The sequence below is a fragment of the Perca flavescens genome, chromosome 12 (assembly GCF_004354835.1).
Source record: "Perca flavescens isolate YP-PL-M2 chromosome 12, PFLA_1.0, whole genome shotgun sequence".
NCBI lineage: Eukaryota > Metazoa > Chordata > Actinopteri > Perciformes > Percidae > Perca > Perca flavescens.
In genome coordinates, this window is record NC_041342.1 from 1,405,585 (window position 1) to 1,477,673 (window position 72,089).

Consider the following 72,089-nt stretch of genomic DNA (forward strand, 5'->3'; position numbering starts at 1 on the left):
CAAGCTAAATGTTCCATATGATCCCACTATACATCTCACAACAAAGCGGGGGCCTGGCTTAAACATGGCTGATATCATGACTACATCATGTGTTGAGATAGACACAGTGGCTGGGATTTTGCCAGGGGGGCACATAACTAACAATTCTTTAGTGTGTGTGTCTGATCTATGGAGAAAAGCTGAAGGCAGACATTTACCTCACTGGATGGCTGTCAACGTTTTTTTTCCTAACAGGATGTTAGTGTTAGTTCTGGGGCATCTTCAGAACACAGAACTTAATATTTCAGACCTCTTAACTTTTATCTAGCAGCTTTGTGTGTGTGTGTGTGTGTGTGTGTGTGTGTGTGTGTGTGTGTGTGTGTGTGTGTGTGTGTGTGTGTGTGTTAGAAACACTGTTCTGTGTGACTATGGGTTGACGCATGTGTAGGGTCACCAAGTTTGCTAGTCCGACCTCTTGACCTCCCCCTAGTGACAGTAGAGTCCTTAGTTGACCCAAATACCACAGCAGAAGAAGAATGAGAAGGGGTATGTGGCATGTGTTAGGGTCATAGCTACACTGGGGGTAAAGTGTGTCAGTGGTTGTGTTGTTGCATTCAGTCAGTGCCTTTACGTGCACAGCAGTAGCCGGGTTCTGCCAGTTCTCCCCGTATACATGAGTGGGGAGGGGAGAATGACGGGAGGAGCTCTACCTCCGGTACAGTAGGTGGCGCTGTGCCAACGCACAACTGGCTTTTTCTTCCTGTTGACCTATGTCAACATTACACCGATCGGCTTTTCAATGAGTAAAATTTAACAACTTAATGTTTCATTTACACACTCTTGTCACAGCGCAGAAACGCACAGAGTTCACACCCGACAACAACTTCGGCTGATTATAACGTTATCTGTAACCAGTGTCGGGTGGAATTATCAAGCTAGCTTCACTAGCTAGCTAGCTAACTAACATTAAAGGTCCAGTGTGTAACATGTTTAGTTGTTCATTATTTAAATCTGTGTTGCCCGTTCACCAACTTGTCCTTTTTCATGAATATTTACCTCCACCATCAATTCCAAGTATTCCTTTTGGCTTGAAATTTTACATTTGCGTTTGCATGAACTGGGGTAGACGCTCCATAGTCATGCTCCATCTTCAAATACGTTAGCCGGTAAGGGACATACAGGACATACTGCTCCGCCTGTGTGTGTGTGTGTGTGTGTGTGTGTGTGTGTGTGTGTGTGTAAGGGACATACAGGACATACTGCTCCACTTTTCACGTTTTCTCTGTCACATGATAAACTCACAGCTGCTGCTAATGCTGCTAATGGGTATTGTAGCTTCCCGGCCCCGGCAAGTTTGAAGAAGGAAACATGGAGGACCACACATATTCAAAATCCAAATTTCAGGAACAGGAGTCTTCTTCTTCTTCGCCCCAAAAAAAGAAAAAGGAAATTGCAAAGAGCAAGAGATCGGCTTTTTGGAGCGTTAAGGCTACCGTAGCTGTAATACCTACTTTGAACTGTGTGGTGCGAGAGACTGGATTGGGATATATGATCTCAACACTAGATGGGAGAAGTTCCTACACACTGGACCTTTAACGTGCCAGCGGCCGCTGCTCGGGTTGCTTGGTCCCTTCACTTTTTTGCCGAGGCACAGCGTTGACAGCCCCGGAGAAGGACAACCGGTTACCGGAGTTTGCTGTTTTCTCAGCGGGGAGTAAAACAGACGGGCCGCTGGCTCTTTCTGCCGATGGCCATGCAAGCGGAGTGGGGAGGGGCAGATGAAGCATGCGCAGACGCTTAAACCGATCATAATCCGGTTAAGGTGTATACATGCTGGGATACCCCTGTTACTGAAGGAGTTCTCTACCTCTGGTAACCGTTTTTTTTAAACTTCATGTAAACGCGCTGACTGTCATCATTTTGACCTGACAGGAGTGGCAGTTCTGAACTTAGAAGTTAAAACTTGTATTCCAGTAATTACAACAGTTATTTCAGCTGAGTGTTTTTGGTCACAGGATGATATTCTGGACACTTTTGAAAACAAAGTAAACACTGAAAGCACACTTATAGTAATAGCAAAGAACTCCCCCCAAAATAATTTCCATGGGGAAAATCACACAGACAGAAACCATTTCAGCCATCATTTATTCTGTTATGTTCTCTTGACTGAAACATTTTCAGATATTACATTACATGTCATTTAGCTGATGCTTTTATCCAAAGCAACTTACAATTGCTACATATGTCAGATATCACACACCTCTGGAGCAACTAGGGGTTAAGTGTCTTGCTCAGGGACACATTGGTTGATGTATCACAGTGGGAATCAAACCCAGGTCTCCCACACTAAAGGCATGTGTCATATCCACTGCGCCATCACCACACATAATACAAATGTTAAGTTCTTTCCCTTATAGTATGGTTCCTTACCCTGTTCCTGTGTTTGTTCCCTGTTTCCTGTTATTGAACCTTTGCACCTGAGACATGTTTTGGATATAAGACTATTTCCTGAAAGCAACATTTCATCAACTGTAAAGTCAAATGTGACTATGACCATAGATCATTTTCTGTGTCTTGTAGGTCTTTGCTAGCATGCTGAGCTAATGGGGAATGATGGTGGCGAGAAGGTTGAAGGTCTTATGTCATCTGAGCAGGTTTGGCTTAAGTCAGGTCAGGGCTGGGTCATGGAGCGGTCATGTGAGAGGTCAGAGGCCAGGTTAGTGTGTATGTTGTGGCTGCCAGCACTCAGTCATCCAGACAACAGCTGAGCGCTGGAACTGCTGCTTCGTCAAGGTTAGCCTGTGTTTTTGGAAGTTACCCTTTTTCTCACGTAGAGACAGCTCCGGGTGTTCAACAAACACGGCTTGGACTGCACAAACTGTTAACAATGTGAATCAGTTTAGGGGTGTGCATCTCTCCCTTATAAGACGATTCGATACGTATCTAGATCCATGGGCTACGATGCGGTTCAGGGACGATACATTTTTATTTGGAACGATTCAGTGCGATACGATAAGGTACGATTCCATCTGATAGATACAGTTAATATTCATTTAATGTACACACATTCATTTCCCATTATAAATTAAAATAAACATATTCTATAAAAGAAGCATTGCCTACCTTCAAATAAATATATATTTTGTAAAAGGGGCCAGGAAATAGTAAAGCTAGGACATGCTAATAGTATAACTTCAAATTAATAAGCTAGCCACTTATAACTAAATAACATCCACATCTATGTTAAATGAAACTGCCTCCTTGCTGCTGTAGTCTTAGAGACAGTAACTCAAACACAGGTCCACGTTACACAGCCATTGTGAGCACACCAATAATAATCATATACAGTATTACAGTGAAATCAAAACTAGCCGGGCCCTTTATTTTATTTAATTTTATTGGTTTACACATATTCAAATACTACAGATTAATATACACATAATCAATAAAAGATGTGTTTGAGAGATGAAAAAAAACCTCAGAGGGGCTTAATCTGGGCACTCTCCCATACATAATCCAATTAAAACAGAAATAAACTAAAATACTGATAAGAAAAGAAAAGGAAGTGTTTTTTGTCCAGCCAATTACACCCATGCCCTCTTCTCTTGAGACTCACTGCTATCAGAGTGTTGGCCTGAGTTTGCCCCAACTGGAGTGTTCTGGTCCAGTTTTTTGACACCCATAGGTGTTGGCATCCTGGGGTTTGGTGGTCCTCTGTCAAGGCGAGGGGACAAGGGGGGTCTCAGGTGGCTGTGGAGGACAAAGTGAGCTGGTACTGGAGTGCTCATGGGAGTGGGTGCGCGAGACATCTCCACTTTAGCATCTTTGCTTTCTGGCCTCGTGTCATTAGTGACTTCGCCATCTTTAGTGACGGGTCCACCATTCACCTTAGCATGAAGAGGTTCACCATCTGGAACTGGAACAACAACTGGTTTTTGATCTATGAGACTGTTCTTTGAGCTTTCACTCGGGCTGATTCTTCTGGTTAAAGGCACATTGCTGTCTTCAGTCATGGTTGTTGTTGTGAACATACTGCTTTGCTCTCCTTTACTCAGCTCCTCCATCAACATCTCCCTTTGTGTCCTCCACCTCACCATCGCCTTCATGGAGCTCACCAGGTCAAGCAAACTCAGCAGAATGGACAAGGAGGCAACGGCCAGCATCAAGTTGAGCATTAAGGTCTTCTCAGTCGGTCTGGAGATGTAGCACTCCACGCCAGATGTGCAGGGCGCCTCGTAACAAAGGAAGCTCCTAGGAATGGACAAACCAAAGAGAAAAAACTGGCCTGCACCGAAAACCACTTCCACAAGGATCCGTAGAATTACAACCAGGAAGTAAGCGCAGTAGAAGCGCGGCGCTCCCCATTCTCGTTGCAGTTCGTGAAGTGGAGCTTTATGCAAAGACACTTCTCTTGAGGAGCTGGAGTTCTCACAGCTGAAAGGTGAACCTCCTCGACTCCTGTCGCAGTAGAACCCTCCAAAATAGGGATACAACAAAACTTTATGCACAACATAGGTTGCAAACAGCACATGGGGAAGACAGAGAAGAATGAGGTGGAAAAGCCAGAGATGGAAGACGGATACAGGAGCAAATACATCGAAACACACATTGGAGCAGCCTGGCTGGATGGTGTTGCAGATAAATCTGTCCTGCTCGTCACTGAACAGGGTGAAGCCGGCCAGCAGGAGGACGGGCAGACGGAGAACCAGCATCAACATCCACCACGCTTTGCCTGTGATGGAAAATAAAATGATCAAGTAATTGACTGCTAGAATAAATGAAGATAAATGATCCCAGTGGGGTAATGGTTACATCGAAGAAGTAAATAATAGGATATTTATAAAATAATCAAATGTACCAAACGGGGCCTAATGATGATTAAACAGCAGAAAAGCAAAGTAATGCTTGAAAAGGAAATCTATTACAGATATAAAACATCCAGATGATAACAAAATTACACAGAGTAAAACCCAAAGATAGACACATTTACAATTCTCCACACTTAGTTGAAGTACATTGTTGTTAATGCATTCCTTAATACCTCAACCTTGATCACCACTTGGATTAAGAAAGGCACAGTTCTTACTGCTTTTGTGATCTGTTGAAGTTTTCAGCTTTTTACAGTTACTGTTTATTTGTGTTAACAGGTGTGTAATATTCATATTTAAAAGAAACATTGCCATAGTACAAACACGGCTTAATTTCTAATATTGACTACAAAAGAAGAACGTACCCATAAAGGAGACATTGTGACTGATAGTGATGAAGAGTAGTTCGCTTGCTCCCATCGTCCTCATTGTTCGGCGCTAAGCCTGATCCCATAAGAAAACGAGCCAAGACCAAGCCAAGAAAAGCCCCTTCAAAACAAATCCAAACCAGAGACACTGTCTTAAACTGCTGTCCCCTTCAACACTGCTCCACAACTTCACTGCTGACCCTAACAGCTTGCCACTAAATACAGTCACGTCCAACGTTTTCTTACCCCTCTGCACTCTTGTCTGTGGAAGCCAGGACCTGTGGAGAGAGCTATTCTTACCAGGCTGCCATCAAAGCATTGTTGGGATATCGAGGTAATGGTCAACCTTACTGGAAGCTGACGTTCATACGTAGGCCAGCTTGTAATAGACAGTCATGAACCTACTGTATGTGGGACAGCTAAATGGCACTGAGTCAATCTCTAAGTCACATTACATAAAAAACAAATAACACAAAACAATAAGCACTTCTATCCACTTAGGCTGCAACTGCAATTTCACTTTACATAATCATGTGCAATGTGAGTACATTATTTTATTAAATTATTTCACTATTTTACTATTTACTCTAGTTTTCAACTTGTTACCATCTATAAGAAAAGAAAAAAATGCGGCAACACTGGCGTATCACACTAGTTTGACAAAAATATGCCAAGACTGTATGGCTGCAGCCTGGAGCCTCCCATCTGGTGTTTTTACTTTTCAAAATAAAAGCTTGCGTCTGGTCTACTATGTCTTCGCACTTTGGTGTTCTGGTGTTTAAGTAGCCTATGTAATAATATGTTTTAAATATGCAAGCATTTCCATTCTATTCTAAGATAGTTCATTTGAAAGTTTTATGAATAGTTCCACTTTGTGTATTATTTAATTATGAAAGCCTGTAAGTTCACCTCATGCTGCTGCTGCCATAATCTCACGTGAGACAATTTTTTGCAAATAACATCCCCATCTGAAATTGGGTCGGTAAGGGATGAAATTGCCAGAGCCAAATTTTTGTCCCAGTCCGCCCCTGAATGTGTGTGTTTTTATGTTTGCAAAAAGAACAATGTTGTGCTCATTCCATGTAGTTGCTGGTGCAGGACAAAAGAGTAAATGCTCAAGTAAGGTAAAGTCAGTTAAATGCTTATACGTTTAAACGTTTCGGGCTTCCTCACCTGAGGAAGGCCAAATTGTGGACCGAAACATTGTGGGCCTTATTTGCACTATAAAGTATTTTTTCGGAGCATTTAACTGTTGGACAGGCTTTAATTACCGGTATTTGTTTTTTTGAGTGCTTTTCATTTAGTCGTATGTACTTACAATGACAATACAGTCAATTCTGATTCTGATTCTTCTGACGTTAAGGTAATCATCACATCACAAGACCATTCATGATTATTATTTTAGTAGACACATGAAGTCAATGGCTGCTTGAGTTCAAGGCCAGTGCTGTGAAACAAAACACTTCTCTTTTCAACTGTCAAAAATGTTTTAAAAAGAAACAGAAATATTAGACAAGAGCAGTTTTCTTTTATCAAAAACACAAATCACAAAACACATCCATAAATAATTCACAATTAACATTTCTCAGGGTTTTTTTTTAACTCTTTATACAATATACAAAGTTAATTTGCAAAAAAAACTACATTTTAGTGCTTTAGTTTTTTAAACAAATGAAAAAGAAACATGCTGACCTGATCAGTTATTTGCCAGCAGCAATTAGAAATGGAAATACAAAATCATCAATGGGTCAGCAGTTTCAACACTTGGCTCAGCAGTCAGGGTTGATATGATACTCACTGTCATATTGAAAAGTCTACAAATGATTTCTAATTTTTGATTTAACCACACCATTTGTGGATTATTCATATTCTTTTAGTAATCTGGGATACTCTGAATTTCGGGGCATACATTTTGGCTGGTGCTATTTCCATGGACACTTTTTCTGAAGGACAGATCAACAGGACTCATCTGTGTCACACACTGGAGATATGAAAATCACTTTATGTGTGACGATTATTAAAAGGCTGTGTTTCCAACAATAACCCACCTGCTGGACACCAGAGGGAGGACTCTAGTAGGACTGATGGTGTTCTAAGGTATTATGTTACGATCACAGCCACATTCGTGTAGCTAACTTTGGTCCAGGCTACTGAAAAGTTAACTTTGTGTTCCCTTATCCTTAGCCTGATAGCTCCAAACTGTGTACTTCTCAGGAAATAAGGAAACAGCTCTGTTTGTTGCTTTCCCCTAGTGCATTTTTAGTCACTGGTTTTAAAAACTTGGGAACGTTGTCGAAATCTCTTAACCCTTATGTTGTCTTTGTGTCAAATTTGACCCGTTTTCTATTTTGATTACCCAAAAATGACATGGATGATTCCATGCAACGGGCACCGCAAGTACAACAAAAGATCGGATCTCTACTTTCATTTAATTTTGGGTGTTTTATTAAATTTTTGAAATAAATTTGAATATGAAAAAAAAAATTGAAATGTTTCGAAACAGTATGCCGACTGAACGTCGACATGTACAAGTCTGTGATTATCCTTCCTTCAATATAGGTCTAAATAATTCATAATTTCTGCTTTTTTAACTCAAGAATTAGGTATAAGTTCCTACAAATGAGGTTTATTGACCATGAATTCCAAAAATAAGTGTAAAACTAGTATAAGTTGGTGTTAGTGGTGTTCAGACATGTTTGTGAAAAGAAGCGTTAAACATAAAAAATAAATTTAAAAAAGCCAAAGTTGTCGAAAAAAGAGACAAAAACGTCAGAAAACGTGTTGATTTTTGAGTTTTGCCCCAGGAGGACGATGCATGGTCGAAGGGAAGACAACACAAGGGTTAACCCCGAGAGGACTGCATGCATGGGTATACTGCATTCCTTCAATCAAATTAATGATCAACATAAACCAAACTGATTGACTGACACTGGAGATGTTGTATTTCCCAAATGCACTGCAGATGTAATGTACTGTTCATTATCCAGCTCTAGAATAATGAATATATCAAACCAAAGCAGGGATACTGACTGTGTCCCCTGCTGTTGACTGTGCTTATTGTTTGAGTTTTACAGTTACAGTATATTTTGGTGCAAAATAAATTTGTAAGGTGCAAAATAACCCTGCATCATTTTGCCATCAGCAGAAATCTCAATTCCAATACAAACCACTACAAATTTGGAATTTGGGTGAACTCATCCTTTAAATCCCCACAACCTGATCAAATGCTCAAATTGGGGTGGCAGTAGCTGAGTCTGTAGGGAGCTGTGTTGGGAACCGGAGAGTTGATGGTTCAAGTCCCCATACGGACCAAAGTATGGAGGTGGACTGGTAGGTGGAGAGGTGCCAGTTCACTGCTCGGGGCACCTCAAAAATGGGCAGCTCCCCCCACTCTGACATCTCTCCATTAGTGCATGTATAGGTACTGAGCATGTGTGTGTAAGGCCTGTGTGTAATGTGTATAATAATAACAACAGAGTGAAAACATTGTAATTTCCCTTGGGGGATTAATAAATTATTATTAATATTATTATTAAATATCCACTAGACATCAGCAGAGAGGTATTCAACGCTTCTATGGGGCTTCTAGAATTGGAATTGGCCTTTGGAGGACGTAATAGACCAGTTTTTCTCTACTGATGGGTCGGGACCCAAAAGTCCTGGGTCCTGGCTGGGTCATGGACAGCTGGTCAATACATAAATAAATAATATTTAGTATGCATCTGATTTTGGACTTGTCTTTTATTTATATATAAATATATATTTTGACGGTCATGCGTCGGAGCCGTGTAGCGGTCTTGCGCCGTAGCCATGGTAACCATCATTTGATTAACGTCCACTTTAAGTTTGTGTTGATGTTCGGAAGCAATATGGCGAAGCGGAGTATTTAAAATGTGGATGTGTGGAAATGTGGATTGTACATTGAGGATACAATGAATATCTCATTTTGTGGCCTTAATGGTTTTGTACAGTTTTGATATTTCATTTATTTGAGTCCCTTTTTGTCCATGCAGATGTCATGTTCCCCCTCAGTTTCTTATTATTGTGCTCTTGAAATGCACTTTGCACATGTAAATATGTGTATTTATGCTTAATAAAAAAAGGACATTTTTTTGAGGATATTTTTGAAAAATGAATTTGCTTGGTTTGAATTCTATAAAAGTGGGTGTCGACTTAATGACCTCGGGAAAATTTGGGTCACAGGGTGCTGAAACACTTTGACGGAGTCATGTTAAGATATAACCAAAGTGATGAACACTGATTCAGATTCTCTGGAAAACATGTTCTGGTTTATATTTCATGTTATACAGTTTGAAACAATGTGGTAGTAGTTGTTTGATTATTCATGTTCCCAAAACAGGAATGTATCTGTTGTCACATTTGTATTTATTCTTCCTCCTTCCATCTGCAATTTGTTTGTCACTGGTCATATGTAGTGTTTCAATCCTTAGAGGAGCATCACAATAAATCAAAAGATTAAACAGACTACCTGAGTATCGAGAGGTATGCTAGAAATACTGTAAACCTTGAATATATGTATTTCCAAAGCTGACAACTTGCTAACACTTTTATTATTCTAAGAAAAAACTACACTACTGGAATTCTGCAGGTGCTATGGGTTCAGGCAACTGCAACCGCTCACATAAGTTCACATAATCAACGTCAAATAAATAATATGCTTCATTATGAAGTTGCAGGGCCATCTCAAAGGCAGGTCATGTCAAATGTCAGTTATGTCTTTCGAATTAGGCCAGACACAAAGAACTGAACTGCGCCGATACATGAAGACAGGTTCACTATGGAACAGATTGATCCCCACGGATGACATAACAGCCAGGAAGTCCCTTCTGTCTTTCGTGATCCGAAGAGTCGAGGCACTGTGAAGGCATCAGGTTAAGTTAGAAACCTCTTTGGCGTTCACCTCACCTCCCAAAACTACAGATGAGGTTTCACTTTCTTGCCTCCAGTTTGAAGGTGTGACGTTTTTTTTTTTTTTTTTCACTGTTCCACCAAGTTTCAATTCTTTGTTATTATGTGGCTATCCAAACTGAAGTTTGTGAACTCTGCACAGAACCATGTTGGCCTATTTCCACGAGCGTTTTCTCACCCAGCCAGTGTGTGTAGCTTGATGCCAGTCGTGAGTACATGGCAGATGAATAGTGATTAGGAGAGGATTGCAGGAACCCATCTAATCCCACATAGATTGTCCGTGCTGGCAGAGCGCTTCCTCGCAGCCCTCCGTACGTCCTTGTACCTGTCATCACACAGCCTGGAAATAGCCTGAAGAGAGAACATGGAAAGTTTTTTTTATGAAGGAACCAACATTTCAACCCTCAGTAGCCTACCCATAGTAGTTAATTTTCCGGCCGCAGCATAAACATTCAAATGAAAAATAACATTCTCAGTAGCCAAACCGTTTCACACACACAGACAGACAGACACACAAACAAACACACACAGACACACACGCAAAAACGGCTGAGCGGAGACGCGTGGAGAGTGGAGAGGATCGCACATCGAGCTTGGAGAAGATCTAAGTGGAGTAACGAAGCTGAAGAAGTGTAGCTACACTGTAGCACTTTTCCTGTCTAACAGCAGTGGTTTAGAACAAACGTGCTAGTGTGCCTGGTAAAAGTTGGAGCTCGGACTAGCTAAAGTTGGAGCCAATGGCGAGAGTTGCTGATTAGGAGAACGCTGATTTTGGACCGGAGAGGACGACAGCGTGTTTCCCTGCTGAAGAGGACTTTGCCGTAGCTGGTGACTGGTTTTCGTTCTCGTGTTTGAGCTGTGTTTCTTGGACTAACTGTAAGTTGGATTTCTGTGTGTTGGCTTCACTGAAGATAACATAACCTGTTGGACGCATCGCACACAAGTTACCATCAGGCCTACAACTTTGTTGTGTGTGTGTGTGTGTGTGTGTGTGTGTGTGTGTTTGGTAACACAGGGTTATAGGGTTTGAGTAAGTTTTACATTGAAATGCTGTAGGGGAGGAATAATTTTGTGTAGCTGGAGTGTTATAAGTGGAAACTGATAGAGAAACGGGTAAAGGGGTAGTTGTGTGTAATGTCATTTTAAGAAATATTGCAGTTAGCATATTTGAAGGGTGTGATTTATGTTATATGTTGTTGTTTTTTGTTATTCAATCTAACGGCTAAACATTATTTGTACATTTAAGTTATCGTTCAGTAAACAATACCTTTACAAGAAAAGTAGGGTGGTATATGAATAATCCAAAATAGAAAGGCCTAAACCTTCGTGGTAGCTACCTTAAAGAAACGACCCCAAACACCTCATCATTCCAGTCTGAAGTTACTTATTGTAGCTTGGGCATTGCACTTGACAATGCAAGCTTGTGAAGTCAAATATCCTATATGGCTTTAATAGAAAAAAAATTTTGACGCATCGTGATGCATCGTGAGGCATATGGACAGAAGAGACTGTGTGCATGGACAGCTGAATGGAAGTGTCTCACCTCTAGTTTTTGGGCCTTGTCTCTGCTGAGCGGCTCCAGAGGGAAGCTGAGGTTGTTGGTCTCTGAGAGCGATCGCAGGTCAAAGTAATACTTGGCGTACACACTGGACGGCACGTTGATGTTGAACTGCAGCAGCTCCAGGAACTGGCGCTCCAACTCGTTCCTGTTAGAGAGGAAGGAGCCGGAGGTTCATTCATGGAACCAATACGTCAAATATATACAGAATATCAATACATGTCCACATCTTTTATGCAGCGCTATCCCCCTGATGTGTGTCCATCAGGCCTGTAACAATTATTACATAATTGTCTAATCGCAATAGTTTGATGTAATCGCGGTTTCTTTGTTTAAAGGCAATTCATTGCTAACATTGGCTAAGGGGTATGGCTGTTGATGGTAATTATTGATTTTGTTTGGATATGCTAAATTGTAATTATATAAGTGATTATTGGTGGGACTGTTGCATTAAAGCTATGCTTTTTGTCAGTTGCTGTCAGGGGCGAATCTAGGATCAGAGCTTTACGGGTGCCTGGCACCCTTTAACGTCATTTATTAAAATATTATTCTACTGTGCTAATGTAAGGCCAAATGTACCAGAAAACAAATTTTGAGGGATTGATCTTCATCTTCCTTTTTGTTCCAGTTCTGAGCTTACCCCAAACCCAGTCTATATCCACGAGGTTCCACTTCTGGGATTGTATTTCGGCCGGATGTCCCTCACCTTCCTCTGTCTCTGTGTTGGCGTTCTAACCTCCGGTGGATTTGTGAGGACTATGGTTAACTGCTCCTCAGATCTCTGCAGGGTAAATCCAGACAGCTAGCTAGACTATCTGTCCAATCTGAGTTTTCTGTTGCACGATTAAAACTACTTTTGAACGTACACGTTCCACCAAAACAAGTTCCTTCCTGAGACTATTTAGCAGAGACACTGTGGCTCCATCCAGAGCTTAGCACCGCCCAAGATGATTGTGATTGGTTTGAAGAAATGCCAATAAACCAGAGCACGTTTTTCTCCCATCCCGGAATGCTGTGTGGACTAGCCAGACCTTCCTCTGCAGCGCTGGCTATGAGAGACTACCCCAAACCTAATCCTAATATTAATCTTAATTCTTGAACCAAAGTACAAAACATCAAACCAATCCCATTTCTTCAATCAAACTCACATGTCCTCCACGGTGATATCCTTGAGGATCTGGCAGTAGTCCACATTCCAGACGGCCTGGTCGTCCCAGACCTTGGAGGCCAGCAGGATAGCACCCAGAACAATCCTCTTCCAGTTCCCTGGACAGATGTCAATCTCTGCATAGGTCAGGAGCCTCTCCAGGTAGACCTGCACAACAGCACGGATAAAGGAGATATTACTGAAAAATGGGTAGGAAAGTAAGGCAGTAGTTTGTCTCCCATTGCCAGACCTTCCTCCACCGCGCTGCACAGGGTTTCTGCAGGTTTAACCAAGTCAAATTAGTGAATAAAGTGTATGACTCTGTTCAGTCAGACAACTCACATTTGAAATGTTTATTATAACAGCAGAACATTGTTTTTGGCGGCCAGACTCCAACCTCATCAGTCCCCACAGTATGGGTTAACATGAGATATTGGAGAGTGATGATAAAGTAGCCTCCCTCTAGCTGGAGCCTGCAGGTGGATGCTGGGGTGGTGGGGGGGTTAACAGCGGGCAGCGATACAGGTGCAGGGCAGCAGCAGCATCAACAAGGCAGACATGGGAAAATTGTGCATCTTAAAGGGAAACTTCACCGATTAGCATTAAGCTTTGTATCAGTAGAAACCAGGTAGTATTTTTGCATGACCATGCTTCCCTCCCTCATGTCCCCCTGAGAGGGGAGATCTCTGTATTGAGGGTCTGGAAAAAAACCTCAGATGACGCAAAATGACGATTTTTGCGTCATATCTGAGGTATTCATTTGCCCAGAGCCAAAAGCCTACAGGGGTTGGATTGTCGCTTTTTTGTATTAGGAGGAAAAACGATAGCCCAAAGGCCATCTTGAACTAGCTTCAGTGTCAGCCATCTTGAATCCTCGCTTAGCTTCTCAGCAGGAGCAGAAACTGTTCATCCCGACGGAAATTTTGGGACGCGAGCTTTTATTTTGAAAAGTAGAAGGTCGGGGATGGCCCCAGGCGGGACAGCATGAGACGGGACGGCATGATATGGGACGCTCCAGGCTGCAGCCATACAGTCTTGGAAATTTTAGAACAACAATTGTGTGCATTCAAACTACCACACACGTGTACCACCGGGATACATTGGAACACATCGGAGAATATGCAGGACACTTTATTACAGACGCAATACTCGACACACTACGCGAGCTTCGCCTGCACAGAGACCAGCGGTGGTGCTCTATTCCTCTGGCCGGTGAGGAGACCTCATCAGCGGGGAGCGTTGAACGAGTGTGCCGGTGGAAAGCTAACGCTAGCCAGCCACCTGTTCCACCAATCCTGCTTGCAAGTGTACGCTCATTAAACAAACTGGACTACATCCAACTTCAACCAAACTCCCAACACGAGTTCAGAGACAGCTGTGCTGTGTTTTTGTTGTTGTGGAAATATTGCTGTGGACAATCCAGCCTGCTGCTCTGTCACCGGGTAAGACTACTAGTGGAGGTGGGCTGTGTTACCCCGGACTGCCTGTTGCAGAAATGGGGTGATTTGTATCCAACTAACTGCTAACTGCTGGTGGAGTTTGTGACTGTAAAAATGCCAACAATTCTAGCTACATCCCACGCAAATTTACAGCTGTGTTTATACTCGATGTGTCTGATCAACACACTGTGGCGACGGCTACTACACCTGAACCACTTATGCTACGTTTACACGTGGCCGGCTATTTTCATAAAAGGACATTTCAACCTCTCCGTTTTCAAAAATAACATTGTGCACAGCTGTCAGTTTTCAGAAAAGTGTTCGTTTACACGTACCCGTGTATATATGCCGTCAATGCAGCCAAGAGCACGCCAAACCTGTAGGTGGTGTAAACGAGAAGCTCAAGCCCACGTTAGCCAATCAGAATCCCGAAAATAGCAACAACAGCAACAAATCACTTCCTCTTTCTCTCGGCTGCCTAAACCTCCGTTTGTCTCAGTTTACATGCAAACGTGCAAACGAAGATTTCAAAAATCTCCACTCTGGCCGGAGTTTTTAGAAAGATTCGGTTTCAGGGGCGAATTCTCCGTTTGCGTGTAAACGAAGGGTACAAACGAATCGAAATGTCTCCGTTTGTAAAAAATAACCACGTACGTGTAAACAGGGTCTTAGTCTCACCTAGCCAATTATTGGTAGCTAAAGTGCTCATATTATGCTTTGTGGCTTTTTCCCTTTCCTTTATTGTGTTATATATATCTTTTTTGTGCACGTTATAGGTTTACAAAGTGAAAAAGCTCAAAGTCTCCCCCAAAGGGACTTACCTTCTCCAACAGAAAACACTGTTCACAAACTGCTCCAAACAGCTCCATTGTAGTCCAGCCTTTACTTCAGAGACAAACATTATAATGCTCGCCTAGCTGCTAGCATGGCACGCCCTCATACTCTGCTTCTGACTGGCTAGTAGTCCTTACCTAGGTACTGTCAGGGCACGCCCTCATACTCTGCTTCTGACTGGCTAGTAGTCCTTATCTAGGTACTGTCAGGGCATGCCCTCATACTCTGCTTCTGACTGGCTAGTAGCCCTTACCTAGGTACTGTCAGGGCACGCCCTCATACTCTGCTTCTGACTGGCTAGTAGTCCTTACCTAGGTACTGAGCATGTGCGACTCCCAACAAAGATGGAACAGAAGTGAGATGTCTCACTCTGTAGCTAAAACAGAGAGCTCAACACACAAGGCAAGGCAAGGCAGCTTTATTTATATAGCACATTTCAGCAACAGGGCAATTCAAAGTGCTTTACATAAAACATTAAAGAGCAGTTAGAAGACAATTAAAAACAATTTAAAAATATTAATAAACAAATTAAAAACATTAAAAGACAAGAATAAAATTGATAGTGCAGTATAAGAATAAAAGTTACAGTGCAGTATAAGAAATTAAAGTTAATAAAATAGATTATTTAAAGAAAAGCAACATCAAAAAGATAGGTCTTTAGCTTAGATTTAAAAGAACTGAGAGTTGCAGCGGACCTACAGGTTTCTGGGAGTTTGTTCCAGATATGTGGAGCATAAAAACTGAACGCTGCTTCCCCCTGTTTAGTTCTGACTCTGGGGACAACAAGTAGACCTGTCCCAGACCACCTGAGAGGTCTGGGTGGGTCATAATGTAGTAACAGATCAGAAATGTATTTTGGCCCTAAACCGTTTAGTGATTTATAAACCAGTAAAAGTATTTTGAAATCAATTCTTTGAGGCACTGGAAGCCAGTGTAGAGACTTCAGAACTGGAGTGATGTGATCCACTCTCTTGGTCTTAGTGAGGACTCGAGCAGCAGCATCTGAATCAGCTGCAGCTGTCTGATTGATTTTTTAGGGAGACCTGTAAAGACACCGTTACAGTAGTCAAGTCTACTGAAGATAAAAGCATGGACAAGTTTTTCCAGATCCTGCTGAGACATAAGTCCTTTAACCCTTGATATATTTTTAAGGTGATAATAGGCTGATTTTTTAATTATGTTAATGTGGCTTTTAAAATTTAGGTCTGAGTCCACGACTACACCAAGATTTCTGGCTTTGTCTGTTGTTTTTAACATTGTCGTTTGAAGTTGAGCGCTGACTTAAAAATCGTTCCTCTTTTGCTCCAAAAACGACCACCTCCGTTTTTTCTTCATTTAATTTAAGGTTGATCGTATGAAATTGTGTCATGTTGGAATTTGTTTTGCGTGCACACTGTGACAACACATATCCTGTACTTGATATGGAAGCACTGACTGTTAATTTTCTGAATTTTGTCTGTGAAGAAGGAGGCAAAGTCATTGCAAGCCTTGGTAGACAACAGTTCAGATGCTACTGGTACTTTTTGAAAGGGTTTGTTAATCTATCAACAGTAGCAAACAAAGCACGTGAATTATTATTGTTTCTGGCGATAATGTCAGAGAAAAAGGACCGCCTTGCATTCCTTAGTTCCAGATTATAAATGCATCAGTCACCACAAGAAATGTCTCTCTTTATAAGTGTTATAATGGATCTGGAGATTAGATTTTCGCCAACTGCGTTCAGCTTTTCAACACTCTCTTATTTCCTGAACACTTATCAGTTATCAGGCAAATAAAACGCTGATACAGATCATCTGCAAACTGCCAAAAAACAGCCCGATAATCGGTCTTTTCCTATTTGCCAGGCATTTTCTTGTTTGTTTTTTCCCTGAAACAAGCCACCCAGGATGAACATTTGGGTATATGAATGTGTTATGTTATGTTTCACAAAATGAATGGGAGGATGGAGGATGTAAAAGAATCTTACCAGTGTGACGATGGCACACTCAGCAGTGAGCTGAGCGGCACTGAACAACGTCCGGACAAACCGGTAGATCTGCTTCTGCTCCGGGTCATGGTGGTCATAGTCCGGCGGCACCTCGGATTTCTGGGAAGAAAAGAGGTGGAGAAAGGGGGGCAAGATATGGGTTTAAAGGTAGAAGGAAGGGTTAAGGAAAGGACATAAATAGGGAGATTTAAAAGCACAATGACCACACAGACACATTACAAAAAAACACAACATTCTGACCCAACACCAACAAGTTAAAAGGAGGAAGATTGAACAGATATTTGTGCTAAATGTGTTATATGATAACTGATGATGTCTTACTGAAAGAGGGTGAAGCTTCTCATCAAATATATCTAGCAGCATCCCTCCTTCTGTGTCCCTGCATGAGAAGAAGGTGGATTTCATTTATAAGATTCGTGTCACTGTCGTAGCAATAAGATACGAATAGATAGGAAGTGAAAATGTGTTTATAGGCTCAACTACAGATGGTTTTTATGGAAGAGGATGAGGGCCACGTGTGACAAAATACATTTGAGTTCCAAGTTTAAAATCAGAAATCTGAGAATAATCTCAGAATTCTCATTATTAAACTCAGATCTCAATACATTTTTTCATGTGGCCTTAATCCTCTTCTGTAGATTATAGCTTATGTTTTTTGTATTTTTTTATTGACAGCATTAATTCATGTTTATTTAATAGTAAGCCCATTTTATAGATACTTATAAAAATCAAATGTTTCAACATTTATTTAATTTGGAAGTGATAAAATGTTCAATCTAGTTTTTGGTAGTGCAACCAAGTCTACATATTGCATGCCCACGCCATAATGACCTGATTTCTCTTTTTCATAACGTGTACTGCTCCTTTACCCTTTAGTCCAGATCTATCATTTGTTCAAACAATCAAAATATCAGATTGCAGCAGTAAAGTTTACAAAAAACAGAAAAAGGAAAACAATCTATACAGAATATGATTTTGTATATCAATTCAAGTTTTATATATTGATATTATAGTGTCAAATCCTAACAGAAGTTATCTCAAGACACTTTACAGATAGAGTAGGTCTAGACCACACTCTATAATTTACAGAGACCCAACAATTCCTACAACACCAATTACATATCAGTGTCTGCATTCATGTTTTGGAGTTAAAACTGACTGAAAATCCCCACCTGTTTTTTATGTGGTAGTAAATGGCCAGTGCTACACTGTAAAGAGAAAAAAGAATACAGGTGTTAATATGTTTTTAATATGACAGATCTGTAGATGATAAATCATATATCTTCCTATGTGATAGACAGTTTATACCATGCTTTTACCATTTGATGGTGTATTTGAGGTTGGGCTGGCTGACGGTGTTGTCGTCGAGGAAGATGGTGGAGCAGGAGCTGAATTTACGCTTCAAAGTTCCATGCTGCACACACAAACATACACAGGCACACACACACACACACGCACAGACACACACATCCACAGGCACACACACACACACACACACACACACACACACACAAACACACACACAAAGGCACGCACATCCACAGGCACACACACACACACACACACACACACACAGACATACAAACAGCCAAACACACACACAAACACCCAGACACACACACACACACACACACACACAAACACCCAGACACACACACACACACACACACACACACACACACACACACACAGAAAGACAGACAGACACACACACACACACACAGTGACTGTTATTAGAGTGTACATGTTTTTCTCTGACCCACATAAAGCATGCCAGGGTGCCGTCACAGGGGGAATGAGAATCAGCAACATGCGACCTCAGAATGTGACGGTTTACATTTTCAGCTTCCTTTGAACACAACATTCAGTCCTTTCCATATGACACAAAGGCCAGCTGATTTAGACTGAAAGCACTGAATCACTGGGAAATGGGAGCTTTAACATAACATGGTTTAGATTTGTCGAGAGAGAAATGGAGACAATTGTACACTTACATTATTGATGAAGAGGCTTTTTCGTTTGTCTCGCACTAAAGACAGAAAGCAAGGTTTATCATTACATTTCTTTTCATCACCAACAGCAGCAAAAAGACAACAAAATATCCCAGCAGTTATCAGCCAGAAACACACGCTGTTTGCACAAGAAGCCAAACACAGCTAGGAGTTAACACACTTTACTAGGCTAATTGTACCACAGAGCCAAAGCTGTAAGTGTTGAGAGGTCACAGTTACACTCTAAATAATGAGTTAGAAAGCCGAAAGATTAGAGCTTCAACAGACAGAAGAAAAGGTGGAGTTACGCCAGCAGAGGGAGACAGAGTCACGTCACTCAGGACCACTCACCATTCCTGCAGGGCGCCTCTGAAACAAAGGGGAGCCAGACAGCAGGATACTTTTAAAATAAGCTGTACATCAGTCGTAGTTATCAATTATATCTGATAATATCTCTGACAATGTCATACACCAACATTTTAGGGTGAGGTACAACATTCAGTAAGCATTAGCAATGTCACCACCATTTGAACAACGTGCAAAGAAAATAAGCAAAAAACTTAAAGTACAAGACATAAAGTATTTCACTTAAAAAAAAAAACAAGAATAAGCTAAATAAATGATCACTCTTGTCTGAAAGGGAGTAGGAAGAAGCAAAATGCTTTTCGGGTCCTACCCTTTTTTTTTTTATTTCCATACCCTTATCAAAGTGTTTTCAATCTATTGTTTTTCTATAAACAACCATACAACCCTTTAACCGAAAAGCTGTTCAAAATTCAAAAAACATTTGTTGATCAATTCATTGATCAAGTTACTATTCCATCATTTTCTTAATTAGATCATTTGTTCATGTCCCATCCTTGAGCTACTGCCCATGCAGCATATTTATCAAGCATCATAAACTTCTAAATAGATCAGAACAAAAGTGAAACAAGTTAACACCATTTTATTCTCTGCTCTGCTTTGTTTTGTTGGTATTTTTGTGGGTCTGTGCTGTGTCATGTTTTGTGCTACGTTCTGCTCTGCTTGGGTTGTCTTTCTTTCAAAATACTTTTTTAACATTGAGGGCCAAGGGTACTACAGATGAAAAACTGCCTTTTGGCTAGTTCTGGTATTTTTAACCCATGTATAATGATACGTTTTATTAATTTAATTTCCCCTTCTTAAATAAACTGAATTGAATTGATCATTCACGTATTCAAATGTGGTTGTATTTCTGTCTGCCATCTTGTTTGTGAAATGAATTGAAGCGATCAGGGCCCCTCAAGGGGTCACAACATACCCAAGATCCTCTTTACTAAAGATAGAGCATTTCAAGCAGCGCCAATGGTATGAAACAGTCCACACTTCCTGTCTCCTAAATGGGCGTGGCCTCGTTTGAACATGTAGTGAACGTTGTGTGGATGTATGAAAAGTTATATTTGAATAATTTATTAATATGTTCTTTTGCTAACGTTAGAAATGTACACAGCTAAAAGCCATATTCAGCATCACGGAGATTAGCTTTGTTAGGGCGTTCACCAACGTTAGCTGACGTTAGCTTCTCTGTGTTACCAGATCTTGTGAGAGTTCTGTCCTGAGACAGAAACAGGTCTCAAACAAAGTTAATTTTCTCCTGATGTGTCCGTCTGAAAAATGCCATTTTAGTGTCAGAATGTTCTGGAGATATGTGGCTTGTGAGAAATGGGTCCAATATATACTTTGGTGACTACAGGCTGAAATAATCGCTCATAATCTGTGTTCACATTCACTTCTCCCGTTGGAATCAAAACACTCAGGATCTGCTGCTAGTCTCCTAAAGAGGCGTGGACGTGGCGGAGCCCACGTGACACAGGGCCCTATCTTGGACCCGGTGCAGCGCAAAGCCTGTCACTATGGTACTATTCTCAATAGTATGGTGCAGTGTGTCAAAACTCTAAGTACAAGATTCCCAACTGATCATACATGTAAATCATTAAATGTTAAATTCAAAGCAACTGTTCTACTTTTATTTGGCTAGTAAACATCTTTCACTACAATACCAATGTTTCAACAACTAAGTTGAAATACAACGAGTACATTTGTTACAGTAAGCACCCAAGTATTTTTTAACCCAACCCATTCTCACTCCAAATCCATAAAATACTGACGCTTGGTCAGTGGCACACGTTTCCTAAACCCAACTGTCCGTTCTTCTTTACCTAAACCCAACTGTCCGTTCTTCTTTACCTAAACCCAACTGTCCGTTCTTCTTTACCTAAACCCAACTGTCCGTTCTTCTTTACCTAAACCCAACTGTCCCGTTCTTCTTTACCTAAACCCAACTGTCCCGTTCTTCTTTACCTAAACCCAACTGTCCCGTTCTTCTTTACCTAAACCCAACTGTCCCGTTCTTCTTTACCTAAACCCAACTGTCCCGTTCTAGATACATTAGATACAAAAAAGGTATGTGGTTTTGTTGTACAAGATTTCAGATGAATAGACTTAAGCTATATGAGGAACAATTCAACTTCCTCACAATTTCGAGCAACCAAACGCAAACAGGTGACAGGTGAGGATATCACAGCATATTGTTGTAGGGGGGGGGGGGGAGACTGCGTCATAAGAACAGCACTGAAATAATTCTAAAAAAGGAAGATGTGTTCAGAGTTTGGCCAACTGGATACGGCAAAACTTTAATCTATCAACTAGCGTTGGCTATGAGTGCAGAGGGAATTTGAAAGACAACCGTTTATCCCGCCCCTTGGAATGAGCCCTGCCAATGGTAAGTTCCCAAACCCAACATCTGGATGTGGGTCTGGCTTGTCAGGCCATTGTAAGAGAGGATTTGGTCTAAGCAATGATAAAGGAACCTTTTGTTTTGATGCCAATGATTTATTCATTGATGGATTTATTTACATTTGAAACAGGAGTTCATTCTTTTGATTGAGTAATCACCTTTTGCAGGTCACACAGAGTGGTGTGCTGAATGTACCACGTGGTGTGAGGATTGTAGGCTACTTAGAGTTTTGACAAAAGATTGTTTCAGTAAATGTGCCAAAGCGTTTGAGAAAAACTGTAATAAATGTTGCTAATGACAAGCTATACTAATCATTACTTTTCTATATCTGATAGAAAATGTGATGTTTATTCATTTGAAATGCTTATTTATCCCTCACATAGCATTCATTCTTTGTTTGTTTGCAGCTGGCCAAATGTTTATCACAAATTCTCTGAATGAAGAAGTCCACAACCCCTTGCAGAAAAAGATTTAATACCAGATATGGTGCGATATAGCACCTAATATCTGTATGATAATATTCAATTTAAAAGGAAAAATAAATTTTTCAGATGCAGTCTTTATACTTCCACATCACAAATATTGTTGTGCTGTTTGTCCCCAGGCCTCTGAGAGAAACGATAATCCCATGCTCATTTTGCCTCTAAAAAAAAAAGATGTTAATATTTCCTCTGCCCCCCCCCATATGCTCTCAGTCAGATGCCTCTGGGCAACGGAATAAATTAGCAGACATCAACCATCCACAAAGAAACTGCTCTGGGATCACAGCTCCTACGTACCGTATGTCTTCATGGAAACTCTTTCTTTCTCTCTCTCCTTTCATGATTGAGTGTTTTCTATGCATACATGCATGTCAAACGAAGGCAAATGTGTCTTACTCTGATAGACTAACTTGGTGACACTGATTGCAAATCTAGTTGGTATTAGAAAGACAATTTTAAAACTGATAAATGGGTTAATTCCTATAAAAGTGATACTCACCATCGTTCTGGGATTTGCTGAGGAATATGGTGCTGGCCCGCGGATGGTCCGACGGATTGTACTCCATATTCAACTCTGTCCAAACACAAAGCATATAGTGTTACTTTGTGAAATAGCAACAATGATCAGAAGCACACTACTACAGTCATCTTTAATGCAAGTAACTAAAACATAAATGGTTTTCTGTATGAATTAATGAATGAAGTTTGTTAGAGTTTATTTCCGTGTCTGGCCGCTTATACACAGCCCATCCATTATAGGATTCCTAGTTCTGACACAAAACAAAATATGTACATGAACGGGTACAAATATACAATGTACAATTCAACACAAAAAAGATAGATAACTACAAGGTAAATACAAGAAGGCTACTAACATAAAGTAAACATTTCAACATGAAACCCTTTCAGACCAGAATAAATGATGGTACAAGTAGAAAATAAACAGATTAGGCAGATACTGTAGGTATTCCAAATAATTAGAAAGTATTATGTAGCCTATATATGTATAGAGGGCAGTAATACACTTTTTTGACTGCCTTTTTATCATAACAAATGACCATGTTAAGTCAAGAGAGGGTTGATGGGATTGTCGATCAATATCAATGACTCCCTAATTTCGTCACCTTCAACATAACAAAATATAAACTTTCTGCCATAACATCTGGTACGTGCAGATAAGCAAGGTCCCCAGAACATGAATAACTTACTTTGATTTCAAGTTTGAGTTCTTTATTATCATGTGCACAACAGTTACAGAGGAGCTGTGATGAAATTCTTCTCAGGCTCCCTCTAACAATGCTCAAATGTATAAAATATAAGAATAAACAGTAAAAATTAGAACTCTAAGTTCAGAAGTTAAAATATAGGTATACAATATATAAAAACTATAAAATAAAATATTATATATTTGTTGCCAAATACCTGCAAAACTAGTCTCACATTACCAGACTTTCCTCCACAGAGCTGCGGAGGAAGGTCTGGCTAATCCACACAGAATTCCAGGATGGGAGAAAAACGTGCTCTGGTTTATTGGCATTTCTTTAAACTAATCACAGTCGTCTTGGACGGCGCTAAGCTCCGGACACAGTATTGTTATTTATATGCACTACTGTCTTATAAGTTGCTTTTCGTTTTGGATATTAGCTCTTATAGTGTAACAGATGTTGGGAAAGAAACTTAGTTGTGGGTTTGGTCAGGCCTGGGGACTTGTTAAACAAAGGTTGTAATGTACTACATGTGAGTTCAAAAAATCAATAAAGAAGATAACTCTGAAGCCTGTGTTAGGACTCTTTTTGTAAAATAAATAAGTACCCAAATCAGGCAGTATAAGCTAGCCTGTATGACCGTAGCAAGGTTAGGATTTTTTTTCTTTGAACTTTTTTCAACACCCGAAACCAGGGTCAGTTACTTACAACATTTTAAGCCACAACACAAAAATAACAAATGTTATAACCATTAAAAAAAAGGTACTGTGCTGAATTCTCTTGTCAATATGCAAATATAGGCCTACCTAATGGAATTCCCAGAATGCACAGCAGCTGGTGTCGAGTGTTGATAGGTGATATTCAGCACCTCAAATAAACTTTAACGAAGACTTGTGTTCCGCGGCTGCACAGTGAAACAAGAGAAGCTCGGCTAACCTATCAGCTGACCAGCCTACCTGTGTGCCTTACTGCTCTTACATAATGAATTAACAACAGACGGACCCTGCTCCTGCACCACTCTACTGTTTCTAATAACCTTTTTTTTTTTTAAATGTTTGATTGATTTGTCACAATAGTCCTTGTACATAAGGCGTATGATAATTAACCCTCTGAGGTCTAAGGGCATTTTTAGATATCTTCTTGAACTCTCCTTTTAAGGGATTTTGCATATAACCTGATCCCCGTGTATTTCATATCAAAATGTTCAGAACAAACTCAGCTTTCTGTATAGTGACGCCCAAAATTGTTCCAGAGAGATAATTTGGCCCTAAGGCAGAAATGTTTCTCAAATCTCTTGTGAAAACAAACCTAAACTCAATTGAGTTTGTGCTTGAAATTAGTTTAGAAAAGTCCTGGGTTCATGAAAGCAGTGTAATACATGAATAAAATAGTAAAGAAAATGTTGTAATATCGCTTTTTGACTAGGAGTATTGTCAAAGATCACTTGAAATCACCGGTGCGTCTTTCGTCCTCGGAGGGTTGAGCATTCCCCCTCCCCCCTGCTCAACCCTAGTCTGGCATGCAGCACACAGAGCTGCTGATGGACAAGTGTTAGATTTTGCAGTATTGTATGTGGTTTGAATTCTGTGTCTGCTTCTTTCAAGCATCTTGCTGCTTCAGCAGCTCTATCCTTAAATGTTGCAGTCTCAACAACACGGTGCTGCTATCGGTTACCACAGTTTTGTTTCGAGGAGGCATCAGTTTTATCCATTTTCCCCAATTCTTAACTTTAGGTCTGACCATCAAACCTCTGTCAGGGTTCTGTAACACTTTCTGATTATGAAGTTGAAACTGACACTGACACACGGATTGTAAATGATTAAAAAATGTCCCAGAATTGACCCTCAGGTATGTAATAAGTCTATTTTATTCATAAAATAACTTTATAGTGCGCGATGTGGTTGTACGTCAGTAGCCGACATTGCATGATGTCCCCTTCCATTTAGGAAGGTTTTTATCCCTTTTAGTCCGTGTTTGTGTTGGCCTACTATTTTCTCCTTCCTTGGCCCCCTGTACTTGTGTACAGCGTCCTTGGGTTTCGTATAATGCGCTATATGAATCTAATTTATTATTACATTAGTTGCTACAACAATCTCTTAATGCTTTGGCTCGTGACCCAGTGACAGTAATACTGTTACCTGGTTCAGCTCACGAGACATCCAAAGTAGGCTAAATTAACGTATGAACACTTGAAATGTAACGATGCGTCTGTAACTTATTCTCTTATTGTAAATGATTTTCTGTCTGAGCTAAACATTCATCGTGACTATATGACCTCCTGGTGACACTAACTCAGTAATCTCCGTTGGGAAATACAGCACCGTAAAGAAAACAGCTTTAGGACAGCAGGTGTTAAAAACACTACCGCTTTAGTCTGAAGGGGCCGCTAGAATCAACACAGACTGAAAGTTCCATAGAGACACTTTAAGTAAAAGTACTTATACCACACTGTAAGAAATACTCTGTTACAAGTAAAAGTCCTGCAATGAAAATGTTACTTAAGTAAAAGTACGTAAGTATTATCAGGATACTTAAAGTTTTAAAAATAAAGAACTCCTCCCATTGTGGAAAGAGTAAAGGATCCAACAGGCTGTGTGTTTAATGGTCTCATCATATCAGCTGGACTTGTAGCCGTTATATTGTTGGCTAGTTTACTTTAGAATCAAACATCAGATTTTATAAACTACATGTGTTTTGTGTGCAGAAATCTTAATGTGTAAAGTAACTAGTAACTAAAGCTGTAACAGATGAATGTAGTGAAGTAAAAAGTACAATATTTCTCTCTGAAATGTAGCGGAGTAGAAGTAGAAAGTGGCATGAAAAGAAAAAACTCAAGTAAAGTACAACTACTTCAACATTTGGACTTAAGTACAGTACTGGAGTAAATGTACTTGGTTTCATTCCACCACTGATCCTAGCTATACAGTCTTTAGTAGAGTGTATAACATAACTATATGTTTTAGTCTCACAGCTCTCCATTTTCTAAAAAGAAGCTCAGACAAGCCGAGGCTACAGTACCTGAGGACACCAAAATGACAGCAAGGCTGTGAAAATGGACCTTCTAGCATCATAAAGCCACATGTAACCAAGGAAACCAAAACAGAGCTAAAAGGATTATGAATTTACATTCATTAGGTGGACTGAAACACACCCCCAAAGTGCTCTTTATGCCAAATCTGTAGGTGTTAATTAGCATTTATAGTGTGAGAGGCAGGGGAGAGAAAGGGGGCAACATGCAGCGAAGGGCCCTGGGTTGGACTCAAACTCGGGCCGTCTCTGTAAGAACGTAGCCTTAATGGTACACTCTCTACCTAGAGAGCTACCAGGGCGCCCTGTAAGTAAACAACGGTTAGCTCCGGTGCCGCCAGAATTTCAGTTGGATGTCCCTCATTTCAGCCAGATGTCCCCTGTGTTACCTTCCTCTTTCTTTGTGTTGGCATTCTAGTTTTCTTGAGTTTTCTGTTGCACGACTAAAACTACTTTTGAACGTACACATGTTCCACCAAAACAAGTTCCTTCCTGAGACTATTTAGCAGAGGCACCGTGGCTCCGTCCGGGGCTTAGCACCGCCCAAGGTGATTGTGATTGGTTTAAAGAAATGCCAATAAACCAGAGCACGTTTTTCTCCAATCCCAGAATGCTATGTGGACTAGCCAGACCCTCCTCTGCGGCGCTGTGGAGGAAGGGACTGGAACCCAAACACCCATTCAACACATTCTCACTCCCATCACGTCAAAAAGCGATGCTTGGTCAGGTGCCTTTGGCATTTATTATTGAAGCAAAATGTTTCCTAAAGCGTCTAGCCCTTTGGCGGCATATTTAGACACGCTTGGTCAGGACTCTTGGCGTCACTTTTTGACGCTCTGGGTCGGGACGTTTGTTTAACTGACATTTGGATTTTCGCGGCCTTATAGAGCAGCAGTCAATGTGGGGCATACAGTAATAATAAATAAATACATAAAATACATAGGAATTACAATGCTTTACTTTAACGAAGCTATGTGTACAAATGCTTCAAAGGGGCAGCCTGGTTGAGTGGAATGTGGATAATTTCTCCTGATTAATCACATAATCATAATTCTAGAAGTCTATTTAGATGATGTTGGTTGTTAAGCAGGATTCAGACAATTTACATAATGAATATTGCAAAATAAATACATTTAGGTCAGCAAGAGATTATTAATGTCAGTTTAAAAAAAAAATCTAGTTGACTGTTCAACCCTCCTGCTAGTGTTGCACATTTGTTCCATCTACATTATCATGTCACCCCCGTCAAACAGGAGGATGTTATCCTAATCCACCTTATACTGTTTCAACACACACACACACATACAGCCACACACACTCTGATCCTGAGCGGTAACAGACCCAGCCTCAACAAACACAACTGACCTGCACACACATGCCCCATCCTGGGAGAGAGAGGGACACCTCCCTGGGAAAGTCTGCTAGTGTCACAAACACTAAGAAATATCAGTGTATTCAGTATAACAGTTGTATGTCTGTATATTTTAGCAGAAATTGTCCATAGATAAAACTAAAACCAATACAAAAACTAAAATGACAGCTTGACACAAAGACTAGACTAAAACTAAAATTAAAACAGGCCACCAAAAACAACACTTTTTTGTGTCGTGGTCGTGAAGCATCCCAGATGTTCACTGCTCTTTGATGATGTCACACTACAAGAGGTAAAAACACATCTGTCGTTCTCAGGATCGGGCACCACTTTGAACGTTTGACTGCAACGTGTCTGTCGGGTCAAAATCGGGCTGAATTTGTGTTTTCTGATCCTGGCATTAGGGGTGGGGTCCTCGGCCTAAAGAATGTTGAAGACCCCTGCTCTAAACGTGAGATTATTTATCTTTAGCACTAAAACCTTTGTTTTTTTAAGTAGGAATAGGGAAACAGTTTTATGCCAAAATGTTATGTCAAAAGGTAAGAATTTGGATTTTTGTTTAGCCACAGTTTTTTTTATTCCAACTTTGTATAATATATCATGAGATAAGGTGGGAGAATGAATGTTTAAACACCTCAAATGTTCTGTTTCTTTTGATCTTGATGGAAAGTAGTGCATGGGGAGTAAAGGTAAAGATAGGAGTATTTACATGGGTGTACTGAACTACTATAGGCGTTGACCCTGGTTGGGAGGAGGGTCATTAGGCCTGGTCAGATGACTCATATTCAGCTGTGTGATACTGAAAGTGGTTTTGGTTTGGATGGGTTTTGTAACCCAACACTCTCCCGTAAGATGTAGTCCTTATTAATGTAGATCAGCTTGTCTTTTAAGGGTTTTCTGCCTCGACAGCTCAAAGCCAACGTGCCTTTCTGAAGTAATAATTAGTGAAATGAGGTGGTCTTGGTGTGGATGGTAAATTACTCTCTCATTAATAGTCAATAAATCAAACAAGGACCCTCTCCTGCTGTGAATACCCTGACCATGTAGGGAATAATCCATCACAAACCAAGGGAGAAGAAAGAAGTCTCCATTTTCTGGTTTCAGGCCATTGTTTTAGGATGTGTGTTTTTTTCCAGCTCTAACCTTTAATAGAGCTGTTTCCTCTTCACAAAACATGGTAAGCGGGGCCCTGGTGAAACATATGGCTGCTGCTGCTGCTGTAAAAACAGTAATGGGGCTTGATGTGGCTTCTACAGTGGAACAAATTAAATGCATTGTGCTACTTCAGCTAAATGTATACTGTATTGCTTATATTGCTTTATTCCCCCTGGACCAAACTTTCAAATTGCTATCATGGCCAAGAAACCACACAGTTGGAAAAAGTAATGTGATTAATTGTTCAAATGAAGTGAATTTGAGGCCAAACATTTCAGGAAAAATAGGTTTGTTTATTGGAAGGAGAAAGTAGGAACCCAAACCGGGAGAAAACTAAATCTTTAAAGTTATACTTTTTTTTTCTTCTTTATGCACTGTGTTGCTCTGGGAACTGCTTAATGGCAAATCTGGCTTGTTAAAATACTGTACATCTCTCACTTGTTTTCACACCGCTGTCCTCTGCCATGCATGTGACTCACAGTTGTGTACTTTTGCTGTGATCTTGATGAAAAGGATTACCGAGCAGGACCTAACATGTTGTTTGTTGTGCCAGCTCTGAGCAGATGAGGAGCAGCTGATTTAAAAAAAGAAAAAAGAAGAGGGGTTGGGGGTGAGGTACTGTGCAGTATGAATGAGACACTGAATAAAAATTTACATTTGTCATGACAACATCTGCTCAGTCCCCCTCTCTTCTCTTCCCCTGACTAGTTCATTTGAAACATTTTCTGTGTTGCTGTTCTGTTAGTTTGTTCCATAACAGCCCACTCATCCTGTCTCAGCTCATCACCTCTCATGCTTTCATAATTTTACCAATTGCAATGCAGTAATCCCCTCTCGTGTCATTTCAAACCATGATATTCCTGCCCACCAGTGGTCCTTTCAGCTGTAACCCAACAGTAGCCTGCCTTATACCCCTTTCACACCGATGGCTCAATCAGGGTTATACCCAGGTCGACTGTGTGTTTGAATGGGGTAACCCTCCTCCAGCTACTCGGCTTTGTGACCCAGGTAGCAAGGTGGGTTTGATCAGGGTTAGTCTCGCTTTGCCAGACCTTCCTCCACAGCGCTGTGGAGGAAGGTCTGGCTAGTCCACACAGCATTCTGGGATGGGAGAAAAACGTGCCCTGGTTTATTGGCATTTCTTTAAACCAATCACAATCGTCATGGGCGGTGCTAAGCTCCGCACAGAGCTGCTGTAAAATAGTAGCCTGTATCCTTCCACCACTGTACCTAAATATAAGAGCATCAGCTGATGCATGATGCCTCACTGAAAGACAACAGTCATCTCAGGAGAGAAACACAGTGGGCTTTGTCAAAGAAAGACAGATCATATGACAGCTCTCTCTCTCTCTCTCTCTCTCTCTCTCTCTCTCTCTCCCCATCCCTCTTCCACCTCCATATACTGAATTTCTCCTCTATCACATCATATTGTATGTCACCTTGTCTACATTTAAATTCATATTTAAGGTTTCCAGTTTTACCCTGTTCCATTGGTCCCCTATGGCAGGGGTCTTCAACATTTTTTAGGACAGTGACCCCTTAAGAAAGAGAGACCGAGTAGGGACCCCCAACTGCATACATTGTATACAATAAAAGAGTTGCATATTAAACTTGGCAGAATGGATGAAAATAAATGGTTATTATTAATGCGTGATGTTTTAATGGTAAACATATATGTGGAAGGCCCAGTGACTCCCTAAGCTTAACTGTAGTGGCTACCTTACCTATAGTAAGGGGCCTCGGTCACTGAGCTTGTAGATAATTTCAACTGTAAAATTACGAATGTTATTGATGCTATTGCTCCCACTAAGGTCAAAGCTGTCTCTGGTAAGGAAAGATCTCCATGGAGAAATTTTATAGTTGTGAGAACAGAAAAAAAGAGTTGCAGTTGGCGAAAATCTAATCTCCAGGTCCATTATAACATCTATAAAGAGAGACTTCGCATTTATAATCTGGAACTAAGGAATGCAAGGCGGTCCTTTTTCTCTGACATTATTGCCAGAAACAATAATAATTCACGTGCTTTGTTTGCTACTGTTGATAGATTAACAAACCCTCCAGTACCAATAGCATCTGAACTGTTGTCTACCAAGGCTTGCATTGACTTTGCCTCCTTCTTCACAGACAAAATTCAGAAAATTAGACAAACAGTCAGTGCTTCCATATCAAGTACAGGATATGTGTTGTCACAGTGTGCACGCAAAACAAATTCCAACATGAGACAATTTCATACGATCAACCTTAAAAACCTGGAGGACATTATACAACATCTGAAAACCTCCTCCTGTTGCCTTGATATTCTACCAACGGGTGTTTTCAAAAAATTTTCGAATTGTTTGGCTTCTGATCTTCTACAGATTGTAAACACATCTCTGCTCTCAGGTATCTTCCCACAGGCCCTGAAAACGGCAGTCATCAAGCCACTCCTAAAAAAGAACAATCTAGACATGACACTAGTGAGCAACTATAGGCCAATATCAAACCTTCCATTTTTAAGTAAAATCAGAGAAAAAGTGGTTTTTCAATAACTCAACTTTTTCTTATCGCTAAACAACAGTTTTGATGCCTTCCAGTCAGGTTTTGGACCACACCACAGCACTGAGACAGCTCTTGTTAAAGTCTTTAATGACATCCACTTAAACACAGATAGTGGCAAAATTTCAGTCTTAGTATTACTTGATCTCAGTGCTGCATTTGATACGGTAGACCATGACATATTGCTTGACCGATTGGAAAACTGGGTTGGTCTTTCTGGCTCAGTACTAAAGTGGTTTGAATCCTATTTAAAGAATAGGGACTACTTTGTGTCTATAGGTAATTATACATCTGAGCATACAAATATGACCTGCGGAGTTCCCCAAGGCTCAGTTCTGGGGCCTCTTCTGTTCAACATCTACATGCTTCCACTGTCTCAGATTATGGAAAACAACAAAATAAGTTACCATAGTTATGCGGATGACACACAAATTTACATAACCTTATCGCCAGGGAACTATAGCCCAATACAACAATTAAATATGTGCATTGAACAGATTAATGATTGGATGTGGCAGAACTTTCTTAAATTAAATGAAGAAAAGAGGTGGTTGTTTTTGGAGCAAAAGAGGAACGATTTTTAAGTCAGCGCTCAGCTTCAAACGACAATGTTAAAAACAACAGACAAAGCCAGAAATCTTGGTGTAGTCATGGACTCAGACCTAAATTTTAAAAGCCACATTAACATAATTAAAAAATCAGCCTATTATCACCTTAAAAATATATCAAGGGTTAAAGGACTTATGTCTCAGCAGGATCTGGAAAAACTTGTCCATGCTTTTATCTTCAGTAGACTTGACTACTGTAACCGTGTCTTTACAGGTTTCCCTAAAAAATCAATCAGACAGCTGCAGCTGATTCAGAACGCTGCTGCTCGAGTCCTCACTAAAACCAAGAAAGTGGATCACATCACTCCAGTACTGAAGTCTCTACACTGGCTTCCAGTGCCTCAAAGAATTGATTTCAAAATACTTTTACTGGTTTATAAATCACTAAACGGTTTAGGGCCAAAATACATTTCTGATCTGCTACATTATGACCCACCCAGACCTCTCAGGTCGTCTGGGACAGGTCTACTTGTTGTCCCCAGAGTCAGAACTAAACAGGGGGAAGCAGCGTTCAGTTTTTATGCTCCACATATCTGGAACAAACTCCCAGAAACCTGTAGGTCCGCTGCAACTCTCAGTTCTTTTAAATCTAAGCTAAAGACCTATCTTTTTGATGTTGCTTTTCTTTAAATAATCTATTTTATTAACTTTAATTTCTTATACTGCACTGTAACTTTTATTCTTATACTGCACTATCAATTTTATTCGTCTTTTAATGTTTTTAATTTGTTTATTATTGTTTTTTAATTGTTTTCTAACTGCTCTTTAATGTTTTATGTAAAGCACTTTGAATTGCCCTGTTGCTGAAATGTGCTATATAAATAAAGCTGCCTTGCCTTGCCTTGCCTTGCCTATAGTAGTACCTATAGCTATTTATTTTTTTCACAACCCCAATTTCACCAATTTGTCTTTGCTATTTAAGTTGGATTCATATAAATGTATATTTTCAGACATATTTTAGTTTTGGAAAAAAACCACACTGTTACACTACATTTTGTGCCTGTGCCGTTATTCTACAACTAGCAAAACTTCAATAACTTAATACTGTCTGGTGTGAGTCATTGTACTAAATGTTTTTAGAATGTTGATGGTGGGGCTACCATCTTGCTTAAATCTTGATCTTAGGGGGCAGCCTCTAGCTCACCTGGTAGAGTGCATGCCCCATTTAGGTTCAAGTCTGATTTCTGCGGAGGCTCCACAGAGCATTCTCCGTGTGTGTGTGTGTGTGTGTGTGTGTGTGTGTGTGTGTGTGTGTGGTGTGTGTGGTAGAGCAAGTGAGAGAGTGACGGTGATTATCTTCAGAGCGAGTAGCAACTGTAGAGTCCTAGTGAAAGAACCAAAGAGTCTCCCCTGTTCTTTCTGACCACGGTGGGAGATCTGGAGCAGGAGAAGTTAACCCTCTCCTTGATCTCATGTTGTTGATGGAGAAAGAGAACCAGGAAATGAGTCTGGGGGGAAATGCAACGCTACCAAGCCACGGCCGAGCGACGTGCGTCATATATATCAATATCGATCCAGCTTAACGTTACTACAATGTGCTGGTTGACAAGTAGCTAACATTAATGCTAAAGCTTGGTGGATAACATTATAGGGTTACAATATCGTTCAACATGCTCATAAAGTTATTTTTTAGTATGATTGTTTTTACAACGGTTAACAGCACTGGGCTAACTCACGAATGAGTTCACCAGTAACGTTAACTTTAGCTGTATAGATAGACGATTAATCTAATGCTAATTTAGCCAGCTAGCTAGTACACCCCGGTCTGTCTGCCTCACTCCCCCGTAACTAGCTAGTTACCGTTAGCCCCCATTCAGCTAGAAGCCAGCCACTTTCATTACAGCAATCCCCCTGGCCAGCACTAACTCCAGTGCCTGGTGCTTACGACGCTAACGGCAGTTTAATGACGCGTCGGGAAACAGACCATATCAGACCCAGCACCCAAGTCACAACAGCGGCCATCCAAACGTTAGCTAGCTACGTCTCTGTTAGCGCTATCGGTGTCTGTGCCAAAAATCTCCTCCCTGCCGAATTTCTCCCCCTTTCGCGTTTAGCTGTCTTTACGCTTAGCTAAATTAACCCGAAAAAGGGTGGGTTAAGTGCAGTGGCGGTTTTTGGCACGGGCGAACCGGGCAGCCGCCCGGGGTGGCATTTTTTCATGTCACATGGGGCACAAGAACTTAAAAAATAAAATAAAAATCCTCTGCGCCGCAAAGCGTATTTCTGTTTTCTACCATTTCACTGTGTGGGGAATTGGCAGATCAGCGCCCCCTTGCAGTTGCAGGCACCCTACTTGCTGAGAGAGGTCAACACCCCCTACTTTCAAAATGAAATGGACTAGTCCGTAACAGTGCGCCGCAGCGCGAAAGATAAACACACGGTGACAGGAGAAATGGGAAGTAGGCTACACAGAGACGGAGCAAGATGAGTCTAAAACTTTCTTTTATGTCAATGGTCTAAATGCCAAAATTAAACAAAGTTACCCAAGCGGCTCAAATAAAAGAAAAAAGCGTGTTTTTTTAATACATGTTTTGGGCAGCAGCAGGACCTCCATCAGCTCCCGTGACTGATGATAGTGGTGCTGGTGTCGGCTACAGTGACATGCACAGTGAGGACGAGACTTTAGGAGGAGAGGGACAGAGATGAGGGACCTGCGGTAAGGACAACCCCCCTTAAAACACTTTGGCCCTTGATTAAACTGAGTGGTGGACAAACTGTTGATGAGAACACTACAACAATAAAGGAGTGGGAATGCTTTACTGTATTATTGCATTAGTAGCCTATATAAACGTTGCACATCATGCAAACTTTCTTAACGAGAATTGATGCTTTTCTATCTGCATTGACAGACAAAAATGCATGCTCAAATTATAGCATAGGGCCTCTTGAAATGATATGGCACTTTGTTGAAGTATTTAATGTGTCAACTCTCACTGATTCTTGCTTACTCATTACATGGCGTAGTTTTAGGAGTAGGAGTTGGTATACATATTCAGGGGAGCGCAAGGACGGGTACAGCTTTATCAATACTAGTTGTTGTACAGCTTTATTCCCAACGTGTATATATTTTATATTATTATTTCATGTATATTGTATCATATTATTTCATTTATATTTTGTGTGTGCTGTGTGTCTCATATTGTGCTGCTGCAACACTGGTATTTCACATTTTTTTGGGATCAATAAAAATCTATCTATCTATCTATCTATCTATCTATCTAACTATTTATTTGTGATCTTATGTGGTGGGCCGGTCTGGGCCAAAATGCCAGGGCTGATATCTGGTCCCAGTCCGTCCCTGTCAGTCACTGTGGCTCAAGCAGAGAGGAGCTTTTCCAAACTAAAGTTGATCAAGTCATAACTGAGGTCAACCATGTCCCAGGAACGGCTCACTGGCCTCGCCGTCATCAATATCAATCGCTCAGTAGGGGACCAGATTTCATACGATGACATCATTGATGATTTTGCATCAAGGAAGGCCAGAAAGGTCAGGTTTTAGTTTTAGTTTGGGTTTTCTGTTCTTAGTGCTATAGTGTAATAATTACATTCTCTTTAGTGGGTTTTCACATTTGTGTGATGAAGGATTTGCTATTTCAAATATTTATTCTATATTATGTCTTTTGGCAATGTCGGAGGTAGAGATTGTGCACCTTAAAAAGTAGGGGGTCTTGTCCGGGCGTCATTCAATGTAGAACCGCCCCTGGTTAAGTGTTTCTGAAAACATTTTAAGCAAGAACTAGGCCATGCAGTTGCTGAATCTGTCTTCATTTCAGATTGACAAAGGTCAGTTTAAAAGATATTCGTCAGATTTTGAGAGACACCGAGCCGTCCGCTCCTCAAGTGGAGTGGGGTGCTGCTGCAGAAATGTCAAGTGGGAGAGAGGCTGCCCGGAGTTGGAGGATGCGCCAGCGTCGTTTATAGTCTGGTGTGTGGGAACACTTTGGATTTCACGTTACCTATGATGAAATAAAACAATATATAGAACTGCCACTGTGTGCATGTATTGTGCAACATGCATTCGATATGCTAATTTTAGCTATATATCATATGCTGAAGTATATTCTGGAGTGTTAAAGATTAAAAGAAAAAATAACAAGAACCGTACAGAACCGAAAACTGCGACCCTAAAACCGTGATAAATATTAGTGATGTTCCGATAACAATACCAGTTCTGTGGCATTCATTGTTTGTTTGTTCATGTTTCACAAGGAGTTTAACCTGAGCCAGACCGACAATAAACATAGAAATAATATCAAATCCATACAGGGAGAGTAGTATACAGTTGTTAAAACATAATAAAATATATGACACACTGGTATCGGATCGGTACTCGGTATCAGAATCGGTATCGGGAAGCAAAAAATGGTATCAGGCCATCTCTAATTGATATGTGAAATATTTTGTGTTTTAGCTGCTGGCTAATGTTAGCTTGCTGGCTCACTAGCTAACTGGTCAGCTAACAAAAATCAAATCAAGAAAAACATAATTATGTGAAACTGCAGCTATTTTATTAGAATAATATGAATAAACGTTACTAAACGTAATGTGAAAAAACTTGAATGGGTAAACTCGTCCGTGAACAGATGCATTCTAACCAGTGAAGGTATTTAACACTAAAACTCAACTCCCTAGCCTGACGTGGTCCTACTCAGATTCTAGTCAGAATGTGAACATCCCGACTTCGAATTTTGTGGGCAGGGCAATGTTCGGCTGGCATCCAGGCAACTCCCATCATTCCACGCAAATTCTCAACGTCATCAAAAGTCCATGTTTACCATCCATTGTTTTGGTTGAGAGACCCCTAGCGGCAGAAAGTTACATATTGTACGTTTAATGCAGAAGCATAAATCATGCTATAGTGCATGCCAGTGGCCTGGGTTCGAATCTGACCTGGGGCCCTTTGCCCCATGTCATCCCCCCTCTCTCTCCCCCACTTTCCTGTCTCTCTTCAGTGGTTCTAAATAAAGAAAAAGTATTTTAAAAAAAGAAAGAAATTTTGATCTTTGTATCTCTTTAAATAAACTGATTGCAGAGGAAAACTGGTATTTTCTGACTTTCTGAATTGCTGTGAATGCACTCCAATAGAGAGCACTTTTTTGCTGGTGTACATATGTTTTTTGCCTTTGTGATGCACTTTTGTGCAAACTGGTTTGCTTTTAAAGTGCTGTATAAATTAAATAAACTTGAAACTTGAAACTTTATCTACAATATATCTCATATCCACACTGCCCAAATATTTGTTGCAACGGCATTATTCAAATACTTAGTAAGAGAGCATGTGACAAAAATGTGACCATCTTTAAGATCTTCACCAAGGCACTGATCTCCAGAAAGCTCCAAAGGATGACTACACATGCTGACAGAATCTCTCTCCAACAAAACTGCAACTCTCAATGGAAATATGAGAGCCATGCAAAACAGCAAAAACCTTAATTCTCCCAAACTAAGCTCTTTTCTGAAACTCTATCCAGCGGTTTAGCTTTGGATATGCGTCAAGGCCCCAGGCCATTCAAATGATGGTGTTATGTAGTGAAGTGATTATCTGTTCTTAAAAAACAGAGGGTGCTGGGAGCTCATTTCAGGACTCCAATTGTGAAATAACAGTCCACACTGAGATACACAACTGTCTGCTATGAAGGAGTGGTGCAAGAACATCTGTCGAGGTAGAGTAAGGTGTCTATCTGAGAGTGATGTTGCAGTTCAAGTTTTCCTTCATTAATAACAAATTCCCATACCAACAACACAACACATACTTTACTCAACGAGGTCATTATCTCAAAGATCTCTTGAAAATAAAATACCAGAACTATTGGAATGCATTTTTTTGATGACATGTCCAGGCAAGGAAAACAACAAATTACAAATTCCACAGTTTTTCCAATGGCAGAAACTGTGACACATTTGGCAGTTGTACAGGTTGTTTGTCAAGTTGTCTTACTAAAAAAAACACACAAGGCACATTTCTTTAAGCGACATAAGCTACTGGAAGGATCGAGACAGGGACCAGGGTAGGTGAATTTAAACAATGTCTGAGTTGAAAACGCATCTTGTTGACACGTAAGGGCCCTGTTCATGTGGCACAGACATATTAATTGCATATTGTGTCTGTTAAGAGGCACAAAGGCACTCTAAAACTTGCCCCGAGCACTGCCGTTTTAGCTCAGGGGACGCTTGTAGTACGTAGCTGCAGCTTCTCCGTGTTACCTGCACTGATTTGGGTCGGGTTTTTTTCTATCGAAAGTACTCGCGTAGCTATAGCGATCAAGATTAACGTAAAAATTGGCCGGAATTCTCCTTTAAGTTAACTGCTCCTAGCTATCTAACTAGCTTCAATATGAAAATGGCATCAGCTGAACGAATACGGCTGACAATGAATGGTTTAGTCAAAATAAACTGTCAGGTTTAAAGGGTAATTTCAGGTTTTTGAACTTGGACCCTATTTTGAAATTGGTCCAGTATTAAGCGAGAACGCTGTGAGCAGCAGCCACAGACCAGGCTGTAACCCTATGGGGCAAATGTGCATCGTCAATTTCGTCCATTAAAAGTGCTTTATTTTGCCACTGAAAGGCTCAGATTATTATTCAAAGTGTCTAACAACATTATGGAAAGGATCCCTACAGAGATAGGCCTTTTTTAAACCTATGTAAGACCTTTTTGTTTGACCAGAAACAGCTCTGAGATCACTAGCGCTAAACCAACCAGACTCCAATTAAATAAACAATACTTTTAGCGTGTATAGAGCCAACATATTTTCACATGTAAATCGGTAAACTATATTAAACTATGTGTTTATTTCAACCAAAACTAAAGTTGTGATGGATGGAAAAGTGAAAAGATGACCCAAAACGGCTTGTCATATTTTTATTATGTTTCTGTTGACTTTAAATGAAGTGTATTTTTTACGATGCTAAAATTACTGCTATTTACATGGAGTCTGGTGCATTAAGGCTTGTCCGCTTGTCCGGGACAAGTGGATTTTTTGTAGAGCAAGTGGAAGAGAAATGTACTTGCCCCACTGGACAAGTTAAAACTCAAATAAAACAAAATAAAATGCCATGTTACATAAAGTTATGTGCCACTCATTACGTCTATGTTACCGATTTGAAACAACATTTTTTTCCCACAATCCGGGGCAGCAGACCGCTAACGTTAGATCCCACAGCAGCTGGTCAGCGGACCACTAACGTCGGACGGACTTCTAGCTAGCTGTTCAGCTCATTCTCTGTAAGCAATGCAGCGTAAAAGCATGGCGGAACCAGCAAGCCAACCAGCCGGTGTTAGTTAGCTAACGTTAGCATGCTAACTCCGCCTTAACATCGCCACATAGTTCACAGAAAACGAGCCGAATAAAGCTGTCCCTCGTGGCGATAGCAGTGTGCTTTGTGTGGATGAAGCATGAAGTTAATCTGACTCGTTTAGCGGCTGGCTCTTTGCCTCGTAGCGTTACTACTCCACTGCTCGTTTGTCCGTCAGTTATTGTAAAACCTCAGCTCCGCGACTTGCCAGATTAAATATCAGGTAATAATCAACTATAAAGTAGCTACACCTTTTAAAGGATTCTTGGTAAATAAGCCTCTGCCGGGTAGAAAGTGAAATTGTAGAAGAAGAAAAAAACGTTAACACCAACATTTAGAGAAAAAATCCATTATGTCATGTCAATGTAAGGAAGTGTTCTGTATTGGCCAGCAGATGGCGCCTTTGTTTTAATTTGAGTGCTCCTTTTCTGTTTGGCTTGCCCTAGCACAGAGTCTTTATGACCCTCCGCGGCCACCATAGGTCATATTCCCTTTTGTTTCCCAAAAGGTAAGTCGTGTATCAGAGCACTGTAACATTGAAACGTTGATTTAAATCATAAATAAGTTGTTTGGTGCAACAATTTTGTATATTACACCTGTTTGAAGTTGCACTGTGTAGATGGTTGAACAGAATATGTGGGCAGTGTGAGCCAATGTTTAAGAAATCCACAGCTAATGCTAGTGGCTAGCTAAGTGTGTGTATGAGGCAAGCTAGCTTAATCCAGCATTTATGTTCTTCATGTACAGCAGACACATGGAGCTAGCTGAGTAACTAGCGCTTAATGCTAAGAGGGGCAGCTAAGGTTTATTTTATACTGTGGTTTATGGGCCAGATTGTTGTTCTTTACTGGTTGTGTGATATATTCCCTTTTGTTTCCCAAAAGGCTCAATAAATGAGAGGAGTTTTGCTTGTCTCAACCACCATTTGGACTCCTGTTTTCCTGTCCCTGCCACGCGCCCTGGTATCTCCAACGTCCTAAATAAACACAACGCAGAGTCAGACTTTTCTGGGGCCTGTGGCCTGACGGATAGGGTTACATCTACAAAATTATTTTATAGTATAAGTTCAAGTCACCACTACCTTTGGTGATACACTGCACACCGGCGTGGAGATCCTTTTTTCATGTTGAAGGGGAAATCAGTGCCCTGCTATGCCATGAACTACTACAACTACTATTTCTAGTAACTGATCCATTATCTTTAATGTGACTACTATTGCCACTGTTCATCACACCCCCAACCGGCACCGTCAGACACCGCCTACCAAGAGCCTGGGTCTGTCCCAGGTTTCTTCCTGAGAGGGGGGTTTCCCTCGCCACTGTCGCACAAAGTGCTTGCTTTTGGGGGAATTACTGGAATTGTTGGGTCTTTGTAAATTATAAAGTGTGGTCTAGACCTACTCTATCTGTAAAGTGTCTTGACATAACTCTTGTTATGAATTAATACTATAAATAAAATTGAATTGAATTGAAGAATTGAATCCATTGTTGGGACACGTTTGTTTCTACTGTTTCAACTGAATTTTATTAATGTTGATAGTGTTTGCATGCTTTCAACGGTTTGTTCGAATTCTGCATTAGCAAAACACACAAAAGAATTATAAAATTATAACTCTTTACCCAGACAAGTGACTTTTGTGCATGGACTAGTGAAATGTAAATATACTTGTCCAAAGGACAAGTGCCTCAAAAAGTTAATGTCAAGCCCTGTGGTGGCTTTATCGAACGCAATTTCGCGGATGTTTATATGTTTAAAAAAAAAGATCTTACTCTTTAACAGAAAGGTCGACCACCTTAGAAATCCTTTCCATAATGTTGTCAGACACTTAGAATAATAATCTGAGCCTGTCAGTGGCAAAACGAGCACTTTTGTGAAGGTAAATCGAAGCTGCACAATTTATTAACTATTAAACATTAACTTACATTGTAGCTTGTTTCGCTGACTGCCCACAGCGGCGGTCTCGCATACTGGACCAATGTCAAAGATTGTTGTTCTCATCAGTCACTTAGACACAAAACCATAGAAAATTAGGGTCCAGGTTGAAAAAAACAAAGGTACCCTTTAATAATGTAGTGAACATAACCAGCTAACTTACACTCAGGAGATACTTAAAGGAAACAGTCTTTCAAAGTTGTTGAGTTGAAATTAGCTCTGTCGCCATGGTTTTGGGTATTTTTGAGAGGTATTTCCTTTTTTTATTATTTAATTATATTTTATGAACTTAAAGCTATAGTGTGTAGTTTCTGTCTCCCCCATGAGGAATATAGGTAATAAGCAATGACAACAACACTGCGCGTGATACACATGATACAAGCCTTCCGTGATTGCGCGCCGCCCCCCCCCTCCCCCATGTAGTTGCTAGTTGCCAAGGAGGACACGGAGGATTAAAAAAACATGATGGACTCTTCAGAAGAGGTCATTATCTTCACTCGAGTTTCTGCACGGGAAAGTCACCAGACGCCCCAATCTTCTGAACATAGTCCTACTGAGAAATCCAGAGAGAGTTGTGTGGAGCTGATGGTCTTAATTAGCTTTGTAGCAACTCATCTGGCAATGGCTTGAATGTAACGGACGTTCATTAATATCAAAAAGTAATGCACTAAAGCTTTAACAAGTAATAAATTAATTGAAAAATAACCCCCTGTGCATTCACGTAGGGATCTCCTCCTATAATTGCGCTGGCCATGGCACCTCTCTGTGGCTGCCACTAAATGGGTTGAACGTAGAGGACCCATTTCTGGTAAAAAAAAAATTATAATTTCAAATGGGCTCAAAATCAAATTGTACTACATCACAATGCCATTCAACATAAGTGTTACTAACTTTGTAGCACACATAAGCCAGCCCATTCAATTGGGAGCAGATGATGTCTTTGAAAGCAGCGCGTCACACTCTAAATTGAGCCGTTAATTCTAGCCAATCATGTGTCCCTGGGGGCTTCTCCTATCTGCTCTAACACAGGCTCACAGCTGCCTTTCTGGGCTTTTCTTTGGGGGGCAAATACATTTTTCTGATGGTGCAGATCATAATGAAGCCCACTAATCTCCATCATACTGTCTGTGAACTCACAATAGAGCCAACACATTAGGCACGCTCCGGTTTCAGTCACCTCACCACCGAGACAGACGGCCTCTCAGCACGGGGCGTCTTTATCCCCCGTCAGGAAGCGTTGGTCGACCGCCAAGAATCTGAATCTTCTTCATGTCACTTTTTTCTACTCCGGTAGGATTGCATCTGGCTCCATGCTCCGGCAGCATGCATCCCATTAAAGTCATGATCCAAAACATTTAAAAAAAGAAAAAATATATTTCACTTTGCTATGCTATGTTGCCAATGATATACAACAGCAGCCCTGCCAGGGATGCTGGACCCATGATAACATTATAAACACCTGCCATAATACAAAGCACTCCAGTTAATAGCAATAACAAATGGCACACAGCATGTAAGTGGCATAGACTCCCCAAGTTTTCAAGAGGAAATGACTGATAAATAAAAAGCCGGCCTTTCAGCATGCTGACAGTGAAATTAATGGGATCCACTCAGTTTGAATAGTGAAGAGTGGAAGGCTTCCCACTGTACAGCAAAGTGCACCAACTACCATGAGCCCTAATAGTCTTTATTTGTGTGTAATTGGCACTAAAGGAGAGCAAGACAGTCTCCAATGTCAATGCATTCTCATGAATGGGTCCGTATGATATAGTACAAAAATGAATGCACACAAAAACGTAAGATTTTGTAAGAAACTAGGAGACAGCCGGCTGGTCACGTGACGCCGAGCGGCAGTTGCTATCTGTTTAAGCTGCTACGGAGCTTCGTGAAGCCAGCGACAGACACCCGCCACAGCTCGGTCATATCTGCGGGAGTTAGTAGCTGTGTTTAGCCGTTACAATGCTCCTCTGCTCCACATGGTGCTCCGTCGTATTAGCTGTAGTTGGTGGTTCAGTTAACCCGAGAGTAGGTGACTGTGCGCCGGGTACAGGGCACCGTGAGCTGTTGGTTGTTTCGGCGTACATAGGAGACAAAAAGTGACCGTTATGTGGCCACGAAAGTTAAGATTAGGCAACAAAACGACAAGTTAAGTTCAGGAATAAAATTGTGGTTTGGTTTAAAACATTCCAAAGGAACACGCATTTCCTGGGTGAAAGTCTTGTGTATTTCCCGGGAAGTGCACTCCATTCCGACCTCTTACCTTATACAGAAGCAGTCATTGGGGTGCATACAGCAAAAAGATGTGGAACGCTTATGAATTATGAGATGATTCCCTGTGACTGGGCCAGATTTTGTTTTTTACACTTAACAAACAGCAAGACAATCACACCCACTTTAGCCATTTGTAGCGATTAACTTCTCTCTCAAGCTTTCTGTTTTGAAACATCTACTTCAGTCGCTTTACTGAAAAGCAACACCATCGCGGAAAGTGTTCAAAAGTGTTCCCATCATTTCCATTTGTACTAATGAAGTGAAAAGAGATTAGGGAGGTGGTAGCCAGATCGTCAGCAGGATCTTCACACTGCCAGGAGATTTAGAACAGGTAGAAACACTATTATAGCCTTTAGATGTGGCCAGACAACATGTTGCGAGTGTTCATTTCAAGCATACTAAGATTCTCATTGCCAACGACTACTTCTGTTATTGTTATGCACATGACAAATGAAGAACCTTGTAACCTTTAAGGAGTAAATAACTACGCTGACGCTGAATATGCTCGTTTTCAACGTGGAATGGTGCACAATAGTAGACTTATTGATTATCTGACTACAGACTACTACAGGGAATACTTCCTAGCAACTACAGCGGAATAAATAGATCGGAAGATGTTTTACATTCATCTTTATCCTCCAAAAGAAGATATTTATAAGTTTATCCGCGTGCAGCTTTGTTTATATACCAACCCTTCCTTTGACTGACTAGTCATCAAAGTTGCAACCCACTGATTAGCAGACCTTAAAGGTACACTGTGTGGTGTTTTAAGTATTTTAGTAGCTAAAATCAATGTCTTCATTCATAAATATGTCCTCATTGGTGTAAAATTACCTTTGCCAATGATCTGACTTATCCTCGTAAGCGAAGAATTTCTTATCTGTATTTACATTGGACGGGCAAGTCCAAGGAGGCTTCCATGTCGTTCCGCCATTTTCAAAAACTATAATGGCTGAGAGGGACATACAGCACTAACCAGCATCACGTGTCTGAAACCAGCTGAAACGGAGGAGATCAGTGAGAGGCGCTCGTCACTGCCCTTTAGTTCATAATGGAGGATCAGACTCATGCCGAGCCACAGGAGAAGGAATCATTGTCGCCAAAAAAGTGAAGATTGGAAGACATGTTGTCATAGCTTCTTGGTGCACAACGGCTACCGTAGTGGCAACACGCATTTGAAAAAGTGAGGCGGTAGAGAGCACTATTTGTTTGAATACAAAATACAATTTCACTGCTAGATGGGAGAAATTCCTACAAAGTGTACCTTTAAAACATCTGACACCTTAGAGATATATATTTGATGTTACTTTATATGTTGTCTAGTTTTTTTAGCAGCCTACAGTCAATGATAAGATCTAAGACAAAATACAGTATGTGTGCAATAAGTATTGGCCTGATATATAGGCAGACTTTCTGATGGTGTATTATGCTGGCCTGTGAGAGTCTGTACAATTTCTGGAGAAAAATAAATGGGTCGTATACAGTTTCTGAGAAAATTCATTTATATGTAATGGTTGGCTGTTGGCTGAAAATAAGCAGCCCATTGAGTAGACACTTTCCAGTGTGAATGGGCCGATTGTAATGCATATTAGCATGTGTCAATGGAGGGGGGCTGCGCTCCATAGTTGCAGTTTCTTTCATGCACAGGCTGAAAACAAAGAACAGCACAAAGAAAGTCTGCCCTCATGAACAGGATGTTGTCTGCAGCTCCATATCACTCTGTAAGGACACATGGCAGTGAAAAGGCACACGACTCTTCCATGTGCCTGGCTGTAGGCTGCTGATGGCTGATTTATATTTCTGTCAGTCAGTCAATATTACAGGGAGCTTAGTGTAAACAGAGGCAGCAGCTACTTCTCCAGGATATGAGAAAGGTGCAGATTTAATAGAGATCAGAGGAGGTCAAGGGAGGGATCATCCAAGATTAAAAAAATGATCATCATATCTTATTTTGTAGGCTATAGTGACTCTAGGATTTACACTGTCTTGCCAGGATATAATATGCTGATTATATTTCTTTAATATTCCCAGAGTTTAACAGTGTATCAAGTATTCAATGTTGAGTTTAAGTTTTCATTATTTTAATGATGTTAAAAGCAAGTTTTGCACCAAATGCTTGCTCTTGGGGTTAATTGTTGGGTCTCTGTAAATTATTGAGTGTGGTCTAGACCTACTCTATCTGTAAAGTGTCCTGAGATAACTTCTGTTAGGATCTGACACTATAAGTAAAATTGAAAATCGTTGAATTGAAATTATATTATGGTGCTCTAACTATTTGCCCTCCAGATTTCATAAGCTTCAATACTCACTCTTAATGTTTTGGTGAGTTAAAGACAATCTCCAGAATTGTGTTGCATTTAATGCTATTATTATTACATTCTACTGTATTTAGAAACCATACAGCATCACTAGCAATCCCTATCATATTTCAGTGGTGTTTCGTTTTGTCTCTAATGTTATTTCTACTAAATGACATGCAGTAGCCTCTCTCTCTGTCTCAATCATGTCGTGTTTTATATTGTTTGGTTGGATTTGTCATGTAGAGTTCAAGTATAATAATCCCTATTTGTTGTACTGTAGTAGCCTATTACTTCTATAAGCGCTGCACACCATTCCAAAATCAACCATCATATAACTTTATCACTGTGTTTGCTTTCTCATGTCCCATACCGTCGACGTTCTCCCTGTCGCTGATGTGCTGCAGGTTGCATCCCGTCTCCTCCCTGCCCAGCTCGGAGTCCTGCGGGTACGACTCCAGCCTGGAGTGCGTGTTTCTGCGGAGCTTGGGGCTGGCAGACACGCAGCAAGAGATCGTGCCCCCCATCTTTCCCCTGCCTTCCTCGACCCCAGAGGCACGGGTGGGGTTGCGTTAACAATCCTTAACCGCTCAAATAGAAACTTAAAAAACGACGGGTCACCAACTCCACCGAGGCGAGCCGGTCACCATAGATCACCAGAGCGCGTAGTGCACGGGTAGAGCAGCGCCCATGGAGCCTGTCAACCGTCGGTGTCCACGGAGAGGCTGTCAAAGCCACGGATGAATATGTCCCTTTCACCGGCAGGAGCCGATGTAGCCTAGTGAACGGGCCGACCTGCCACCGCTATCCCAAGCACCGTAAAGGGGGACGCATCCTTCTCCAGGCTCAGTGGCGTGTGTGTGTGTGTGTGTGTGTGTGTGTGTGTGTGTGTGTGTGCGTGCGTGCGTGTGTTTGCGTGCGCTCGCACGTGCGTACAGGGACGTGCAGAGACATTTTGGGCGGCAGGGGCTCAAGGGAAAAAAGGCCTAATAGTTAAAAAAAAATATTTAATTATTTAAAATTTAAAGAAAACGTTAAATATATTAACACAACTCCTTACCAATTTTTCTAATTTACCTCACGCAATTGTTTAATAGATTTAATAAATAGGCCTACTCAACAAAACAATAAGTTCACACAGAGACTTTTTAGTATTCACCGGGTTAATCACAAACAGCAAAGGAAACGTGTGTATGTTCTCTATGCTACTAGTTTCAAGTATATATTTAGAATAATGGTGTTTTTCCATGACATGGTACCTGCTGGACTCGCCTCGACTCTACTCGACTTTTTTTGTTTTCCATTCTGATAAAAAGTAGGTAACTGGTACCTGCCAACAGGTACTTTTTTTTAGTACCAGCTCCGTCGTGGTTCCAATCGAGCTGAGGGGATACCAAAAGGTGACGTGAAAACCTGCAGACTCCTGATTGGTCGGAGAGAATAGTCACTAATCACTGCGTCATCATTGCTAGCGACAGACAAGGGTGTAAGCTTCGCTTTAGAACTCGAACCTCCTATGGCGCCATTTTGTTGCTACAAAGGTATCACCTCCTGTTAGCATTTCACTGACTAGCATACATTTTGGCGCCACTTTGACAGAGAATAACTTTACATCTGAAGCGTTTAAAGACTCTATTTGTCCGTTGTTTATTTCTAAAGAAACACGACAATGTATAAAAGGCTCCATTACCTTGTAGCTCACGTTATGGCTCCTAGCAGACGCTTTTATAAAAATAGGCTAACTATTGTGTCATAACCACGAGACTTACTGTCACACAGTAGAGGAATTACCGTATAGTACAGGAGAAGCTCACAGGCAGTTTTGACTTACATTAGCTGTTTAGGTTTAATTACTAATGTTAACTAGCATGTTAGTTAGCAATAATTAGCCTGTGCCCATGTTATCTCCTTACATATACCTACGCTCTCCGTCTCTGTGAGATTGGGAATGATTGAGATTTCTCTCGGCACAGCTACCAGAAGACTTCACACTTTCAGACACGTTGCTCACGTCACATTCACGTTGTCTCTGTCAGTTGGAGGCTGCGCAGTAAAGCAAGAGATCACCGGAAAAGTGCTTCTAATAGCCTTCATTGGTCTCCGTCCAGAGTAACGGGGTCTATTGGTCCATTATATATATGTCAATGGCGACAGACAGGGGTGTCCTGAACAAACCCGCCATTTTTAAATAGTTTAGCCAGCGGTGTTTTTTTTTGCTGCCTCCAGCTTCTTTAGAAACTAAATGGGCCTTTTGGCAAAAAGCCACATGCCGAGAATCAAAAACAACACACCTTCCACGTTCTGCGTGTGTGTCGTGTTAGGTCACGGCAGTTTCCTACAGCGTCGCTATGACGACCAGCCACATCCTCAGGCATGAGGTGGTACTAAATGTGCAATGGAAAATGGAGGACGGGGCACCGCGGCTGAGCCGAGCCGAATAGAGCCAAGCCGAGTAGAGCCGGTACTAACAGTGGGTAGGCGCCATAAGTGACTGCACCAAGAAGAGGGACATAGTTGTGTTTATTTTGCAAATGGCAATAAATCCTTTTAATTCTTTTGGTGTTATTGGAATAAATTAGCCTCATGAGACCGTCCTGATCTGGCGAGCTCCAGTTCTCCTCCCAGATCAGTCTGGCATCTTGAGGCAGAGAAAATTTGGAGCCGTTAGCCAAACGACCGGGCCAATCAGCGTTGGTTTTGAGGTGGGTTAGGTGGTGATAGACAGATGGTTTATCCAATCAGCTAACCAGTATTTTCAGACAGCGGTAGCCGCTTGCTAATGCTTTTTTTCTCTTGGATCCTTCTTTTGGAATATGGTCCGGGAACCTGAAATGGTGCCTTTTATTCCTAAATTCTCGTTACACAAACGGCAAATATCCTTTACCGACATGTTGCTTGCATGCTGAGCTAACGAGCTATGCTTTGCCTGCAGCAGCAGGGGTGGGCTTTTGGTTGTATTTTCATACGCTTCGTGGATCTGATTGGTTGATTTGGCCCGTCTATCACCAACATAGGTGATAGACAGATGGTTCATCCAATCAGCTAACCAGTATTTCCGCCCCTTCCCAAAAGTTCTCCAACGGAAAGTTCCCAGATGGATATGCCGAGCAAATGCGAAGCAATCCATCTGGCGGAGTCAGGTTAGGGATAAATAACACTTCAAAAAATCTTTTTTATAAAAAATCTCAACAAAAATCTTCACACTAAACTGAAAAAGGCTGTTGCTGCAATTTTGTTAATTTTACAACAAAAAACACTGTTATTATTCTTAGGAGCCTACGATCCAAATGATGAAGATATTGTTAATGCAGGACTCTTTTTACACACGTTGTGGTCAATTTAGAGATTTTGATCTATTTTGCTTCCATGTCTTCTTTTACTTTAATGGAAATAAAACTTACAAAATACACATTTAGATGTTTATTTGTTTTAGGCTGCATCTGTAGATATCTTCTTAATTAATCTCCATATTTAAACCTAACATTTAAGGGGGGGAAGACTCTTAACTCATTAAATGGGGAAGTTCTGTGCTGATATGTTTTAGTTATTTTGTTTACCCTGTTAACCTGCAGTACCTTGTCAAATGAATGCATATTAATGCATTTTAATTAGTTAGCAGAGGGTAAAGTAAAAAGAAATCTCTATTTCTACACCACTAACAAGGCTCAAAATATCATCACACTTCCACAGTAGCATAATGAGGGTCCCTACAGGTAAACCGAAACATTGAAAACTTTGTAAGTGTACAGACAGTTTATTAAAAAGATAGTTTATAAAGACTGTACCGTTCATGTACAGGCGGGTGCCATCTTGGGAAAACAGTCACGACCCGTCGAACACGAACGCCGTGCAACGTGAGCTGAACTGTCACTTAAAATCTCCCATGGTCCGGGGTTTCCCAGTGGGTCAATAGGAATTACGTTTGTGAAATGTAATTACATGGAAATGCATGAATTGTAATCTGTTTTTATGTGACAGTTCAGCTCACATTGCACGGCGTTCGTCACTCGACTGGTCATGACTGTTTTCCCAAGATGGCGCCCGCCTGTATACATGAACGGTACTGTCTTTATAAATTATCTTTTTAATAAACTGTCTGTAGGGACCATCATTGTGCTACCGTGGAAGTATGGTGCTATTTTAAGCCTTGTTAGTGGTGTAGAAATAAAGATTTCTTTTTGATTAGCATGAAAACATATCCCAGAGAACGGTCGACTCGGTACCCATGTGTTATTAACCCCTAGGTTCATTTTGCGCCGGATTAGTCCTTTAACTATTTCTTTTGTCTTTTGGCTCATTAGCTATAAACTCGAGGCACTGGCTGCTTAGTCTCTGTTCAACACCACTCACCTCCACACAAGCCAAGAAAAACTTTCTGGGGTAGGAGCTGGAAGGGACTGCTGCCTGCCTGATATTTAGATTTTTTAATTGAAGAAATAAATTTTTTAACAGGGAAGCTGTGTTCAAACAGCAATATAAGCTATATTTATTATTAAAAAATAAACATGCATCCAGAAAATAGGGAACTTTCTCTCGAGGAAGAAAAAAGGGCAGGTGCTCAAGCCCCTTTTGATGTCTATGTGTGCACGTGCCTGTGTGTGTGTGTGTGTGTGTGTGTGTGTGTGTGTGTGTGTGTGTGTGTGTGTGTGTGTGTGTGTGTGTGTGTGTGTGTGTGGCTGTCAGGGCATTAGGGAGGCATGTAGGGACTGGGAGGGCTGCAAATCCCGAAAAAAAAAAAAAAAGGTTTCCCGCCTGGGTAGCTCACCTGGTAGAGCGCACGTCCATATACAGAGACTCAGTCTTCGACGCAGAGGCAGTGGGTTCGATTCTGACCTGCGGCCCTTTGCTGCATGTCATTCCCCCTCTCTCTCTCCTTTCATGTCTAAGCTGTCCTGTCACAAATAAATGCCTATAATGCCAAAAAAAATAAAGCTAATAATAATAATAAAAGCTATAGTGTGTAGTTTATGTCTCCCCGATGAGGAATTCAAAGTAATGACAACAAAACTGTCAGCGCATCCACATGATACAAGCCTTCTGTGATTGCGCACGCATCCCTCCCCCACACAGCTGCTAGTAGCCAAGGATGACACGGAGAATTAACAAAATATGATGACTCTTCAGAAGAGGTCATTATCTTCACTCGAGTTTCTGCGTGGTAAAGTCGCCAGACGCCCCAATCTTCTGAACATTGTCCTACTGAGAAATCCAGAGAGAGTTGTGAGGAGCTGATAGATTTGTTGCAACTCATTTGGTAATGGCTTGAATGTAAAGGACATTCATTAATATCAAAAAGTTACACACTAAAGCTTTACGGTCAGAGTTTTAGAGAGTTAATAAATCATGTATTGGGGAAGGTTTTCAAAAAATAGGGCTTTTTCAATAAAAAAGACATACTATAACTATAACCCTCAAACTATCTCATAAAATCTCATAGGCATACTATCACTATAACCACAGGAAAAGGCTAAACAGACTGGTGAAGAGGGCTAGTTCTGTTCTGGTCGGCCCTCTAGACACCATAGAGGAGGTGGGGGGAGAGGAGGATGTCAGCCAGGCTAGCATCAATCATGGGCAACACCTCTCTCTGGTTCTGCAATATGAGCCATCACTGGACAATATTCTGCACTATACATATTTATTTATGTATCACTCTTTGTTACCTCCAACTGTGCAATATGTAATTTATATTTATCTGTATATATGTGTTTATATATGTCTGTTTATATAAGGGTGTTTATTGTGTAAATACGGTTGTTTTATTACTATTATTATTATTATTATAACTAATTCTATTACATTATAATTGGGTGGCCCAAAGCTACAAAACACAAAAACATTTTAGGAAATAGTAAGAGGTCAAATGTATGGGGTCATATGTATAAACAAAGGCTATACACAAATAATCCCACCATGATCTATAGTCTGTTTGAGTTAAAAGGTAATTTACTGTAGACCATATTTTCCTATGGGAACAAAAATCTTTGACATGGGTTCAATGAAAATGAAATATATTGGCTCTATACACACTAAAAGTAAAAAAATGTAGTCTTGTGGGTTTTGCGATAGCGATTTCAGGGCTGTTCCATGTTAAACAAAAAGGATTTAACTGTATAACAAAAAGGTCTATCTCTGTAGGGATCCTTTCCATAATGTTGTCAGACACTTAGAATAATAATCTGAGTCTGTCAACAGCCAAAACAGAACTTGTAGTGGATGAAATTACTCAATAGGCTTCTGGACCAATTTCAAAGATTAGTCACTTAGACATGCATGCATTGGAAAATAGTGTCCAGGTTGAAAAAAACAAACGAAATTACCCTTTAAAAAAGCCCAACAGAATCATTGTTTCCTCTGTGTGCATGGTATTTGCATCCTGAAGTACTGGGCCACATTGAATCATCTGTGCTGAAACAACACATTTTGAAAAACTGTTCTGAATAGTTTGATTACAATAAAAATATTGACATCTGCTGGCCAAGCCATGGTATTGCATTTGTATGGATTCATTAAATGCACATCCAAGTGATGGAAGAAAGTCAAAATATAGTATAAATGACCTAATTTCTGTCATTCTTGATATTTTGTTCAGTAAAGGTTATATTATATAAACTGACCACTATTAAATTGATTGTGTGGCTCTCCTTTTACATTTAGTACCATTTGGAAAAGCAAGTCTCATATTCAAAACCAGTGTGACATGTCCCCAATACACGTGTAATGAAAGCCTCATAATAACATTTATTTTTACCAATAAATACACTTGAATATGAAACACATTTTGTGCACTTGCAGGCTTAAAATACCCACGGGGGGCAGATCAGAAACAAATCCTCCATGGCTAAGAGCGTAGTGTCTAGTTGAAGAACCTCCACTTTTGTAAAACATTAAATGGTGTGTGGCCGTTGGTAGAGCAGGCACACATACACTCACCTAAAGGATTATTAGGAACACCTGTAAGATTTCTCGTTAACGCAATTATCTAATTAACCAATCACACGGCAGCTGCTTCAATGCATTTAGGGGTGTGGTCCAGGTCTAGACAATCTCCTGAACTCCAAACTGAATGTCAGAATGGGAAAGAAAGGTGATCTAAGCAATTTTGAGCGTGGCATGGCTTGGTGCCATATGGGCTGGTCTGAGTATTTCACAATCTGCTCAGTTACTGGGATTTTCACACACGGCCATTTCTAGGGTTTACAAAGAATGGTCTGAAAAAGGAAAAACATCCAGGATGCTGCAGTCCTGGGGGTGAAGGTGCCTTGTTGATGCTAGAGGTCAGAGGAGAATGGGCCGACTGATTCCAGCTGATAGAAGTTCAACTTTGACTCAAATAACCACTCGTTACAACCGAGGTATGCAGCAAAGCATTTGTGAAACCACAACACGAACAACCTTGAGGCTGATGGGCTACACCAGCAGAAGACCCCACCGGGTACTACTCATCTCCACTAAAAATAGGAACATGAGGCTACAATTTGCACCAGCTCACCAAAATTGGACAGTTGAAGACTGTAATAATGTTGCCTGGTCTGACGAGTCTCGATTTCTGTTGAGACATTGAGATGGTAGAGTCAGAATTTGGCGTAAACAGAATGAGAACATGGATCAGTCATGCCTTGTTACCACTGGGCAGGCTGGTGGTGGTGGAGGTGTAATGGTGTGGGGGGGATCCCTTTGGCCTTCAGAACTGCCTTAATTCTTTGTGTCACTGATTCAACAAGGTGCTGGAAGCATTCTTTAGAAATGTTGGCCCATATTTATAGGATAGGGTCAAACAGTATTAGTATGGTGTTCCTAATAATCCTTTAGGTGAGGTGTATATTGAGGTTAATTCCTCAATGCAGAAGGTCCAGGGTTTGAGTTCGACCTGTGACGGTGTCCTGCGTGTCTTCCCCCTCTCTCTCCCCTTTTCATGTCTGAGCTGTCCTATCATTAAAGGCGGAAATGCCCATAAAAATGATATTCAAAAAGGCTAACAAGTTTTAACGTGGCTGTGCACGGCTGTGCACCGTTTGAGATTGTAGTCCATACCCTTGATATCAGACATCAGGTTCCTAATGTGGTCCAAAATGTTTACTAGTTATCTAAAAGTGTGCACTAGTTAACTAGTAGGACACAATGCTAATGAGGAGTAGGTGAGAGGGGGATTTGAGGCTTCCTATTGGCTCTCAAGTTCAAAAGAAAATATACAAACCAATCAGGATTGTGTTCTATCCCGCCTAAATTATTTGCAAGTTGCACGCTAGTTAACATGTTGGCTCTTTTGGATGTTACTAGTACTAGTTTTCGCCTTTACTACTTAACTAGTAAGAAAATGTGTTTCCCATTAGTTAACTAGTGCAGAGATATGTAGCTCACTAGTAAACTAGTAACCTGAATTCATGTTTACTAGTTAACATGTCAGAGCTTTTGCAGCTCATTAGGGGGACTTTAAGTGTTCCAGGTTCGGTCCACAGGACCACTAGTGCTTCAAACAGTTTGGTGCTACTAGTACGCTGCCTGGCGTCACTACTAAGGCTTCTGCTGTAACTAGTTACCCCTATATTCCACCAGGCGTGCCTGCGCTGTGTTTCAGTGGTGCCGTGGCCCCCACGAGCAGAGCCGGCCCTAGACCTTTGGGGGCCCTATGCAAAATTTGGTTGGAGGCCCCTTTGACCATTTTAAGTAAGGCCTAAAGAAAAGCAATGACTACCAAATAACTATACGGTACATATTATTATTATTATTATTATTATTATTATTATTATTATTATATCTACTATGTTTGATGCCTAACAGAAAAAATAATGATACCACTGAGCTGAGTGGCAGTGCAAGACTGAACACACACTGATGAACTTGCTGAATAAAAAGACTGATAAAGTGATTTTCACTGACCAAATATACATTATTAATTGACAACCGTTTAAGAGGCACAAGCATATATATAATTTTAATTAAATAGAGCAAATAGAAGAACATTTAAATAAAATATTATATAAAATAATAAATAGAACATTCAAATGTTAGAATCTTTCAAATAAACAAAACAATAACATCTAAAACACCACAAACAAGATCAATAGTAACAATTATAATAACAATAAGAAGAATAAGATAACATTTCAATAGAACTATTCAAATCCAAACTTGTGTATTTGTGTGCGTCTCATTGGGAAAAAGTAATTCGCTAAAAAACAAACATTGAATTAAGAGAGTGCAATAAGGTGCCAATACTTGACTTATAAGTAGGCAATTAACTATGTATTATTTATTCATTCCTCAGAATTGTTCTCTTCTTGCCTTCCTGGATGCAAAGTCATTTATAACCTCATCATATGAGATCTGGCTGCCTATCTGGTGACTGATGCTAATCATTGCCCTTCCGCTCAGGCGTTCCTGACAAATGGAGGACCTCAGGAAGGTTTTTATGAGTTTAAGCTTAGAGAAGCTTCTCTCTGCAGTTGCCACTGTCACTGGAAGAGTGCAGGCTATCCTCAGTGCTACCCAAATATTTGGGTATAACTCACACAGCCCCCTTTCATGTATATGAATAAGTAGCTCCAATGCTGTCATGGCTTCTTTGGGAAGCTCTGGAAGGTTCTGCATCTCCATGGCTAGCTCTCTCCAATCAATATCGGCCTCTTCTCCGCAGGTGAGTGTTTTTCCGAGTAACTTTTTGAGTAACTCTTCATCCAGTTTGTGGAAGTTCAGGAGCACTCAGAATTTATCTATTACTTCCCCCATTGACTTGAATCGGTCCTCCAAAGACTGGATGCTGCAGTCCACAACAACATTGAAAAATCCTGTTTCCAGTCTCTTCATTGCAGTGATCACTACCTTGTCAGCTGCCTCATAGGTAAAGTGCTTCTTTGTACTTCGCAGCCTCTTCTCTTTTAGCACCGCCTCAACATTCATGTTTTCACAGAGCTCTTTTGCAGTGGTCTGAGCATCTACAAACCCAGCTGCCCTGTAGGTCTGTAGAGATGCTTTGGTTTTATCTATGAGACTTACTGCTGTGTCCAGCTGCATGTTGACGGAATGAAGGAGCTTGCTAACTGTGTTAATTTTTGATAGAATGTCAAACCAGACAACTGTGCAGATCTAACCTAAATGATCCAATTTCTTCTGCCAGGGACTAGGCCTCAATTCTAATCATAGGGTCATTTGTCTTTTCCCTCACCTCAAGCAAAGCTTCCTTGACTTTGACGGTGTGGTAGCGTAAAGGCTCAATGCTGTTAATTTGTCTCTCCCACCTTGTTTCACTCCAGGCCTTGACAGTGAGGTCCACATGATCTTTAAGATGGCCCACTTCTGGGAAGCAGCTGCAAATAAGGTGTACAATTTCTGCACCACTCCGAAGAAGTGTGTAGCATCCACTGACCCCTCGAGGATTCTTCAACAGTCTGTCCTGTGTCCCTTTATTTCGGCCTTTCATGTTGGCTCCATTGTCATAAGATTGTCCTCTGCAGTCCTCAAAGGGGATGTTCAGCTCCTCTAGCCTTCTTAGAATCAGTGTGGATAGGCCGAGTCCAGTTGATTCATGGGCTAATAGGAACCCCAGGAAGTGCTCTCTGATTTCTGGTGTGTTTTTTAGGTCGACTGTACAGATCACAACAGACATCGGCTCCTGGTGGCTGACATCTGGAGTGCAGTCCAAAATCAGGGAAAAATACTCGGACTCCTTGATTTGTACCACAATTGTACGGAGAATGGTGTCACTGATGCAAGCGATAAGCTCATTTTGTATTGTTTTCCGTAAGTATGTCGTGTGATTCGCTCCACTGTCAATGCATCGTACATGCTCTTTTAAAACAGGATCAAACTTCGCTAGTAATTCCACCTCTTTTAGGAAGTTACCATTATTGTTGGCATGTAATGTATCAACAGATCCTCTAAGACCCACGTTCCTCTCTGCTAGAGATTGTATGATTGACACAAGCCTAATGAAGACCTTTCTCCACCTGTTTCTCTCTGCCTCTAAGAGGGACAATTCAGTCTGATCTATCGTCTCCCCTTTTTGTAGACGGACTTCTAGCTCCTTCCAAGACAGCAAATTTTTAGCACGATCTGGTTTTCATGTTGCTTTAATGTGCCAATATTGATCCAGTCTTGTTGACCATTTGTACTGAGCTTTGTTGCTTTTTTTTTAGAAACAATTTACAACAAAAACAGTAGACAACATTATTTTTCTGTGAATATGTTAACCAGCTTCTCCTAACCCTTTCACCATTTGTGAGAGATCGAAACATGTTATGATAGTGAAATCTTCTATTGTCCGATTGTCTTTTTGGAAATCTGAAGTGGTGATTGTAATATTTGTGGAGATATAATAACACACGCAGACACGGAGCCAAGGTGAGTGCTGTTTACTTCCTCCTTCCGAACTGATACAGAAACCCCAAGACGAGAGTTGCCCATACTATAACCGTATTTACTCTAATACACTCTCAATACCATTACCGTATTTACTCTAGTACTGATACTATCATTACCGTACGGCATGAACTACTACACTCCTCCCCCCTAGATTTTAACCTATGACAAGAAGACTAAATAACTGAACTGTTATCGCTATTCTTGTAAACCTAATATGCAGTGCTAAATGTATTCTACATATACGACTTTATTAACATAGCAGTAAGCACCCGAACATGAATAATGTATTCATAACTCATCTCTACATGAACACTTAGAGATTCAGTCTAGTAGGTGCTGTCCGCTGCCTTTCTGGATAGCAGCGCTCTTGTTGCACTTCCTGAGATGGACCAGCAGCAACATTTTCTGTCTCTGTACTTGCTGCCGGATCCTCACAGCCTGTTGAGTATTCCAAGAAATCCTCGTCAACCCTTCTGCTTGGTGAATATGAAGCCTTGGATGCACGCAGGTGATCCACATGCACCTTGACTCGATGACCAACTTGTACCACATAGGTCAGAGGTCCTCTTCGTTGCAGAATCGTTCCTGGAATCCACAGCTTCTTTGGATGTCTGAAATCCCGAACTAACACCCTTTCCCCCAGTTTAAATGTCCGGAGTGGCTTTGCTTGCTTGTCATGAGCCTTTTTCTGCTGTAGCTGATGCTTGAGCACTACTTCCGACATGTCTGGCTTCAATAATGACAGGCGAGTACGTGGTTGCCTCTTTAGGAACATTTCAGCCGGGGTGCGCTCAGTGACTGTGTTTCTGTATGTGAAAAGGAACCGAGCAAGCCGTTGCTGAGGCGACACAGACTGAACTTCCAGTCGAGTCCAGGCTTTCTTGAATGTCTGCACAGCTCGCTCAACCGCTCCATTGGAAGCAGGATGGTAGGGTGGTGATAGCACATGGCGGACTCCCATTATTCTTGAGAAACTGCTCAAACTCAGCTGATGTAAATGGAGGCCCATTATCTGACACCAACACCTTTGGTAGGCCATATGATGCAAATAGGGTTCTGAGAAGATGTGCAGTCTTCTCCGCTGTTGTCGGCTGAGTAGGCATGACTTCTAACCACTTTGAATAGACATCTACTACCAGCAGGTAGTGCTGCTTATTGATCTCAGCGAAATCAACATGTATCCTTTCCCACGGTGAAGCAGCCCATGACCAAGGATGGAGTGGTGCTACTGCAGGCCTGTTCAGGGTGATCTCACATGCAGCACACTGACCCACAAAGTTCTCTATCTCTTGATCTAGTCCAGGCCACCACAGGAAACTTCGGGCTAATGCCTTCATTCGTGTTATTCCAGGATGTCCATCATGTACATCATGTGTCTCCGTCTGAACTTGGGTGGTATAACGACCCTTGACCCCCAGAGAACACATCCCTGGTCTGCAGACAACTGGTCCTTCCTCAGATAGAACGGTTTAAGATTGGGATTGGGCACAAACTTTGGCCATCCTGACAATGTCAGATCGAGAACTTTGGAAAGGATTGGGTCATGTCTTGTCTCTTCAGCAATGTCTTTTGCTGAAACAGGCAGCTCATCAACATGTAAGACACCGAGTACTCCACTTTCATCAGTAACGTCAACCGTGTTGTGTTTGCATGGAAGACGTGACAATGCATCTGCATTGGCATGGTCACTGGATCGTCTGAACTGAATGTCATAATCATACGCCAATGGGATTAAAGCCCAGCGTTGCATGCGAAGTGCAGCAAGAGTTGGAACTGCACACTTAGGGCCTAGAATTGTCAGCAGTGGTTTGTGGTCAGTCAACAACACAAACTTTCTACCGTATAGGTACTTGTGGAACTTTTTGACACCGAAGATTATGCTCAATGCTTCTTTCTCAATTTGAGCGTAATTCTTCTCACTAGCTGAGAGAGTTCTTGATGCAAAAGCAATTGGTTGCTCTTCACCGGATGGAAGCACATGAGATATTACTGCCCCGACACCATATGGACTGGCGTCACAAGCAAGCCTGAGAGGCTTTTCTGGATCATAGTGTGCAAGACATTTGCTATTCAGGAGACGCTGTTTACAGCCCTTGAATGCATCTTCACATTGTGGAGACCATTTCCATGGTGTTTCAGCTTGTAGCAGCTGGTGAAGTGGGTGCAGCAAAGTGGACAGATTTGCCAAAAATTTCCCATAGTAATTAAGCAATCCGAAGAATGATCTCAACTCTGTAACATTCTGTGGAGCTGGCGCGTTTACAATGGCCTCAACCTTGCTTGTGGATGGATACAGTCCCTGTGCATCAATTCTGTACCCTAGGTACTCCACTGAGTCTTGCAGAAATGCACACTTGGAAAGCTTGATTCTCACACCATACTTTTCCAGTCTTGCCATCACTTGATCCAAAATGGCTAGGTGTTCTTCCTTTGTAGGTGCTGACACCAGAATGTCATCCATAAAGCACACAACCTTCTCCATTCCATGCAGTATTTGGTCCATTGTGTGTTGAAACACTGCTGGAGCTGTGGACACTCCATAGACAAGGCGATGGAATCTGAAAAGACCTTTGTGTTTGTTTACTGTAAGATACTGCTCTGACTCTGGATCTAACTGCAGTTGTTGGTAAGCGAAAAAAAAGGTCTAGCTTACTGAAAACTGTTCCGCCAGCCAGAGTAGCAAACAAGCATTTGGAAGTGGATATTCTTCTGGGAGTATGCATCGATTCACGGTCACTTTGTAATCACCGCACAATCTCACTGCCTTGTCTTTCTTTGGTACAACGACAATAGGCGCTGCACATTCACTCCTTTCCACTTGAGTTATGATGCCATTCTCCTGCAAGTGTTCAAGCTCTTTTTCCACTGATTCCTTCAACGCGTAAGGTACCGGTCGTGGTTTGTGGAAGATGGGCTTGGCCTCACTCTGCACTCTAATCTTCGCTCTTAAGTCTTTAATCTTCCCATATCCATCTTTGAAGAGATCTTTGTGCTTTTCAAGCACTGTTTGCAGGGTGAGCCATTTTCCTTGCCGCCTTGAAGACTGAAGATCTTTCCCCAGTTCAGCTTTATCTTCAGCAGCCAATTTCTTCCCAGTAGTGGTGGTTTATTGCCTTTCACCACCACAAGTGGCAGCTTCCACTCATGTCCCTCATACTTCACTGGCACTAGGATTTTCCCAAGCACAGGAATGGTGTCTCCTGTGTATGAAGACAAATGAATGGCTGCTGGCTGAAGAGAACAGTCCTTCAGTTGCTCATGATAGAGAGACTCTGGAATCAAGGACACAGATGCGCCTGTATCAACAAGTTGATACAGGCGCATCTGTGTCCTTGAATATGCATATGAATATGCAAGTTTGCATATTCACTGGTTTCCCTGCTAGTTCCACTTTGACAAAAATCCCATCTTTTACTCCTTGAGCGGTGTACACTGTAAACAGGTCCAGTACGTCGTCCTTATAATCATCTGAGTCATCAGTTTCTCCAGTTGCGTTCACCATTTGAGCTTTATCCCTATGCTTTATTTTCTTGCAGACTCTTTTTAGATATCCGACTTTTCCACAGCCGTGGCATGTTCTGGTGCCATAGTAGCATTCAGTTGATTGATGATTGACCTTGCCACATCGATAGCACTCCTGCTTTTTCTCCGTAGAGGAGCGCTGTTTAGCATCCTGACGTTTGTAACATGAACTATTACTCTTCTTGTGGTTCCGCCGGTCACCAGAAGTGTTGAAGTCTCTGTGAACTGCCCCTTTTGGTTTATCAGCATGTTCTCTCAATTCCTTTGTGTCCTTGCAAGCCAACTCAAGAGCAAGTGCAATATCACAGACCTTTTTGAATGTAAGATCTTTTTCAGATAATAGCCGCTTGTGATATCCCTCCCCTGAGAGGCCGCAAACAAACTGATCTCTGAGGGCATCATTGAGAAATTGTCCAAACTCACAAGTGCTTGCCAATTTCTTCAGTACAATAATGTATTCAGTCACTGTTTCATCTTGCTTTTGCTGTCTTTTGTAGAATCTGAATCGTTCTGCAATCAAAATGGGTTTAGGCTTGAAATGCAGTGACAGGGCACATGTGATATTGTCATATGACACTTCTGTAACTTTCTGAGGTGCAATCAAGTTTTTCAACAGTCCATATTCAGTTGGACCCAAGACACTCAGAAACACGTCTGCTTTCTTCCCAGCATCGATCTCATTTGCTGACAGCCATCTTTCAAATCGTTCCAAATATGAATCAAAATCTTTTTTCTTACTTTCAAATTCTGGGACTCTTCCTATCAATGCCATCTCTTCAGGTGTTTTCTTTATTTAATTTCTTTACAATTTCCCCTCTTCCAGCACATTCCTTCCTCTAGCTCCTTATGTTAATCTCCGTTTTTCTATTATGGCTTGCTCCGTCATGCAAGACGATTTTTTTTTTTTCTCGTCTGTGTTACTGCAGTTACAGTCACTCACCACAAGAGGGCGCACTTGAGCTTTCAGGGACCTGTCACTTCCCTATCTCTGATGGCAAGCTTAGCTGTTTCGGTTTCAGCAGCTAGCAGTCTCGGTTCCTCACGAACCAGAAAACAGGCAGAATGCTGCCTTTCCACGGAGTTTCGCTCTTAAGAAATCTTCAGTAACCTTCACTGATGTGGATTCTCTAACTTCGCCACCTCGTCGCCACTGTAATATTTGTGGAGATATAATAACACACGCAGACACGGAGCCAAGGTGAGTGCTGTTTACTTCCTCCTTCCGAACTGATACAGAAACCCCAAGACGAGAGTCGCCCATACTATAACCGTATTTACTCTAATACACTCTCAATACCATTACCGTATTTACTCTAGTACTGATACTATCATTACCGTACGGCATGAACTACTACAGTGGTCAACATGTGCTGGTCCTCTGCTCACCAGATCAATGCGTACTTTGGTACGTTGGCCAGTCAGCTGGATCCAATGGAGGAGTAGAAAGAAGCCATGTGTGGTGGAAGGCATGGAGGTACTGCTCTCCACTTCAACAAGAGAAAGACCTATAGGGAAGATAAACACAAAAAATTCTTAATTTTAGTAAGGGGACATGTTGGATGTTAGTTTTCCTAGCGGTGAATAATTGTTCATTTATTGTCGATGTTGGCCTAAACTTACCAGCATTGTCAGCTTCTTGGGTGACACCACAGCTGGAGGTAGAGGTTGAATGGCCTGCTAATGAAAAAATTAAAATAAAATAAAATAATGAAATAAATTGACTGAATTGAAATGACCTGTGTTCTTAGCATCAAACCATCAAAGAATCTTAAAATGCAAAAGAATCTGCAAGAGTTTGATGCCATCTTCTTTTAAAAAGTTGCATTAGATAAAATGTCTTTTTAACATTAGCAGCTTTAGAGGAAACTAATGTTGCTCAATAATCAGTCCATAAAAACAGCTACAACACACTCACCTTATGATAGATGTCATTTATGAGCAAAGGACAGGACACTACAACAAGTGGGGAATGTATCTATCTCTATAGGTTAAAATAAAACACAGAACTTACCAGCATTGTCAGATTATTGGGTGACAACCTCATGACAAATTTCATTTATGAGCAAAGAACAGGACACTACAACAAGTGTGTTTATTTGTTTATTATTTAGATCCCCATTAGCTACTCCATTAAGCAGCAGCTATTCTTCCTGGGGTCTTAATTTTTACCAAAATATTAACATCAAAGCTGTACAACAATGAAGACAAATACAGAAGTGCACATAACATCTTCTAAATCATATAACTAAAACACAACATAACACATATACACTAAACATAACAACATAACCATATAACAATATATAAGCTCTTACATGTACAAAATATTAGGTATAATATAAAATAAAAAAAAATTCCATTGCCATAGCTCATTATGAGGTCATTATTAAAACATAATTACAGTTACTCCAAAGTAAATAAATACAGTCTCAGTCTTTTGGAAAAACTGACATTGTGCCTCTCTGAAACCAAAAACAACGGGAGCAAGTTCCATGCCACCATTGCTCTATAACATGATGTTCTTTGAAGTTGATTTGTTCGACAGACGGGTAACAAGAAACGCCCTTCACTTGATTGGCGCGTGGAATGAGTATGAATGTCACTGAAAAAAGTCAATCTTTCATAAATAATTTCTGGTACTTTTGTAATAATTAAATTTTTTAAGAATTTAATAAGAGAATAATTAATTCTGCTTCTTACATGAAGCCATGTTAACTGATTGTGCATGTCCCTAATACTTGTTCTAAAAGAACAGTTAAGGACAAGCCGAGAAGCTTTATTTTGCGCAATCTGTAATCTGTTTAAATTATTCTCTGTAGTTGCAGCCCAGATGATGGAACAATAGTCCAGATGACACAAAACTATTGATTCCACCAGAATTTTCCGTATGCGAATCGGTATGCATGTCCTGCAATACCGAACTACAGCCATACTCCTGCCCATTTTATTCAATATTAATTTTATCTGAGCGTTCCATGTCAACCTGCTGTCCACAATCACGCCAAGCAATTTAGCCTCAGCCACTTTTTCAATGATCAAACCACCAACTGACAAGTTCAGAGCAGGGGAATCTTTTAAAAGATGATTAGATCCCAACATCATACATTTACTCTTCGCAATATTAATAATTAACTTATTTTCTTTGTTCCACTTTTCAATTAATTTTAGTTCATTATTTAATACAGTATTAAGTCTGGTAGAGTTATGATCAGACACAAAAATAGTCAAGTCATCTGCATAAAGGGCAATACTGGCACACCCCAAAATAAAAGACAGATCATTAATGAAAATAGAAAATAACAGTGGTCCAAGACAACTCCCTTGAGGCACCCCACAACGCAGAACCTTTGTCTCAGAATAACTACCATTAAACAGTACATTAAACTCCCTATTAGTAAGATAACTATAGATCCATTGGATTGCACACTTTTCAAAACCATAATTTTTTCAATAATAGATCATAATCAATTAAATCAAATGCTGCACTGAGATCTAACATTACCATACCAACTAATTTTCTATCGTCAATTTCATGCAACCAATCATCAGTCATCTGAACTAAGGCTGTCATTGTCGAGTGCCCTTTCTTATAAGCATGTTGATAAAGTGAATTTAACCCATTTTTAGAGAAATACAAATTAATTTGATCATAAACAATTTTCTCCGTGATCTTACTCAAAATTGGCAGAATACTTATAGGTCTGCTATTTTTCCCAGAAAAATGTTCCCTTTTGTCTTTAAGAAGAGGCACAATTTTAGCTTTTTTCCAATTAGCAGGAAAAACACATTTTTCTAAACTTAAATTAATAATATAACATATAAGCATAGTAATCACATCAGCAACCACCTTTAATAACTTAACATCCAGTTCATCAATACCAGGAGGTTTATCTTTCATTAACTTTAATATGTTTTCTACTATGTTAAGACTTACTTTGTCAAATTTAAATGTACATGATTTATTAAACATAATTGTATTTTTAATTGTCTTAAAAGATAAATCAGGGCATTCCTGTGAAATCATCTCTTTTTGTAAATTTTACTTCCTCAAATTTATATTCATAATAGTTCTTCTTTTTTGTTCTGTTTAACTTTGTAACAAAATTTCTTAATTGCTTGTACCTTTCCCATAATCCATTATCTCCTGACAAGCTTGCCTCTAACTTTAATTTATCTCTTTTCCTCATATATTCTTTAAGTTCAGCATCTAACCATGGAGAAGCAATACTTCGTACTGTCATTCATCTTAATGGGGCATGTTTGTCATCAAGTGGCATTAATAAATTTGTAAAAACCTCCAAAGCTAGATCAGGATCTGCTTCCCTTAATGCTTGTGACCAGTCGATATTTCTAATATCAGCACAATAACTAGCCTCATTGAAGTTTTTAAAAGATGAGTCTAAAAAAAGAAAAAAGACGCCGATAAGTATTTGGCAACGCTGCCAAAGATGACAAACTTTTTTTATGACTACTGTTGGGGATACAGACATGAAGAACAACAGTCCAAAGCGATGAACATGCCGCTACAGCAGCAGCTAGCTGTGAAGTGGCGCTAGGTGAGGATAAGGTTAACCAAGACAATGAAGAGGACAGCATATCTTTAAACAGCACCCTCTTTGGGATTTCTGCCTGCATGCAGTTTCGGGTGTGCATCTGCCAGGCTAGAACAGTGATAGAGATCATGGAGAAGAAACGCAAAGGAGGTGCTGAGAAGCTGCGTGAGAAAAAAAACGCTGCCAAATGTGTCAAATGGACAGACATGTTTTGGCCAGTAGCAGGACCTCCATCAGCCCCCGTGGCCGATGATAGTGGTGCTGGTGTCGGCTACAGTGACATGCACAGTGAGGAGGAGACTCAGGAGGAGAGGGACAGAGATGAGGGAGTGAGGCTACAACCGGCTGCGGTAAACACAACTCCCCTTAAAACCCCTAACCCCTTGATACAACTGAGTGGTGGACAAACTGTTGATTATAACACTACAACAATAAAAGAAATAGGCATGCTATACTGTATCATTGCATTAATTTGGCTACGCGGCGCTGGTATCTGAGTCTTGACTGATCATTTTCTCACCGTTTATTATTATTAGGCTATATTAGCCTGCCTTTCATTCAACAAAGTAGCCTACATCTTAATAATAAGCAAAACACCACCTTAAGGTTCATCAAACCTTAAGCTTGTGCATTTGTGTCCTTAAAGTAGCCTAAATAAACGTTGCACATCATGCAAGCTTTCTTAATGAGAATTGTAGCTTTTCTATCTGCATTGGCAGACAAAAACTCATGCTAGACCTCTTGAAATTAAAGCACAGGGCCTCTTCAGTCGTGAAATGATATATATATATATATATATATATATATATATATATATATATATATATATATATATATATATATATTGTTTTATGATTCATGAGGAGTATACAGTTTTATTATGGCACTCTTTTGTATTTAATGTGTCAACTCTCAATGATTCTTGCTTACCCCTTACATGGCGTTAATAGTTTTAAGGAGTAGGAGTTGCTATACACATTCAGGGGAGCGCAAGGACGGGGGGTATTTGTGATCTTCTGTGGTGTGCCGGTCTGGGCCAAAATGCCAGGGCCAATTTTTGGTCCCAGTCCGTCCCTGCTGCTACCTATAACTCAGATCCTGCATGTGAATTCTAAAAAAAAAATTCTAAAGGCGTGATGATTATGCAACAATATGTAGCCTACATGTTGTGCTGCTGTTTCATTATTGCTGTTAATAACAGTGTTATGTGCTGCTGCTGCTGTTTTTTTATTTTTATTTTATTCACAGTTTAGTGTATTGCACAGTGGTTTGTGTCTCAGTAATGATCAGTGGTGGAATGTAACTAAGTACATGTACTCTAGTACTGTACTTGAGTCCAAATGTTGAGGTACTTGAGTCTTTTCTTTTCATGCCACTTTCTACTTCTACTCCGCTACATTTCAGAGAGAAATATTGTACTTTTTACTCCACTACATTGATCTGGTACAGCTTTAGTTACTAGTTACGTTAGTTACTCCACTACATTGATCAGTTACAGCTTTAGTTACTAGTTACTTTAGTTACTCCGCTACATTCATCTGTTCCAGCTTTAGTTACTAGTTACTTTAGTTACTCCACTACATTCATCTGTTACAGCTTTAGTTACTAGTTACTTTAGTTACTCCACTACATTCATCTGTTACAGTTTTAGTTACTAGTTACTTTACACATTAAGATTTCTGCACACAAAACACATGTAATTTATAAAATGTGATGTTTGATTCTAAACTAAACTAGCCAACAATATAACGGCCTACAAGTCAGCTGAGATGAATAGACCATTAAACACTAGTTGATTGACAGTACTGTTTGGTTTGTTTAAGAAATATGAGGATTTTTCGACATTCAGTACTTTCACTTTTAATATTTCAAGTACATTTTCCTGATGATACTTACATACTTTTACTTAAGTAACATTTTCAATGCAGGACAGTATGGTATTAGTACTTTTACTGAAGTAAAAGATCTGAATACTTCTTCCACCACTGGTAGTGATGTTGTGATTTTGCCTCAGTAAAACCAGGTGTTCTGCACTGCTGCAGATGCTGTAGCATACCTGTTGGTTTAGAAAGCTAAAAGTGATTACCAGCTTGCTGTTGAACTGTGAATCCAGGGAATTCTGCTGCTTTGCTGTTTAGTTACATTTCCATTGTAATTGTTTTGGTGCTGTGGTGGCAGAGGATAATATCTGGTATTCTTTCCACTTACATCTCTGTTGATGTTAGTTTTATGATGTAGTTTTCTCATTTTACCTATGTGGTGTGGTGATGTGTGTGTGTGTGTGTGTGTGTGTGTGTGTGTGTGTGTGTGTGTGTGTGTGTGTGTGTCAGTTAAAATTATTATTATTATTATTTGCATGTGGACCATGTATGGCACTAAATACATTTTTCCAGTAAAGCACAATGATTAAGGGGGGGCCTCCCACAAAGAGCAGCCTAGGGGCCCCTGACCACCTTAATCCGCCCCTGCTTGTCAGACATCGTTGACGTTGGAGTCACTGTCGAGTGACATCATAGAGTCATTCAGGGTCAAGACTCGCGGTCACGGGAAAATTGCCAATTGCCATAATAAATAAATAAATAAATAACAACTGTGCTTATCATGATGCCTGATAAAGAGCGCTGTAGGCCCATTTCTTTTTATTTATTTATTTTATGTTACTTTTGATGTGTGATTTTTTTCACCCACTAGCTAGCAGTGACTCTAGGGGGCCCTCTGCTGGCCATGGGGCCCTTTGCAATTGCAAAGGTTGCTTAGTGGCTGGGCCGGCTCTGCCCACGAGCAATCGCAGCCATTCAAGTCAATACTTGGTGTTGCCACCAGCCGTGACCCAGAAGCGTGTGTGAAGCAGCTCTCCGCTCCGCTAAATATACGTGCCAGGTCTGTTTTCACGTGAGCCACGGGGCGTTCAGACATCCAGGCAGCAAGTTAAACAACGAGAGTATCCAGTCATTTTACCAAAAGACAAACCCAATATCATAAATGTCTCCTCTACAACACCACGGACGATGAGAGATTCATCTTGGAATTGGAAAAACTTAATAGACACCACAGATCATTTTTATAAGGACAATGCCAGAAAAGAGAAGACATGGAGTTAAACTGCAGGAGTAGACGGTAGATCCTAGATCAATAAACATGTGATTGTTCTTTCAAGTACTTGTAGAGACAATAAAATCTGCAAGTCAGATTTTATTCAACTAGTATAACAAAATATCCAAGTAGTACAAACTAGTGTCCAACCAGTACTGACAGAGAGCCATATAGTGGAGGAACCTGACGTCTGATATCAAGGATATGGAATAAATGCTCAAACGGCTTGCCATAGCAGGGTCTGAGCAGCGAGCTGCACACCTCCAAGATTTTGTAACAACGCGCTCGCATAGTTCTGACCACTTTGACTGCAATCAGTGTGAAAGACCAGAGGGTTCGCGGTGACCATGCTGTCCGGAGCACCCCGAAGGCGCTGAACGCAAGAAGCATGAAACTCGTTTTAAGCCCCCTCCTGGCTGCATCTCACTTTCTCCCTGAATTCCGTGTCTTTTGCACATCTGTATAGTCGCAACGCAGTGAATCATGCAAATAGGGATAATGCACACACTTCTGGACCGCCAAGTGACGTATAAGAAATAAAAGAATTGAGCTTGAGAAAAAAGTTACTTTTGGAGGTGTAAAAGTATCTTAAACAAAGAGCACCAGCAGACTGGTGTGATTGTCAACTTGTATTTTTGTTGGAGGCAGTTTGAATAGACACCTTGTTTGAAGCATAGCGAGGCCTTTTTCATGGTGGTCATGTGAAGGGAGACATAAATACATCTTTTAACAAGAAGTCAGCCTGAGGTGCTGGTAGAATGCTTATATTGTGCATGAAGCACAACAAAGAGCTGCTGCTAAGATAACACATGAAATAAATAAATCTGATCGGTTTTTGTCTATATGAACAAAACAGTTGACTGAATGATGGAGTTGACTTAGCATATTTTTATACAGACGGTAAAAGTAAATAGTCAATGGTCAATACATTTACATGTCACCACTAAAATGATTTATTATGTGCTGTATGTATTCTGTTGGTTTGCAATGTCAACATATGTGAATTAGACTTGTTTCCTTTATTGCTCTTAACAACTGTCTGGTCTAATCGTTGTAGTCTGTGCTCTGTTGTGTTGTTAATCTTTTGCCGTCTGTTCCGTGTCTTGTCTTGTGCTAAGTTCTTCTTTGCTTGTGTTGTCTTTCTTTTTGTTTCTTTGGATTTTAAAAAGGAAAACATCGAGGCCAGGGGACTACAGATGGAAAATAGCCTTTTGGCTGATTTGGGCATTTTTAACCCATGTAAAATCATGCACTTTATTCATTTGCACTGTCACCTAAATCTTTTTTTTTTTTTTTTTTATTGAAACTGAACATTCCATATGAGTATCGTAATTTGAAGGCAGTAGGGGAACTTGCATTGAGCTTTGTGTTGCAGTAGTGTGTGTTGGACAGCAGAGGGCCTTGTAGATTGCCACAGTGAAGCACTGTTGGTGTTGTCAAATCAGTAGGCTTCATCTCAATGCTTGTAGGCGGTTAGTCTCTTGGTGGAAATTTCCACTCCGGGCACACTGGACCAAAGGCCATGGAGATATTTGAAAGGCAACGGAATGAAATATTAAAGAGCCTCCCACACTGCAACTTGTCAGCTCTGTAAGGGAAAGATAATAAATGCCATGGAGTTACAGGTTGGGTAAATACTTTTAGAAAATGAAATTGTGCTTTTATTGAACAGCAGTCGACATGATAGTGACTAAAATAGAGCGAATGAATGTGAAGTTCAATAATCTCAGTAACGTAAAATGATCACAGTTGACTGATACTTGACTCACACTAGTTGAACAGGCCCCAAAATGTGTAATCAAACCACTGTAAATGACAGTTAAAACTGGAGATGCACGACACGTAACATTTCAAGAGAAGAAGCAGAATGTTGAAGAGATAAGCTTCAGTGTTGGGAGCGGCAAGGCTTTCTCTTCAGAAACAACAAGGTTTCCCTCTCCCTAGTGTTGGGAGTGCTGCTTTGGAAATGAGATAGGTTACTCTATTTAAAGCTTTAGTGCGTAACTTTTTGATATTAATGAACGCCAAATGAGTTGCTACAAAGCTAATTAAGACTATTAGCTCCACACAACTCTCTCTGGATTTCTCAGTAGGACTATGTTCAGAAGATTGGGGCGTCTGGTGACTTTTCGCACGCAGCATGTGGACGTGCCGACAGTTTTGTTATTACTTAGAATTCCTCATGGGGGAGACAGAAACTATAGCTTTAAAATGTTATATGGTGTAACTATTTCTATTACTTTATGAAAGTAATATAATTTATCAAATGTTTAGACCTGGCAGTGTACTCAACACTTGACTACTGTCAAACTCCTTTTAAAATCCTTCATCACATGAATTAAGATTATAATCATTTCATTTTGAAGAACAGCCAGAGGTTGGACAAGCATTGTGACCGCTGGGAAACATTCTTTGCATTGCACGGTTATGATCGAACCCTTCTCAGAATTTAGTATGAAATGTTTTCTATATTTCCAGCACTGGATCACATTTTGTATGTAACCAATGTATTCATGAACATTTTCATAGGTAACTGTAATTTAATTATTATACAGTTTTCCCAGTAATTGTACGTAACATGTAACTAGTTACTCCCCAATGTTGTTCACTACTGTGTGTGTGTGTGTGTGTGTGTGTGTGTGTGTGTGTGTGTGTGTGTGTGTGTGTATCTGAGACAGCATAATACATTTTGTTTATGCAGAGTGTTTATGTGCACATATGAGGGTGAAACATGTGACTATGAGGCAAAAAGACCACTACCACTTTAATAAAGAAAGGATAAATGATCTCTGCTTTTATCACCATCAACCCCTTGGAGGCCATTTCTGTATCGCCAGGGGTTGCTATGGAAACTACTCATTTTCATGTGCATCCCCATTAAAAAGTCATTTTGTATGTTTACTTGAAATCTAAGTTAAAGACATTTATTACTCAGCAAACGGGAGCCAACTGTTATTTTATATAGGTTTATATATTATATATTCATATATTCATTCATTATATTCTGATTATATATTTGAGTAATTCAGCAGTTTTCTTTTCAGCAAGGTTGTGTCTCTGTTTACTGGAACATTACATGGTCTGTGACCTTTATCAATCAATCAATCAATCAATCAATCAATCAATCAAGCTTTATTTATATAGCACCTCTCAAACATAACTTAATACAAATCCAAAAAACGATTGAAAAACATCAGACAGAAAACAGGGATTTAATGGATTTAGAGAATAAAAAAGTGGATTTAGAAAAAGAATACACACTAAGACAAATAAAATATGGATAACATATGAAAACTAAATGAATAAAACGACGGTAAAATGTTTAAAACAATATCAATCATGAAATAAAAAAAGGACTATATGTATAAGGGACTAGAGGAAACAACAGCTGATAAGCAGCCCCCCCCCCTACAATGGCTTATATAAGGGGGGGGGGAGAGAGGAGGAGAGGAGGAGGAGAAGGAGAGAGAGAGAGGAGGAGAGGAGGAGGAGAAGGAGAGAGAGAGAGAGGAGGAGAGGGAGA

At 40.6% G+C, this 72,089-nt stretch overlaps 1 protein-coding gene and 1 long non-coding RNA gene across 3 annotated transcripts; one reads left to right on the top strand and one right to left on the bottom strand.

Moving 5' to 3' along the window:
* Nucleotides 1-1,451: 1,451 nt before the first annotated feature.
* LOC114565692 (uncharacterized) lies at nt 1,452-5,852 on the top strand. The gene is made up of 3 exons (XR_003693962.1): nt 1,452-1,851; nt 2,560-2,633; nt 4,035-5,852. It is a non-coding gene; the product is annotated as an uncharacterized LOC114565692 (long non-coding RNA).
* Nucleotides 5,853-9,510: 3,658 nt separating this feature from the next.
* Nucleotides 9,511-46,890, bottom strand: LOC114565442 (cyclin-Y). Of its 2 annotated transcripts, none has more exons than XM_028593490.1 (11): nt 46,411-46,890; nt 22,840-22,914; nt 19,452-19,469; nt 19,104-19,138; nt 18,429-18,523; nt 18,282-18,317; nt 17,431-17,488; nt 17,089-17,208; nt 12,851-13,017; nt 11,688-11,850; nt 9,511-10,495 (listed from the first exon to the last, which is right to left on the bottom strand). In XM_028593490.1, the coding sequence occupies exons 1-11, from the start codon at nt 46,562-46,564 to the stop codon at nt 10,379-10,381; spliced, it is 1,038 nt and encodes a 345-aa protein (XP_028449291.1). In that variant the 5' UTR covers nt 46,565-46,890; the 3' UTR covers nt 9,511-10,378. The 2 variants fall into 2 exon arrangements, with proteins under 2 accessions (XP_028449291.1, XP_028449292.1); XM_028593491.1 differs by lacking the exon at nt 46,411-46,890 and adding an exon at nt 42,652-42,706.
* Between the last annotated feature and the right edge of the window lie 25,199 nt (nt 46,891-72,089).

Excerpts from the sequence above, each read along its gene's own strand:
- LOC114565442 (XM_028593490.1), bottom strand. The coding sequence starts at position 46,564 with ATGGGGGGCACGATCTCTTGCTGCGTGTCTGCCAGCCCCAAGCTCCGC. Across the intron at positions 18,524-19,103 it reads AAAGCCTCTTCATCAATAAT|CATGGAACTTTGAAGCGTAA; the intron begins GTAAGTGTACAA and ends TTGTGTGTGCAG. Across the intron at positions 10,496-11,687 it reads ACAAGGCCCAAAAACTAGAG|GCTATTTCCAGGCTGTGTGA; the intron begins GTGAGACACTTC and ends TTCTCTCTTCAG.